At 37.2% G+C, this 72,089-nt stretch overlaps 3 protein-coding genes across 6 annotated transcripts; 1 reads left to right on the top strand and 2 right to left on the bottom strand.

Moving 5' to 3' along the window:
- The first annotated feature begins 14,792 nt into the window (after nt 1-14,792).
- Nucleotides 14,793-15,907, top strand: LOC110796778 (ethylene-responsive transcription factor ERF017-like). The gene has a single exon (XM_022001862.2). The coding sequence runs from the start codon at nt 14,905-14,907 to the stop codon at nt 15,574-15,576; it is 672 nt and encodes a 223-aa protein (XP_021857554.1). The 5' UTR covers nt 14,793-14,904; the 3' UTR covers nt 15,577-15,907.
- Nucleotides 15,908-19,659: 3,752 nt separating this feature from the next.
- LOC110796777 (uncharacterized) lies at nt 19,660-69,382 on the bottom strand. Of its 4 annotated transcripts, none has more exons than XM_056836519.1 (9): nt 68,863-69,382; nt 54,805-54,866; nt 24,696-24,995; nt 24,090-24,555; nt 23,457-23,991; nt 23,280-23,372; nt 23,079-23,195; nt 22,619-23,002; nt 19,660-19,917 (listed from the first exon to the last, which is right to left on the bottom strand). In XM_056836519.1, the coding sequence occupies exons 6-9, from the start codon at nt 23,325-23,327 to the stop codon at nt 19,885-19,887; spliced, it is 582 nt and encodes a 193-aa protein (XP_056692497.1). In that variant the 5' UTR covers nt 23,328-23,372; nt 23,457-23,991; nt 24,090-24,555; nt 24,696-24,995; nt 54,805-54,866; nt 68,863-69,382; the 3' UTR covers nt 19,660-19,884. The 4 variants fall into 4 exon arrangements, with proteins under 4 accessions (XP_056692497.1, XP_056692494.1, XP_056692496.1 ...); XM_056836516.1 differs by having other exon boundaries at nt 68,863-69,380; XM_056836518.1 differs by having other exon boundaries at nt 24,708-24,995; nt 68,863-69,380.
- LOC130467252 (uncharacterized) lies at nt 25,965-57,220 on the bottom strand. The gene is made up of 6 exons (XM_056835710.1): nt 57,163-57,220; nt 55,728-55,927; nt 54,805-54,866; nt 37,556-38,298; nt 27,045-27,286; nt 25,965-26,933 (listed from the first exon to the last, which is right to left on the bottom strand). The coding sequence occupies exons 1-6, from the start codon at nt 57,218-57,220 to the stop codon at nt 25,965-25,967; spliced, it is 2,274 nt and encodes a 757-aa protein (XP_056691688.1).
- Nucleotides 69,383-72,089: the final 2,707 nt, after the last annotated feature.

Raw genomic sequence — 72,089 nt, 5'->3', positions numbered from 1 at the left:
GCGGTAGGCCTGGGCGCTGCCTTGGCTGGGCTTGTGGCGCGCGTGCTTGCTGGGCGATGGCCCGGCTTCGTGCTGGGCCTTCGTCCGGCAGGCCTCGTCCGATGCTAATTCGTACGATACGCTTCCGATTAAATTTCCAGTTCTGGAATTTATTTCCGATACGAACAATATTTAATATTTCCGATTCCGGAATTAATTTCCGTTTCGAACAAATATTTAATATTTCCGTTTCCGGAATTATTTTCCGATTCCGGTAATATTTCCGATTCTGACAATATTTCCGTTTCCGGCAATATTTCCGATTCTGGTAATATTTCCATTTCCAATAATATTTTCCGATACGTACCATGTTTCCGTTTCCGGCAACATCTACGACTTGGATAATATTCATATTTCCGATACGATCCATATTTCCGTTTCCGGCAATATCATCGTTTCCGGAGTATTCATTTCTTGCCTGTGACGATCTTAGCTCCCACTGAAACCAAGATCCGTCGGTTCCGAATATTCATAGATGGAGTATTTAATGCCATTAAATACTTGATCCGTTTACGTACTATTTGTGTGACCCTACGGGTTCAGTCAAGAGTAAGCTGTGGATTAATATCATTAATTCCACTTGAACTGAAGCGGCCTCTAGCTAGGCATTCAGCTCACTTGATCTCACTGAATTATTAACTTGTTAATTAATACTGAACCGCATTTATTAGACTTAACATAGAATGCATACTTGGACCAAGGGCATTATTTCCTTCAATGAGTACAAATGCTAGAGGTGGTTTCAGCTACTTTATCACTTTCACTAATGACTTCAGTAGGTATGGTTATGTCTACCTAATGAAGCATAAGTCTGAATCCTTTGACAAATTCAAGGAATTTCAGAGTGAAGTAGAGAATCAATTAGGCAAGAAGATTAAGGCACTGCGGTCTGATAGAGGCGGTGAATATCTGAGCTATGAATTTGATGACCATCTGAAAGAATGTGGAATTCTATCAGAATTGACTCCTCCTGGAACACCACAATGGAACGGTGTGTCAGAACGGAGGAACAGAACCTTGCTAGACATGGTCAGGTCAATGATGGGTCAGGCCGAACTTCCATTAGAATTTTGGGGACATGCACTAAATACAGCTGCACTCACTATAAATAGAGCTCCGTCTAAAGCTGTCGAAAAGACTCCATACGAATTATGGTTTGGAAAGCCTCCAAATGTGTCTTTTCTTAAGATTTGGGGATGTGAAGTATACGTCAAACGATTAATTTCAGACAAACTTCATCCAAAATCTGACAAATGTATCCTTGTGGGCTATCCAAAGGAAACAAAGGGGTATTACTTCTACAATACATCTGAGAACAAAGTGTTTGTTGCTCGAGATGGTGTCTTTTGGAGAAGGATCACATTTCCAAAATGACAAGTGGGAGAAAAGTAGACCTCGAAGAAATTCGAGTCGAACAACAAACTCTAGAGAATGCTCAAGATGACATTCAGGATGAAACTCAGAGATCTTTAGAAGAATCTGGTGAGAATCATGGTCAATCTAGAAATGTTACCCCGCGTAGATCGCAAAGATATAGATCTCAACCGGAAAGGTACTTAGGTATTTTGACGAACGAGAGCTATGACGTTCTATTACTTGAAAGTGATGAACCTGCGACTTACAAGCAAGCTATGACGAGCCCTAGCTCCAAGCAGTGGCAAGAAGCCATGCAATCTGAATTAGACTCCATGTCTGAAAACCAAGTATGGGATTTGGTCGATTTGCCAGATGGCTACCAAGCCATTGGAAGCAAATGGGTTTTCAAACTGAAAAAGGACAAGGATGGGAAACTTGAAGTTTTCAAAGCTAGATTGGTTGCAAAAGGTTACAGGCAAGTCCACGGTGTGGATTACGATGAAACCTTTTCACCAGTTGCAATGCTAAAGTCTATTCGAATAATGTTAGCAATCGCTGCATATTACGATTACGAAATATGGCAGATGGATGTCAAAACTGATTTCTTAAACGGCGTTTTAACAGAAACTGTGTTTATGACACAGCCTGAAGGTTTTGAGGATCCAAAGAATGCTAAAAAGGTATGCAAGCTAAAGAAGTCAATCTACGGATTGAAGCAGGCATCCAGGAGCTGGAATATACGTTTTGATGAAGCAGTCAGTGACTTTGGTTTCATCAAGAACGCGGACGAATCTTGTGTATACAAGAAGGTCAGTGGGAGCAAAATTGCTTTCCTAGTATTATATGTCGACGACATATTGCTTATCGGAAATGACATTCCTATGTTGAACTCTGTCAAGATTTGGCTTGGGAAATGTTTTTCGATGAAGGATCTAGGAGAAGCACAGTACATATTGGGCATCAAGATTTACAGAGATAGATCTAAAAAGATGATTGGACTTAGTCAAAGCACTTATATCAATAAGGTGCTTGATAGGTTCAAGATGGCGGACTCCAAGCGAGGCTACCTACCCATGTCTCATGGAATGACTCTAAGCAAGACTCAGTGCCCAAAAACACTTGATGAGCGTAGACGAATGAATGGGATTCCATATGCATCATTGATTGGTTCAATAATGTATGCTATGATATGTACACGCCCGGATGTTGCGTACGCACTCAGTGCTACGAGCAGATACCAGTCAGACCCAGGAGAGGCGCATTGGACTGCTGCCAAGAATATTCTGAAGTACCTGAAAAGGCACAAAGATGACTTCCTGGTCTATGGTGGAGATGATGAATTAATTGTTAAAGGCTATACGGACGCAAGTTTCCAAACCGACAAAGATGATTTTAGATCACAGTCTGGGTTTGTCTTCTGCCTCAACGGAGGAGCAGTAAGCTGGAAAAGTGCTAAGCAAAGCACCATTGCGGATTCTACAACTGAAGCGGAGTACATTGCTGCACATGAAGCAGCAAAGGAAGCTATATGGCTAAGGAAGTTCATAGGAGAACTTGGTGTAGTCCCCTCCATTAAAGGACCAATAGCCCTGTATTGTGATAATAACGGAGCTATTGCACAGGCAAAAGAGCCTAGACACCACCAGAGAGTCAAGCATGTACTTCGTAGATTTCACCTTCTACGAGAGTTCGTTGAAAGAAAAGAAGTCGAGATAAGCAAAATTGGAACTGATGACAACATATCAGATCCATTAACTAAACCTCTGCCGCAGGCGAAGCACAACTCGCACACTGCAGCTATGGGAATCAAGCATATTGGAGAATGGCTTTGATGTCTCTGTTTAATGTTTTAAAGTTTTAGAGTTTAAATCTTTGTAAAACATTATTGGTTAATCATTCACAATAAATAAAAAGAATTCATTTTTCCATTTAATTTGTGGTTTATTAAATGATGAGTCCCTTCAATTTGACGATATATTCAAGATAGACTGTCAGGACCAGTCCTGTGACTAAGAAATGTCTATCAAGTGAACTTGAATGTCAAAGGTTGAAAATGGTCCCTAATCGGAGTTTTCTATAAAATTGGACGCATAGAAAACGTTAGACGATTAGAATGCAAGATGACTAGTAGTTCTGTTTCTTGAACTATGTGGACATGGCAATGTCATAATCATTTGCATAGATACTTACTTTGGGAAGACTAGTATCGGACGAGACCTATGAAACTTTACTGTAAGAGATGAAAGTCTGTCATAAGTAAATTTCATTAAATTATTAGACACTAAATCCTCAATACCTGAGTGATTTGAGATTACTTGTTTGAGAACTGGTTGCTTTGACGTTGACCAACCGTCGCACCGTAAAAGGAGGCTATAAAGGCAACGCTCAGGTAATCACCTATCAAACGAAGTCTAATCTCAAGATCGCAAGATTGGGATTGTCCTCCCATAAATCGGGATGAGATGCTTAAAAGTTGTACAAGGCCACTCGGAGAGCTAGAAACTGTGAAATGCATGGCCGTGCTCGGATGAATCATAGGCTATGATTATCTGTTTATTTGATCAGTTGAACTCTGAAACCGAGGAACACCTCTGGACATAATAAGGATGACAACTCTTACCTTATGTTCAAGAGCAAGCATCGAGCGACAAAGGAATTAGGAAATGCACACTTGTCCCTAAGGACAAGTGGGAGACTGAAGGAAATAATGCCCTTGGTCCAAGTATGCATTCTATGTTAAGTCTAATAAATGCGGTTCAGTATTAATTAACAAGTTAATAATTCAGTGAGATCAAGTGAGCTGAATGCCTAGCTAGAGGCCGCTTTAGTTCAAGTGGAATTAATGATATTAATCCACAGCTTACTCTTGACTGAACCCGTAGGGTCACACAAATAGTACGTAAACGGATCAAGTATTTAATAGCATTAAATACTCCATCTATGAATATTCGGAGCCGACGGATCTTGGTTTCAGTGGGAGCTAAGATCGTCACAGGCAAGGAATGAATACTCCGGAAACGATGATATTGCCGGAAACGGAAATATGGATCGTATCGGAAATATAAATATTATCCAAGTCGTAGATGTTGCCGGAAACGGAAACATGGTACGTGTCGGAAAATATTATCGGAAATGGAAATATTGCCAGAATCGGAAATATTGCCGGAAACGGAAATATTGTCAGAATCGGAAATATTACCGGAATCGGAAAATAATTCCGGAAACGGAAATATTAAATATTTGTTCGAAACGGAAATTAATTCCGGAATCGGAAATATTAAATATTGTTCGTATCGGAAATGAATTCCGGAATCGGAAAATTTAATCGGAAGCGCATCGTACGAATAAGCATCGGACGAGGCCTGCCGGACGAGGCCCAGCACGAAGCCAGGCCATCGCCCAGCAAGCCAAGCGCGCCGCACAAACAGCCACGCCAGGCCCAGCGCAAGGCCAGGCCCAGCAGGCTGCGCGCAACGCGCAGCGCGCACAGCGCGCACAGCGCGCACAGCACGCGCAGCGCGCAGCGCGCGCGCGCGCGCTGAGTGGGCTGCTGCTCGCGCGCACGCATGGGGCCCATCGTGGCTGCCGTGCGTGTGTGTGCAAGTGTTTGTGTTCGTGCACGTTTCCTAAAACATGCAGAGTTCGGTTAATGATTAAATTCCTAATTCTATTTGATAAATTAATTAAATTAGAGTTCTTGTAGGATTCTAGGTTTAATTAATTTGTATCTGAATAGGATTTCGATTCCCTTTCCATACCGCTATAAATATGAAGCTAGGGCTCACAATTTACAACACAAGTTTCAAAGTATTCAAAGTGAGTTTTTGAGAGAAAAATTCAGTCACACATTTGCCTATAAAGTGCCGAAAATAATAGTACCTTAAGGGCGATTCTAGTTGGTCAATCTTAAGGCGGATCCGGACGTGTTGTGGACTATCTACGGAGGGACGACACTTGGAGTCCTAAAGACTTGTTCTTGTTCGGTTCGGGCGCAGCTAGGGAAGGCACGCAACAAAGAGTATGCATCTAATCTATGCTAAATGATTATGTGTAAATAATATGTTTTCCTGGGTTTATGGTTTTTCCGCATGATTTATGAATTGTCATATGTATCATAACCTAACAGCGACTGCCTTTGCTTGCCTTTCGCCCATGCCCATTTGTTCATAGCTCGTGGCCCACGACACAAGGCAGGGCTGCTGCCTTGTGCTCGTGCACCACGCCCTTGCTCATTGCATTCGTGCCGCACGGGCGACGAGCTCCCTTGCTCGTCGTCGCATGCCCACACTATACAACACCCCTTAAGGGTAATACGAAGCGTCCATTGCTTTGTGCGTGCAAGTTATATGAACGAATCGCATAAAAATTTAAAATTTATATTTAAAATTAATGACAAATTAATAAATAATATTAATTTCATAATTTTAGGGCGAAAAATCGAAAATTTATTATCCAATTGATTTCCGATTATTATGGATTCAAGTCTAGGTCATAAAAATTTAAAATTTATTATAAATTTACAATTTTTATGGTGGTTTTTAATCATAGGTTTCTAATTAAATTATAATTAATTATGAAAATCAAATTAATTCTAAATTATTCTAATTTTCAACAAATTAATCATAATTACAAATTAGATTGCATAATTAACAAGGCTAGGCATTCAAACTTGTTAAACATATACAGTAGGTCAATCAAAAATTCAAGATTTATCAACAAGAATCGCAAATATTTAATTTAACATCTTAAATTTACGAAATTTTGCATTCGAAAAACTAAAACCTTCGAAAAGTCATAGTTAGGCTTCGAATTTGAGAATTCTGGGTTCGTCAGAAAAATATTAATTTTGTCAAAATTTTAGAATGCCTTTTACATGCGGAATTGACACAAAAAACACTCGATTTGGATGAGTAACGAAGAAACTGCCGAAAAACTGCGTACGTATAATTAAATAAACGCAATTTGCAATTAATTAACAATTACGAAAATTAATCACCCCTTTTAATTCTTGCAAATTTGTAATATTTAACCATGTTCATGCAATTTAGATTATGAAAATAATAAGGGGCTCGTGATACCACTGTTAGGTTATGATACATATGATATTACATAAATCATGCGGAAACAACCATTAACCCAGGAATACATATTATTTACACATAATCATATAGCATAATTTAGATGCATACTCTTTGTTGCGTGCCTTCCCTAGCTGCGCCCGAACCGAACAAGAACAAGTCTTTAGGACTCCAAGTGTCGTCCCTCTGTAGATAGTCCACAGCACGTCCGGATCCGCCTTAAGATTGACCAACTAGAATCGCCCTTAAGGTACTAGAATTTTCGGCACTTTTGAGCAAGGAATGTGGCTGAATTTTTCTCTCAAAACTCACTTTGAATACTTGAATTAATCTCTGAAAATATGTGACCCTAGGCACGTATTTATAGAGTTATGGAAAGGGAATTGTAATCCTAGTAGGACACGAATTAATTAAACTTAGAATCCTACAAGAACTCTAATTAATTAATTTATCCTTTTAGGAATAGGAATTTAATCATATACTAACTCTAATAGTTTTAGGAATCATGCATGAACACAAACTCACACACACACACACGGCAGCCACAAGGGCCGCCCATGCGCGTGCGTGCGAGCAGCAGCCCACGCAGCGAGGCCCACGCAGCCGTGGCCTTGGCGCGCGCTGGGCCTGCCTTGCGGTAGGCCTGGGCGCTGCCTTGGCTGGGCTTGTGGCGCGCGTTTGGCTTGCTGGGCGATGGCCCGGCTTCGTGCTGGGCCTTCGTCCGGCAGGCCTCGTCCGATGCTAATTCGTACGATACGCTTCCGATTAAATTCCCGGTTCCGGAATTCATTTCCGATACGAACAATATTTAATATTTCCGATTCCGGAATCAATTTCCGTTTCGAACAAATATTTAATATTTCCGTTTCCGGAATTATTTTCCGATTCCGATAATATTTCCGATTCTGACAATATTTCCGTTTCCGGCAATATTTCCGATTCTGGCAATATTTCCATTTCCGATAATATTTTCCGATACGTACCATGTTTCCGTTTCCGGCAACATCTACGACTTGGATAATATTTATATTTCCGATACGATCCATATTTCCGTTTCCGGCAATATCATCGTTTCCGGAGTATTCATTTCTTGCTTGTGACGATCTCAGCTCCCACTGAAACCAAGATCCGTCGATTCCGAATATCCATAGATAGAGTATCTAATGCCATTAGATACTTGATCCGTTTACGTACTATTTGTGTGACCCTACGGGTTCAGTCAAGAGTAAGCTGTGGATTAATATCATTAATTCCACTTGAACTGAAGCGGCCTCTAGCTAGGCATTCAGCTCACTTGATCTCACTGAATTATTAACTTGTTAATTAATACTGAACCGCATTTATTAGACTTAACATAGAATGCATACTTGGACCAAGGGCATTATTTCCTTCAGCTTAATACTCACTCGAAGCCCTCCAGTGGAGTGAACTACTGATATTGTTCCATATCTCATTGCATAAAGCTGATTTAGTCCACATGGTTCAAATCTTGATGGCATCAAAAGGATGTCACATATGTTTCACGGTACCATTCTTAGCAAACATTGTTATGGAATTTATTAAATTCTTAATAAATTTAATGGCATTATCCATATCAATCAACCATAAGAAACAAACAATACCATCAGGTCCAACCCAATACGAATTTGCTTTAGAACAATTCAAAAATCATTCAAAACCAATTAACCAAATCAATAAACTCTGTATCAATCAATTTTTGTGTTATACAGAGTACATAGCAGCAACAACAATCAATAAAAGATCTACTTCTGCCAAACCAACATGCATTTTCCATCTAGATAATTATTTGCAGACATTAGATAGATTGAGATCCATCTTAAATTCGAAAAAGTAGAGAAAACACAAATAGAGGCCCCGAGATTTCAAAATATTTTCGACTATTACATATTTCTCCATCATTCTCATCCCATCACAGATCCAATTTCAGCAAAAAAAAAAAAAAACACAAATAACTCATAAATTAAATCATAAATTCAGAAAAAAAAAAAAATCAAAAAAAGCACAAATTGATTCAAAATTTCAGAGAAAAAATGACTGAATTTTATTAATTAAAGAGAAGTCCGCGTTTACAAAAACGATTACTGTTTTGAACACCACCAATGTAAAACCAATAACATAATTTTCATTAATTTTTCTACAAATTGAACAACATCAACCAGATTAAAGCTGAAAACCATAACCTGAGAACTAAATATTAGAAATAAATTAAAGCTGAAAATCATAACCTGAGAATCGTCGATAAACCCTAGATTATGGAGCTCCGATTCAGTGAAGGAGTTGGGCTGGTGAGTGAAGTCGGAGTCAGATGATTGAGAGGAGAAGTAACGAAACGCATTTGATTAAAAAAAGAAAAAAAAGAAATTGATTGAATGAATTACCCGAGGTGAGATTGAGGATGAGATTGAGGAGAGATTGAGTGAAGGGAGGAGAGAGAAAATCAGTGTGAGTGAAGCGGCGGATGGGAGAGAACGCGAAGGGTTTGGGGGTAAAACTCTGAAGGGTATTTCTGTAAATTTCATGGGAGACACGAAAAGTGATGTTACGAAAAATCCCTCAGTTATTGGCTTATATAATAGAGATAATAAAGATTTTTTTCTATTTTATTAAAAGTATAAACCCAAGTAAAACCTCAATCCACTAATCATTACAACAACCAATAAGATTGTTCTATTTTATCAAAATGAACCAATGATGAAAAAGCACAAAGATTGCTAACTTAACATACTTGAAAAATTGTAAGGAAATTTAATGAGTTGAAAAAATTGGACCAATTAAAATTAAAAGATGGTACAAAAAATGATAGTATAATAAGTTTATAAAAGGAAAGATTCTCTCACGTAACAAACATTGTGAAACACCCTAAAAGGAATACGTAACAAACAAAAAGAAACGGAGGGAGTAGCTATTATGTTTTTTTCCTAAATAAGCATAACATTTTTCTTAGCGGTATTAATTATTAAAGAAACATTACTGTAACATACAAAAAATTGGGCCTCTATTGTCATTCATGGATAAATTTTTTTTTTATTATTATTATTATTATTATTATTACTCCGTGTTTTTTTTTAATCATTCAAATTATTTATTTTTTCGGATGAAATAATTAAGTTTTTCATTGTCAACAATCTATATTATTAAAGTAGAGTGGTGAGAAATGAGAGGTCTTCAAAACCCCAATTCTCAAACCACAACTACTCCACGTCATCACCCTTAATTTCCTTAAATTAAGCTGAACCAAATAGGAAACAACCAAAGTATGAAATTAAATTATCAACAAGAGGAAAAAAACACTAATAAAAAAGGAAAATATTAAAAACTTTAATCAATTTAATTAATAATATGAATAAAGAAGGAAACTAAAATTAATGCTTTTCTTATTAGCTTTTTAGTTATATAAATATCTCGTGCTAATGCACCGGTACAGACTAGTAAGAGATAAAGTGAGCAATTACTATACCAAAACTGATTTGGTTAAAATCGTGGAATGATAGAACATATGAGGTGCACCCTCTCACATTTCTCTCTTACATGTGAAGAGAAAATGTTAAAGGGGTTACTATTCTCCCCGTCTCTTTTGATTATTTACTTATTATGTATTGGGTGTCCCATTTTATCTTTACATTTGGAACAATCTCTTTTATATTGTAACATAAATGCTCTAATATTCTGTCAAAATTTGTGCGGGGTGATTATTTTAAAGCAATCGAATTCACTGAGGCACTAGGTCCTATGTCACTTCCCTCTTGAATCTCTTTCACTTTTCGAATGTCAACTTTTGAATAAAGTGAAAGCATTATTATTAAAAATATCTTGCAATGTTTGATTAAAAAAAATAAGAGATCTTAACATACATTAATTAGTTGTTAAATCGTGTGCAAGATATCGAACGTAAATAATAAAAAGTGATGGATAAGATAATTGTCATAAAATACTTTAAGGCGTTTTTTGGTCGACATCTAAAAATATAATGGGGGGAGTAGAAATTTATTATTTATTGAAATTTATAGATTGAGTAGTTGTTTGTTGGGGTGCAAACGAGCCGAGCCGAGCCGAGGCGAGTACTATCATGTTCATGCTCATTTAATTTAGGCGAGCTCGATCCCGAGCCCGAGTTTTCAACCGAGCTCCAAAATCTGCTCAAGCTCGGTTCGTTAAAGAGATTTTGTGTTCGTGAACGTCTCGTTTATTAATCGAGCCGAGTTTATAAACAAATTTTTTCTTAAACGAGCTTTTTCTTAAACGAGTTTTTCGCTTAATAGTTTAAGCACTTGAAAACATAATTTTGAATGTACACTATTTAGCAATTTAAATTCAAAATATTTTAATCCTATGGTATATTTTTTTGGATGTTTATATTAAAGTCAAAATACGATTTTTATCTATGATAAAACAATTATGTATAGAAATTTTGATTGTAAACACAAATAGACTAGCTTGTTCATGAACATAAATAAACTAGTTGTTCATGAAATTAAATGAACGAGCATAAGTATGTACATGTTCAACCTCGTTTATTAAACGAGTTTCGAAAGTTTTTCAAGCTCGACACATTTATTAAATAAACTAGCTCTTGAGCCCGTTCTAAGAACGGGCAATTAGTTGTTGTTTACGTGTTTTAAAGTTCTAACTTTTTGAGGGTTTATGATTTTAGGGGGAATATATGATTAGATAGAGGTGAAATTTAAAAGTTGAAATAATATATAAAAAATAAATGAAATGGTGAATTAATATTAAGTGTTAAAGAAGTAGATGAAGTGTAAAAAATTGAATGAATATTATTAAATGGTAAATTTTGATGTTGAGTGAAGAAGATCATGTGGAAGATGCATTAAAATTGTAAAATATAACAAACAACAAAATAAACAATTGAAAGAAAAAATAATGAGTGAATGAAGAGGATGCCACATGTCATCTAAACATCTATGGTGTTGCTTTTTAAATACTAGGTATAGATGAACATGAACAAGCTTTAACCGAGCCCGAACCCGAGTAATTTATTGCGAGTCTCGGCTCATTTGCACCCCTAGTTGTTTGGTTGGTATAAAAAAATAAAAATTGGAGGAATTTTGAATTCGGAAAGTTGAAGTTCCTACAAACATGGAAAGGAAATTACCAAACCCGCCTTGGTCAATCAAAATTCATGGAAATTTCTAATTTCAATGTTGTCAACCAAATAATTTTAAAGATATTCTTGAAAATTTAACAAGAGAAGTAATATTCCTTAATTTACAACTTTCTGCAAAACATTAAAAAAATTAAAAAAAGCAACTTTCTATAAAATTAAATTTCATGTCAACTAAACAAGCCTTTATATGAATCGGATATTGAGATAATATCATAATATAAAGGATATTTATATTATTATTGATTATGTAAATATACTTAACATATTAGTGGTAGATTTGATTTTATAATATCTTCTAATATGTACAATATCTTTGTTATTTTAGCAATTGATATTATTGTTGACTTTGTAATATTCTTAGGATTGTATAAATACTTCATTGCAAACATCAATACAATTAAGCTTTCTCATAACTCTATCATGGTACAACCTTGATCCGTCTACTTTTTTTTCCTCCCTTCTCCCTTTCCACTTATTTCTTTCTTCCCTGGCACCATAACCCTTGTCGACCCTCAAGACAAATGGTGAAGGGATAATATCGAGCCTATTTCTTTTTTTTTTATTTTCTCCTCTAATTATAATGGCGCGGTAGTGTATTTCTCACACCCAAACAAACCAACATTTCTAGAAAGCTTCAAATTAAGATTTAGCTCAATTCTTCGACACCTTGTAGTTTACCTACCAAGTGTTGTCAAACTTCAATAATCTCGTATCTACGAACCGGTAAAGAGAAGCACTAAAAGTCTCAAAACTACCATCACCACCGTGACAACCTTATTTTCTCCTTCAATGGTGGCGATGAAACCCTTTCTGTTTTTTCCCTTTTTTTTCTTTTCAATATGTTGCAGGCACACGCTAGAAAAAACACTCATCTCTAATGCTTTTATAATATGGGTTTTCCAAACCAAAAATATGATTTATTTTATTTTTTGTTTTAATGTTTTTTTTTTTTTGCTATCAATGGTTCACACAGTTCAACTGTGAAAACCAACCACTAAGACAATTTCCCCTTTCTATGTCTATTTCTTAAACACGATAAAAGCCCCCTGGATTTTTTTCCTTCACGCATCTTTTCTTCATTAAAAAAACCCCTTAATATTCCATGTTTTCTCTACGCATATCCTCAATTTTTTTTTATATGCTATTTTCTTCTTCAATTTGTTGCAATCAAAACTACCTTCAACCTTTGACATGTGCAACTAGCACAAAACAATGTCAAATTTCTCTCCTTTCTCACTACTTTGGGTTTTACAACCCAACTCAATATCATTCAAAACTTCATCAATCATCATCATCCACATCATTTTGTCTCCTCGACTCCTCGAGCCCTCGAGGCAAGTCAAGCAACTACCATTCAAGCAATCGATCATCACTTACCATTTCTTAAGATTGGACTTTTCCTTCCCGAACGTCCATCATGCCATTGAGATAATATCATAATATAAAGGATCTTTATATTATTACTGATTATGTAAATATACTTAACATATTAGTGGTAGATTTGATTTTAAAATATCTTCTAATTATGTACAATATCTTTGTTATTTTAGCAATTAATATTATTATTGACTTTATAATATTATTAGGCTTGTATAAATACTTCATTGCAAACATCAATACAATTAAGGTTTCTCATAACTCTATCATCGGATACCACCTAATAATTTTCAGTAAAATGCTGGGTCCTTCATAGTTACACTTTACCGCTTTTCGAGCGATACTTTGTTCAACAACACAATGTAGATAACCCAACAAAAATGATCAACAACCCGTACTATTCATTTAAAATTTTAAACCCCCAAAAAATGATCATCTTCTTGGACACAATCTGGGTTGTCTGGCTTTGTTCGGAGATGGGTTGTAACTGATGCGCCTACTCGAAAGCGAGCCAAGTACGAAGCAGGTTGTTAGGTACTTGGTTATGGTTTTCTTCCTTTTTTTTTCTTCTTTAGGGGAACTGGATAAGGATGATGTTGCGTTGTTGAAGTGGGTTCAGAAGTACTCTAGGACTCAAAACATTGGGACTCATGCTGCTGCTCATATATATCTTCACCAGGATAGGTTTTGCTATTGCTAGAGGAGTGGGGGGCAGATTGTTTCTCGACTTCTCACTAACTTTTTGTATATACGTTGATTGACTTTGTTAGCATTTGATTTATAATAATAATAATAATAATAATAAATATCTAATCTGAACTTATTTTTTCTGATATGATCTGATTTGATCTGATTAAATTGAAATAAGTAACAATATCCCGAAATAAGATGATTAAACACTAAACAAGGCCTTAGTCAATCAAAATTCTTGGAAAATGAAAATTTCTAATCCCAATGCGGTCAACCAAATAAGTTTATGAAAATTCCTAAAAATTTAACAATGGAAGTAATATCTATTAATTTACAACTTTCTATAGGTATGAATTTTTCATGTTAGCCAAACAAATTTTGGTGTGATCATATGGACCGCATATGCGATGCACCTAAGTAATACTTCTTCAGAGTACTGTATATAGTTACTACTCCCTTTGTATCTTTTTGTTCTTTACGTTTATTTTTTGGGTGTCCTAATTTGTTATTTACATTTCCTTTTATATTATCACATAAATGCTTTAATATTCTATCAAAATGTGTGTCTAATGATTATTTTAACCAATTAAATTCTTTTGGTTATTTAATCTCTTGCACTTTTCCATTGGGACATTAAACTTTTCTCATTTTCTCAATATTAGAACTTTGATAAAAGTAAAAACATTATAAATTAACGTAATTTGCCTTGTTTAAATAAAAAGTGGAGGAATCTCAATACATATTAATTAGTCGTTAAAATACCTATAAAATACCAAACGTAAAGAACAAAGAGAAACGGAAGAAGTTCAACAACACGTGGATAACCAAAACAAAAATGATAACCCGTACAATTCATTTAAACCCCCAAAAAATACTCCAACTAAAATTTTAAAAAAAATCTCCTGTAAGAATCACTATCACGTGCTTCTCATTTATGCAACAGAAAAATCAAATCAACCGCGTATTTCATTTTTACTCAAACCCATCATAGTCTCTCTCTTCATCCCATGTGTCCAAAATTCCTCTACCCCTTTGACCAACACGCTTCTGTGGAGTGTTGACCTTATTTTTTCTTCCCAAAAATCACACATATATAAGCAACATAATTGCACACTTCATTAACATCACTCACAACTCGTTCACTACACTCCAATCCTACAATCTAACATTATCCACCATTTTTCTTATCTTTAATCGACCTTTATATTCATAACGAAGATGGTGAAGAAAACGCCGGAATATGAGAATAAAGTAGATAATTCGATCAAGTATAAAGGTGTTCGCAAGAGGAAGTGGGGGAAATGGGTTTCCGAAATCCGCCTACCAAACAGCCGTGAGAGGATTTGGTTAGGGTCATATGATTCAGCTGAGAAGGCGGCGCGTGCTTTCGATGCGGCTCAGTTTTGTCTACGTGGTAAATCGGCAAACTTTAATTTTCCCGATAATCCGCCGGAGATTGCTGGGGGAAGGGGTATGACACCATCGGAAATTCAAGCGGCGGCGGCAAGGTTTGCTAATTTGTCTTCTTCTAGTGAGGCGGCTGTTGTGGGTGGTAGTTGCGGCGGTGATCAAACGATAAGGGATGAGCCTACGGTGGAGGAATCGATGTCTTATTCGCCGTCGTTTTCGGATGGAGCGACGGTTCAGATGGATTGTTTTGATGTAGTATCAGGGGTAGAAACGTCTTTTCATGAGCAGTTGAGTTTAAGTACTACACTTGGGTCGGGTAATTTTGCATCTGACTTTGGATATTTTACCGGGTATGATGATTTTACCGCGGGTAATTATTTTACAACACCACAACAAACTGATAATAATTTTGGTTATGTTGGTGAGGATGATACTTATGATGCTTCACTTTACCAAGACTCTTACCTTTGGAATTTCTAAGGAGTAAAAAACTGAACATAGTAATTATTATGGGAGTACTTAGTAAATTAAAACAGTGCAAAATGCAGAATTCGGAATCAGTTTTTTTGTAATTTCCACTTCTGCCGAGGTTATAAAAACCGGTCGTGAATCAAGAAACGGAATTATAGAAGAAAATGAACAAATGTTAGTAACTTATTAGGACACAGAATGTAATAAGTATGAGAAGTTTAGCATTTTGTTGACCATTTTTTTCCCTCAGAATTCTTCTATAATTGGAATTTTTTTGTGGAGCAATGACTTCATTATCATATCAATTACCAAGATCGATTCAGCAATTTTTTTAATTAAATTGTGATTTACATTTTACTACTATGAAGTCTATGATCAGATGAAGTTTTATATATGATTTTCCATTAATAAATAGGGAGCATTATTGACGTTGGATTATTGATTTGATTCTGTGACACTATCATCATTCATCAACTTGCTGATTTGCATATATTATTAAACTAGACATACAATTTAGACATGTGCTTAAATGGGGAAATTAAGTATGGACCACCTTTGATGATGACAAAAGAGTAAATAAAGAATTGAAAATGATGTTCATGCCTCACACAATCACACGAGTAGGATTTAGGATAATGGGGGCTGAATGGTTTTATGGGGTTTGGGACGTGGGGCCCACTACTATGGTTGCTATTCTTTGGCAGCCACGTCCCACTTTTGTTTGGATATTAACCTTTTTTAGCTTATTATTCTACGATTCCTAACTACGGACTACTCCTATTTCATTACGTCATCCAGCGTTAAAAACTATAGAAAGTACTAGCATAATACTCCCTCCGTATTTATTTAGGACATGCTTGGATTGAGGGTAATACATTAAGGGGGTAATAAAAGTCAAACTAAAAAATATAAGGTAATTGAAGGTGATGATGAGAAGATGAAGTGGTGGCAAAGAAAATAAGCTAGTGTTGGAAAGAAGAAAATAAAAGAAAAGGGGGAACAAATACCCTTATTATGGAGGGAATATTTACCCACCTCCCACTAGGGTGATTATTACCCTCATTTGGGGGGTAATAACTCCCTCCCTTCCTCCCTTCTCCTCACAACACCACCACTACCACAACTTCTCATCACAATACCACCACACCATCCTCCTTACAACCACCTCAATTCACCTTCATTGGCCTTTTATTAAGGTGGTTTGACTTTTATTACCCCCATAACCCATTACACTCAATCCAAGCATGCCCTTAAGAGATACACTTGATCGGGCACGGGTATTAAGAAAAAGAATTGAATGAAATAAAGTAATAAAACAAGTGGGATTGGGTAGATATTTTAATAAGTAAAATAAGTGGTGACCATGTCATTTTAGGGGATGGGGGTGGGGATGGGGTGTAGATAAATTATTTAATTAGATGGTGGGGTTGATAAGTTATTAAAAATGGTAAGTGTATCTCTTAAATAAATACGGCCGGAAAAGGCAAGTGTATCTCTTAAATAAACACATAGGGAATACCCGTGATTCATAATTTAAATAACAATTTATATGAAATGTGGTAGACAATTATAATCAAAATAGAGCTTATAGCTATCCTCCAAATTATAATTAATGATGGATAAATTTGTTATTTCCCATTCGGTGTCATATTTATTAAAACAGTTAAAACAAATAAGGGTACATAAATAAATATTTTTTCTTTCTCATTCACCTCTTGTGTCAAGAATAAACTTAATGATGTCATCCACCATTCACTTCGACAGTAATACCCAGTTAATACTCGCATAGTCGCCCCATTAACTTCATTACCCGACCACTTAACATCTAACTACACCATTTAATTATTTAGTTAGAGATAACTTTGAGGCGAGGCGAGGCCTGCACACTCATACCCGACTACAATTCTCATCTCCATCCCCTCCATTCACGATAGGAACGATACTCACCACTCTCAATCCCCGTCTCGTGATGTACAAAGTAAAATTTATCCCTGCTTCATGACTCCCCCTCCGGTGTATCCAGTATCCCAACCTAAAATAACCCACCCCTAAACTCTGTTTTTTTGGGTAAGATAGTTTTGAATTTTAAAACTTATTCTAGAGTTTTTGACAATCCGTTTGTCTGATTAGAGTAATTGAGTAAATAAATTAAACATTATATATGTAAGTCAGTAGTAACATTTTTTATGTATTCATAATCAATTAGATGAAGGATTAGCAACACAGGCATGTCCGATCTAAAATTATCCTCATCCCTGTCACTACTTTCAACAAATAATCCACTCGGGGGCGCAAGCACGGGGTCTCCCAAAAAATTAGCCCCATTGACAATATGACATATATCACTATATTCGATAAATAATCCACTTTTCCTTTCAACTAGCTTTTAAATATATGGAAAACATATTACAATAATGAAAATGTGGCAAAATTTGTTTTTGAATTTAAGATTAAGTATTGGCTAGGGCTCGTCATAAAAAAAATATGGTAATGGGTCTCATTTTGTTAATTAAAATTGGGCATAAACGATCAAAGGTAAAGTTCATTATACATTATTCACATCCATTATACGTAGTATGACACAATTTCTAAACAAAACATGATACACGATTATTTACGTTATAAGAGAGGAAAATTAAAGAGCGACATTTTTCATCACCACGTCAATTTGCCTCTCTTTTATTATAATATGGAGTACTCCTTCCATTCTCGAATATTAATCCTATTTGGAATCTTGTCACTATTCACAACTAAATAAAATCTTCTAATTTATTTCCACTACGTATTTGAAAATATATTCGTGCGAGATTTTATTTTGTTCGTCTCAATGTTTGGTTTAACAATATCAAATTTTTTTACTTTTTTAACGTACGTATTTGAAGATATTTATGTTTAAATATTGAGTTGAAAAGGGTGAAAAAGTCAAACTAATATCTAAAAACAGAGAGGAGTATATAGATATATATTTAAATTAAGAAATTTATTGACATAAGTAAATAAGTACTTCGTAGTATGATCGATTAATATCATATAAATTAGAAGATTTTAGGTAAAATATATACGAATTATAAATGATCAAAGGTAATCATTCGCTATACATATCCGCATCCAGTATATGACATACTTTATAAACAAAATTGATACTGCATCCAGTAGTTTACAATTAGCCATTTATTTATGTTATAAGTTAGACAGACAAATCATATAGCGACATTTGTACGTTATTCTAGAGTTTTTGACAATTCGTATGTCTGATTAGAGTAATTGAGTAAATAAATAAAACATTATACGGAGTAATATGTAAGTTAGTAGTAGCTTTTTTTTTTTAATATATATTCATAATCAATTAGATGAAGGATAAGTAACACGGGCATGTCCAATCTGAAATTTATCCTCATCCTCGTCATTACTTTCAACAAATAATCCAATTGGGGGCGGATGCACGGGGTCTCCCAAAAAAACCACCCCCCATTGACAATATGACATCACTATATTTAATAAATAATTCACTTTTTCTTTCAACTAACTTTTAAATATATGGAAATTTTTTTACGATAATGAGATCGAATGTAGCAAAATTTGTTTTTGATACTTAAGATTAAGTATAGGCTAGGGCTCGTCATAAAAAAATATGGCTATGGGTCTCATTTTGTTAATTAAAATCGGGCATATAAAATGTTTGAGACAACCTTGTAAAATATAAAAATCAAGAGTTCAAGTTTTTTATTCATATCCGTATCCATTATATGACACTAATTCTTAGAAAGATGATATAACATTTCGGAGCTGATGCAACGCTCAAATCCGTTGCAATAGCGTTGCATTAGATCTAATGCAACGACTGGCTACCGTTGCATCCGCTGGCGTTGCATCAGGTCTAATGCAACGACCTTTGGCCCTATTGCAACGGCTTCTTGCAATTTACTAGTGCCGTTGCAGTAGCCTTTCATATAATACAACGGTCTCTCCTGCAACGGTAACCAATAGGTATTGCAACGCCTTAACTCTATTGCAACGGTACATTAGAAACGGTTGCTAGTGAAGCTTCAATCACCTAATGCAACGCCATATACACATTTATATTATCATATATATAATAAATGAAAATAGAATTTCATTGATACAAAATCAATAATACAATAATATTGTTTCCTGTAGGATATAATACGAATTATATCATAAATCTACAAGTGTTCGTAACAAGATATAATATTCTCAAAACAAAAAGTTTAACATTGTTTGAAACCATCAAAAGCTAGCATACATAAGCTAAAGGAATGCTTCCATGGAGTCACTATATATATCGTTTGATAATGGCTATATTTCTTCTCCACTTTTCTCACCTTGTACCTGCAAGTACAAAAAAAATTTAGATTAATCACAAGTTAACAATACTGGCTAAATATCACATATAAAATAACAAAAAAAGCATTAGGTAAGTGAAAATGTGAGGATAAAACACAACCATTTTAGCAACTTAACACCATGAAACTATGAGGATAAAGCACAACCATTTTAGCAACTTAACACCATGAAACTGTGAGGATAAAAACACAAGGATAAATTTGGCGACAATTATTCCAACGCGCTGCCAACTCCATATTTGGACAAGAAAACAAATATTCAGTCCATTTATGAAATAGAACTAGCAAAGCTCTTCCTTTATTTAGTGCCAACACACTTAATGATATGGCTAAGTAATGTCATTTCAGTTCTGAAATTCTAAAATCATACTTTCTCAAAGAGCATGCAACACATCGACCTACTTTTCCAATATTTCAGATGTATACCAGAAGGGGCAAGGGAAAAACAACACAACAAGACAGGAGGGACGAAACTAAAAAGCAAAACCATGAAGAAGGGACGAGCCACGACCCTTAGTGGATGCAAGTCCTGCAGAGCTTTAATGTTCTTTGTCCTATCTGAACTATATTTGTCTTAATTGCTTTAGATTAATTAGTTTTGTTTGGTATTGTCATTTTGTATTAAAAAGGGGAAGGGAGGAAAGCAAAAACTTATCCTGAGATTTATTTGGCTTAGCCTTGGGAGAGAGAAACCTATCGATGAGTCTCCCTTGAATTCTCTGTATTGTGTTGCTGTAAGTTTACTCAAATACAAGGCAATAACCTTAGTTCGTTCCAGAGCACATCACTTTCTCTAAGATTCAGTCGGAGAATCAGAAGCTAAGAAAGTGAATAAGGAACCAGATACACAATCAGAAGTTGAGAAAGTGAATCAACAATCAGATGAATATGTTTCAATGTAAATTATTCTCAACGTTCTTTGTTACTATGTGCAATAAACACAAACCACTAAAGTATGCAACTATTGGTTATTTTAACACTCAGAAAACTATCTATCAATTATTGCCTTTTGTCAGTTTGATTCTACTCACACTTGATAACTTGAGAATTGCATCTTTTCTTCAATGAGGCAACCACCTACACAGTTATACATGTAGTCTAAGTTGGAATTACAGATGTTTTACAAACAAGATGGCCTAAAAGTGGCTTATTAATTTTAAAATTTCACTCTGGCTATAAGAAGTTGAGTTATGCTGCTGCTAACCTATGCAACATTAAAGCCTTGCATGTGCATGCACTTGTATTCTGTTTCACTTAGGGTTATTGATTTTTAATGCTTAAACTACAGTGACTCAAAGGATTTATGGTTCTTGCAGTTTCCATTTTGTTAATCGGTTCTTTTAGGAAGATGAAAAAGCTTACAAAAGACAGTTCATCTATCGTAGATGCACTGAAGGAGTCTTCGCAGCTTGTAAGTTTTCTACTTTATCCTTCCGGATCCACCCTTTTCTCTGTCTGTCTCTCTCTGTCTTCGTGTGTCTGTTTGTATGTGCCCTGACACGAGGTTACAAATTGGGGCTATCTATCAATTTTCAAAGATTTACTGTAGTTTTCATATAATAATTTGGTTACTAGTTATTCATCTATGTTTTCAGATTGGAAAGCTGCAGGATGAAAATAAAGCTTTAGATCGTCTCACTAAATCTAAAGAAGCTGCCTTATTGGAAGCCGAGAAGACAATTCAGTCTTCCTTGACTAAGGCTTCCATGGTTGGCTAAGAGTTTTCTTCTACAGTAGAGGAGTTTGATAGGAATGAAGACTTAGCATTCATCAAGCTATTATACTAATTGGAATTCCTAGAGCTTGAATTTAGAATATTGACATTATAGAGTAACTCCCAATCCTTCTGGGATTAAGGCTTTATCATTGTTTTTTCCGTTGTGATATTATAGAGTAACTATAGTAGCTATATACATATACTGAGATAGAGTTTGGCACTAATTTGGAATAACTACACCTCTGAGGTATAAGAACAAGAGAAAAATGGCAAGAAAGATACACTATGATCAAGCATTCCCTTTCTCATTCCTAGATCATTCTTACAAGAAAAGTACTAGACTGGGAAAATGAAAGAGATTAAGTGAAGTGAACAACTAAAAATTCACAAGATAGCAGGGCTTCAATGAATGTTAGAGAGGAGTAATAGGCAGTGTCTGATACAAAGACCAGTTAAACCCTAGACCTAAACGGAAGCTACCAATCAAGGCATTAAACTTTTCATAAAAGGAGGGACAGTATTTTACTACTTTAAACATACTCTGTGAAATTTAGTGAAACAAAACTTTGTTCACACGGGGGAAGAAATATCCATGAAGCATCATAACTATAACCACCAAACAGAACAGCTGAACGGAATGATAAAATGAAACTCGTAAGGCGTGAAATTTACATCCTTTAGTATCTCTTTCAATACCCTAATACCAATATACACCAATCTACAGGCTACAGGCTACAGCTACAGGAAGCTCTCTCATGTGAATCATATCTAAATGTCTGAATTTTTTTCAACCAAATGGACCCATTTCAGATGGTGACGCAGTAGGCTTGAGAAATCATAACAAGTAATGCAACCAAGACTCCCAAACAATTTCCAGAAACACCCAACCAAGACTCCCAAACAATTTCCAGACACTACTAATCATTTCATATTCCAAAAATCGCTAAAGAAACAAGAGAAAATTCAATACCTGACTAACTGTAGCTCCAGTTTTAGTAGATTGTCCATTTTGCTCACTGACATGATGTGGTGCACTAGACGCATCCCTAGGGCTCGATGTACTCAAAGATTCTGGAATTACGATATTTTTTCCGGGATTAGCTTCTTGAAGTTGAGATAGAATTGCAGTAGCCAAACTCGACATAAGTTGCTTCACCAAATCTGCTTTCATCTCTTCTGGAAATATGAGACCTGACCCCCTTTTTTTTTTTTTTTTCAAATCATTCTTTGTTACACCACTTCCAACAAGTCTTACATGACTTTTGCGCTTAGGCTCTGGAATCACTTGAGAGTAAGGATCCTTCGAGTTATCACCTTCTCCATGTTGTGCAGACTCTAAAGCATTCATCTTTTCCTATTTCAGGAAAATAAAGTCACTGTCTTTCTATTGTAATAATAAAATCAAATATTAATTTAATTTATTAACTTACAATATACTCTCGTGTTTTCTCATTGTCTGTAAGATAAGTTCTTCCATGCGTTCTTTTCCTTGATTCTTTGTAGACCTTTGTTTGGGAGGGTTCTTGCTTATTCGGATCCTCTTGTTGCTATTAAAACCACAACCACGTCAAAGTAATGATGAATGTAGCCAACGAACAAGAAAAATAATCTGAAACGAGGGAAATAATTACCAACTCATAACGTAAAGATGCATATGATTTACGTCCCAAATTGTGCATATCATCTAACTACAAACGATTTTCTTTGTTGATCTTACTTTCCTCCTGTGTGATACAAACAGTTAAGTCACAATTACATAAGTTAAATCACATGAACACATGGTAATAAAAGAAATTTTTATTAAGCACCTCCATCTTTTCACACTCCCAATACTTCAAGAGATCTCTAAATTGAGGCACTGGAATAGTGTCAGGTTTCCATTTCCATCTCAACTCATCAGTGTCATATGCATAAAAGTGGTTCTTCTTAAATCTGCATTTATAACAACGCCAACTTCTATTGATAGCATCCATGACCCATTTTTTCCCAGCAGTAGGAACCATATACTTTTCCGTTACAAACAATTAACAAACTAGCAATATATGGAGGTAAAGTACGTATGAGTATTATGCTAATGCAAAAGAATAATATTACAACATATCAAGACATAATCCCATATTCTGTCAAGTGTGGGCAAACTTGGGAAGCTACAATAATTAAGTGGTGCAAGCTCGGGATCCTTCGCCACAGTTCTCAAGAAAAACTTAAACTCGCCGATAATTTCAGGTGTAGGTCCAACTGGCTGGCCAAGCGAGTTTAAGATAATAGTTTGCCGCTCCTCTCTTGTCCGTGCATGAACCTTTGTAAGCTTTGTTGGACCTCGATGCTTCTTGCTTTTAGAACCTTTTTCAGTTCAAGTTTTTATTAATACATATGCATTGTAATGAAATCAAAGTTAAAAAATGGAATTGACTTCTTATATACAAATGATCAACTTTTACCTTTATTTTCGTATTCACCCAATGCTTCCATTTCTAACTCAAAGTCACGCTTAGATGCATATCCAACATCATTGTCATTTTCATACAGTTCTAAGTCATCATCAACATCTCTCATTGGAGCGGTAATAAGAGTATTTGAAACCATATTACTCCCTACAACCACTTCATTTTGTTCTGGATTCTTTTTCCTATATTCAAGATATTGCAACATGGAACCTGGAGTACAATATACCTTTTTTTTTTGCTTCTTTTGAGACATGAGAACTCGTGGACTTTTCTCACAATTAGGAAGGTCGCAAGGTTGAAACTTCTTCTGATTATACTTTTCTTGAATATTCCTAATCGAACTAGTTATGTTAGAATCATCCACTTGCTCCACTTGGTGTTGCTGTTTTGGATTATTCATCTTCACAAAATCAGCCATACTCCTTTTGTGAGTTGATGAGCGAGTCATGGGCTTTGAAACCTAGAATATAAGTGATCGTCATTTAAACTCTAAGATCAAGAACCAATAGGAATAGACAGACAATATATAGTGGAAGCTAATTCTCTAAAACATGGAAGTCCAAACTATCTCACATAAGAAAAGAAAAAAACAATGTAAACCTGTCTGGTGACCTTTTTCTTTCCACAAACGACTTTTTGAGCTTCCATATTGCTAGTATTTTCATCCTCTTCATTGTTACCATCATACTCAGATGAGGACTCATCATCATTTTCTTCTATCATTTCATTAAACTTTCCACTTGGGAAGTTAAAACCTTGACTTTTCTCCAGTATTTTGTTAGCCAAGAATCCTACACCTTTAGCTTGCATTCTTTCTGCATTTAATCTTATTTTCTCAAGCCTTTTCCGCTCATATTCTGGAATCTGTGCAACATGAGCTTTGGGCTTATTCCCTTTCATCTTTACACACACAAAAAAGAAAAAAAACACGTCAGAACATTTAAAAAAAAATAGGCAGAACATTATAGAAATTATAGAAAATGTACAGAACATGATATAAAAAATACAGAGTAAATGAGAATGCAAATTAAGTTAGAGCACGAAATCATATCAGAAGTGGATTAGGGAAAGAGTATTTTAATTACCATCAAGAAGTTCTCTAGGAGGGACTTGGACAACATAATGCCAACCCTCTCTATTTAAAATTTCAACAAAAAATAATTGATGTGCCTGAGATGCCAAGATAAATGGTTCATCTTTGGAAATGGTTCTATTCATATTAACCATAATGAGCTCTTCATCATTTTCTGAGTGGAACCACACACATTTAAACAAGACGACACTGAACTGACCATGATAAGATATCTCTATTATGTCCTGTATAGAACCATAATAGATGACATCTCCCACTATAGGATTTTGGTATTTGGTACTCGCAAAGCTGTGTTAAAGCAGTTAGAGTAACTCCGAAATTCTAAGTCACGGAGTTTGCATCGCGTTTCATGGTATGGAATCAGTAACCATTAACAGATACCCTGTATACTTTTTAGCAACGTAAGAAGGCCCTTTTGAAAGGCTTTTGATATGATCTGGGATAATTTCTTGACCTTCTTGAAGCTTCAAATCAACTTGATCTCTAAACCATTCCATGAAATCCTTGCTATGATCCTGAGCACTATTCTATTTTCTTTTCCGTTGAGTGCTAACAAAAATCTGGTGCTCACTGTAATTAAAAACAAAATGTCACACAAGCATAATAAGGTGCTATAATATACATAGGGGAAAAAATACTACATTAAGTTAGTTATCTTACTTGATGTATCTCTCGACTTCTTCATAATCACAATTGAATAGGACATATCGATGCGCTTGAGCCCATATGATACGATCAATTTTGAAACCATGATGCTTCTTTTTCTTGGAGGTTCGTCATTTTCCCTTGATAGGACGTCCTACCTTAGGGAAAAATGACTTTGATTTGCTATGATTATCAACTCTATGTGAAGGATTGTTTGACTTTTTCAAATATCTAGCAATGAATGCAGCACATTCTTTAGCTTGGTATCCCTCTGCCATCGAGCCTTCCGGACGACCCTTATTCTGAACATCCTGTTTTAACTCCCACAGATACCTCTCAATTCCATACATACACCTATTTCCAACAGGACCACCTAGCTTAATTGGTTCCACCAAATGTACAGGTAAATGAACCATTATGTCAAAAAAGGCAGGTGGGAAAATACCTTCTAACAGACAAAGAGTTTCGACTATCTTAGAATGGAGTTTGTCAAGATGTCGAGGATCTACATCTTTACTCCAAATTCCCTTAAAAAATGCACTAAGTCTTATCAAAGGAGTTGCAACATCTTTTGGTAATGTTGTCTTAACAGCAATAGGGAGCAGATAATTCATCATAAAATGAGCATCATGGCTCTTGTAGCTTGTGATTTTTCTTTCTCCAACTTGCACACATCGAGAAATATTAGAAGCATACCCTTGAGGTAACTTAACATTTTTAATAACCTGGCAGAACTTGCATTTTTGTTCCGCTGACATCCAGAACCTAGACCTTGGGAATTCTTCGCTGCCATCGTCATATACTATAGGTTGAAGCTCGGGCATCACTTTAAGTTCTAACAAATCTCGACGAGCACTTTTATGATCCCTGATCTTTCCGGGGATGTCTAACAATGTCCCAATGACATTATCAAACACATTTTTTTCTATGTGCATTACGTCAAGATTATGACGAGTAGAGCAATGCTTCCAATATGGCAACTTGAATAATATGGATTTCTTTCTCCATGGGTTTGGATCTTCCTCATCACGCCTTTTTCTCGTTCCCTTATTTCCAAAATCATTTGGAAAATCAAGCAACAAATTCACAATATCAGTTCCCTTCAAAGGAACAGGTTCACTTGTTTCCTCGATCTCTCCATCAAAATCTCTTTTGTTTTGACGCCAAGGGTGAGTCAATTAAAAAAATCTACGAAAATGCTTGTAGAAAACCTTTTTAGAATGATCTAACCATTGGCCATCAGTTTCATAATGACATAAAGGCCATGCTAAATAACCCTTTGTACTCCACTCTGACAACATTGCATAAGCGGGAAAATCACTCACAGTAGTCATCACTGCTACACGCATGTCAAACCTTTGATTGCTTGAAACATCATAAGTTTCTAGCCCATGCTCCCACAAATCCTTTAAATCTTTAATCAAGGGCTGCAAATATATATAAATTTCGTTGCCTGTGGAAGTAGGGCCGGGAATAACCAAGGATAGCATCAAAAACTCGGGCTTCATAAGCATCCATGGTGGCAAATTATAATAATTTATCAAGATAACTGGCCATGTACTATGTACAATGCTCATTGAATTGAACGGGCTAAACCGTCAGTTGCTATCCCCACCCTGACATTCCGTGGATCCTTAGCAAATTGTTTATACTTAGAGTCAAAGTCTTTCCAAGCTTGGCCATCCGATGGATGTTGTAAATGAAGGAAATAATGCCCTTGGTCCAAGTATGCATTTAATGATAAGTCTAATAAATGCGGTTCAATATTAATTAACAAGTTAATAATTCAGTGAGATCAAGTGAGCTGAATGCCTAGCTAGAGGCCCTTTCAGTTCAAGAGGAATTAATGATATTAATCCACAGCTTACTCTTGACTGAACCCGTAGGGTCACACAAATAGTACGTAAACGGATCAAGTATTTAATGGCATTAAATACTCCATCTATGGATATTCGGAATCGACGGATCTTGGTTTCAGTGGAAGCTGAGATCATCAAAGGCAAGTAAATGAATACTCCGAAAACGATGATATTAAACAAACACGCCAAGGCCTCGACCAAGCCCAGCGCAAGGCCAAGCCCACCCAAGGCTTGGCGCGCGAGCACGGATCAACGAATGGGCTGCGAGCATGGGCCTTGGCGCCGTGTAGCTCGCGTGGGCCGCGAGGCATGCGCGCGGGCTATGCGGTGCTCGTGCGGTGCTCATGTGCGTGCTATACGAATCCTAAAGCTATCGGAATTCGTACATTGATTAAATCCTAATCCTAATCCTAAAAGATTAAATTAATTATTTAGAGTTCTAAAAGGATTCTAATTAATTAATTAGTATTCTAACAGGATTCAAAATCCTTTCCATGGTTCTATAAATATATGCCTAGGGTCATAAATTTATACACGAGTTTTTTTAACAAGTATTCATACAATTAAATCAGTGATTTTTGAGCAGAAAAATCAGTCATATTACTTGCCCATATTAGCCGAAAATTATAGTACCTTAAGGGCGATTCTAGTTGGTCAATCTTAAGGCGAATCCGGACGTGCCATGGACTATCTACGGAGGGACGACACTTGGAGTCCTAAAGACTTGTTCTTGTTCGGTTCGGGCGCAGCTAGGGAAGTGTATGCACCTAAATTATGCTAACTGATTATGTGTAAATAATATATTTCCTGGCATTAAGGTTTTCCGCATGATTTATGTTTTGTCATATGTATCATAACCTAACAGTGGTATCACGAGCCTCTTATTATTTACAAAATCTAAATTGCATGACATGGTTAAATTTTACAAATTTGCAAAGAATTAAAAGGGGTGATTAATTTTCGTAATTGTTAATTAATTGCAAATTGCGTTTATTTAATTATATGTACGCAGTTTTTCGGCAGTTTATTCGTTACTCAACCAAATCGAGTGATTTTTGTGTCAATTCCGCATGTAAAAGGCATTCTAAAATTTTGACAAAAACACTCTTTTTCGGCCGAACCCAGAATTCCCAAATTCGAAGCCTAACTATGACTTTTCGGAGGTTTTAGTTTTTCGAACGCAAAAGTTTGTAAATTTAAGATGTTAAATTGAATATTTGCGATTACTGTTGATAAATCTTGAATTTTTGATTGACCTATTGTATATGTTTAACAAATTTGAATGCCTAGACTTGTTAATTATACAACCTAATTTGTAATTATAATTAATTTGTTGAAATTCGAATAATTTAGAATTGATTTGATTTTCATAATTAATTAATGATTTAATTAGGTACCCATGATTAAAAACCACCCTAAAAATTGTTAATTTATGATAAATTTTAAATTTTTATGACCTAGATTTGAATCCATGTTAATCGGAAATTAATTGATTAATAAATTTTCGATTTTTCGCCCTAAAATTATGAAAATAATATGATTTATTATTTTGTCATTAATTTTAAATTAAAAAGTTTTAATTTTTATATAATTCGCTCATAAAAGTTGCACGCACAAAGCAAAGGAAGCTACGTGTTACCCTTAAGGGGTGTTGTATAGTGCGGGCATGCGACGACGAGCAAGGGAGCTCGTCGCCCATGCGGTACGAATGCAGCGAGCAACGAGCGTAGCATGCACAAGGAAATGGTTGCCTAGGGGCTGTGTGCTACGCATGTGGGGCGATGGGGCGATGGGCAAGCAAGTGCAGCAAGCAAGGCAAGCACGTGTGGGCAGCGATGGATGCTGCGCCACAACGTGCGTTGTTTTGCCCAACAGCACGCCAAGGCAGAAGCCAAGGCAGCGACAAGCGCAGCACAACGTGCACGCGGGCAGCGTTGGCTGGCCTGTCCAGCAAGTGTTGCCCAGCAGCGCGCCAAGGCGATGGGCGAGTGGGCTGCGCGCAAGCGTGGCTCGCTGGGCCTGACGTATTGGTGCGTTGTTGCTTGGGCTTTGCGGTACGATCAATCGAGTGACAAGGGGTTTGTTGCTTGTTGGACTTGACGAGGCATGGGCGCAAGCCCATGGCCTTGTCTTGACCCGATTGGTTCGTTTTAATTTTAATTTGAAATTTTCAGTTCGGAAATAATTTTAATTAATTTTAAAATTAATAATTTAAATTGTTTTCTCGGATTTTAATTTTGAATATTATAATTATTATAAATTTTTATTTATACTAATTATTTTACTAAAATTAAACCTTGAATTAATTTAAATTCTTAAATTCAACTGAATATAAATTAAATAAATGGATTCGATTATAATTTTATATGAGCTTTAAATTTTAATTAAACTTGTATGTTTCCGGTTAGACTAGAAATACATTTTTATGTTTAAAATTAGTAAAGCATATAAAGTTATTGGTTTAAGTGGGAGCCTTTAGTCATAAACTCTTGATTAGGTCTACAAATCCTTTAAGGTTAAACAACTTGATTAGAATTAATAAGGACTGAATAATTGGTAGATTATTGGTGCCCTTGATTAATTGCTGCAAATATTTATGTGATGCATAACGTGTTTTACTAACCAGCTATGTGAGCCATTCATGATAATGAATGGGTGAATGGTATATATTGTATATGTACTGTTTTGCAGTTTATTGAAAAGTGACTAGTATGGCCCAAATAGGATAGAAAATATGGCCTGCGTACCATTAATTTGAATGTAATATTGGTCTAATGCACCAAAGTATGTTTTTTCAATTCAAATATGGTCTTCGTACCATCAAATAGTTGTAGTTAGTTTAATTATAGCTGATCCTATTTGAAGAAAATGGCGCCTCCCACGGTGAAATTCAAGACGGAGTTTCCAACCCTTTTTCAAGACGGATTTTGAAGTTGAAGCTTCAAGATGAAGTCGGACCATACTAGATCACATTTATCTTATGCATGCTTTAAGTTATTTATTGCTTTTAAATATGTCTTAAATATGCATGAGATTGTGGCTTGATTATGTTGCATGATTAAGGATTTTAGTTCACTTAAAATCTAACCAACATAGTAAGAGCCTTAAGTTCCAAACTTAAAAAATTGAGTTAAAAGGTGCCATGCCAAAATAACACTTACTTGGATAACCTTTACATCAATCTTAGTAATAGTTTTCCGCCATAGCGAGGTATTACTTATTGATTCTAAAGGGGTAAGGTACACAAACAATTGTGAGTACATGTTAGTTTTGGTGAAACTCAACGATATAAGTAAGGAGTCCTTTTATGTCGTGGCAAAATCGATAGGTTTACCTAATAAGTTCTTAGACGCACCTATCAACCAAGAGTAGTTTCTAGACTATTAGCAAAAGGCTTTTGCTTACCTAAAAGATTTTAGAATTGAGTCAAAATACATTATGTGCTTAATTCTTCAATAGTTTTTAGGGTCTTGGAATCATTTTATTCACACCTGCCGGGACACGTAACTTGAATAAAATGCTTAATGAACATTAAATTATGCATGTATGTTAGAATTTAAGTTTATTAAGAGAAACTGTGAATGATTATTTATTTGTTTATTCTTTTTCTATTGTAGTTTTACTATGGCAAACAACAATCAAAACATCATCATGGGTTCTGAGCTTATGGTAAAGCTGAACCTAACAAATTTTCTTGAATGGGAAGCTAAGCTAGTTGAAATAGTCAGACTCAATGGACTTGAGTATGTACTGTTACATCCCATGCCAAGCTACTATGCCAGAGACATGACCCCTGAAAGATTTGCCGCCTGGGATGCGGATCTCAAAAAGGTTATGAGTCTCATGCTGAACAATATCCCTGATGAATGGGCTAGAAGGTTTGTAGCTTAAGAACCTTTTACGCTCATTAAGAATCTGAGGGATATCTGTCGTGGAAGCACAGAGGACAAGGACTTAAACGTCCATGAGTTGATTGAATCAATGTCTGGTCTAAAGGTTAGTTCTCCTAACAGGTGTTATAGGATGGAGGTCCAAGAAACACATGTTCTGCTCCTTCGCACTAAACAGAGGGTAGGCGTCCCACTAAGGTTCCATGTGGAGCTTATGATTTCATATTTTGATCGCCTAAGTCTACTAGGAACCCCAATAAGCGAAAGGATGGCAGTCTCTATCTTGCTCAATTCACTGCACAATGGGTTTAGTCGCTTCAAGCAACTATACCTAAGTGAACCAAGAGAAGAAACAGTTGCAGAATTTGTTCACCTTGTCAGAAAGGCTGAGATAATACTCGACTGTGAAGCCAAGGATTTACTCAAGGCTAAAGGGAGACCCTTCAAGAAAGGTGGAAAGTCCAAGGGCAATGCTAAATCAAAGCAGGACAAGTCCACATCAAGCTGTCTTTATTGTGATGGAATAGGCCATTACAAAAGAGAATGTCCAAAGCTAAAGGAAGATCAGAAGAAGGGAACATTCGTTCCATCTTCAGGTATTTTCGTTATAGACTGTATACTTGCTAATTCAACTTCTTGAGTATTAGATACAGGTTGTGGCTCACACTTATGTTCCAATTCACAGGGACTAAGAAGAAGTAGAAGGTTAAGCAAGGGTGAAGTCGACCTACGAGTGGGAAATGGAGCAAGGATTGCTGCATTAGCTGTAGGAACTTATTATTTGTCGTTGCCCTCTGGGCTAGTTTTGGAACTGGAAGACTGTTTCCATATTCCAAGTCTTACTAAAAACATCATTTCTGTTTCTTGCTTAGATGCTAAGGGATTTTCCTTTTTAGTAAAAACAATAGTTGTTCGTTTTATTTTAAAGAGATGTTTTATGGATCTGCTAGATTAGTCAATGGACTTTATTTATTAGATCACGACAAACAAGTTTATAACATAAATACCAAAAGGCCAAAAAGGATGACTCAGATCTCACCTATCTGTGACATTGTCGATTAGGCCATATTAACTTGAAACGCATGGAAAGACTTCAAAAAGAAGGAATTCTAGAACCATTTGACTTAGAGGATTATGGTAAGTGCGAATCATGTTTACTTGGTAAAATGACAAAGCAACCTTTCTCTAAAGTTGGAGAAAGAGCAACTGAACTATTGGGTTTAATCCATACAGATGCATGTGGACCAATGAGTACAAATTCTAGAGGTGGTTTCAGCTACTTTATCACTTTCACTGATGACTTAAGTAGATATGGTTATGTCTACATAATGAAGCATAAGTCTGAATCCTTTGACAAATTCAAGGAATTTCAGAGTGAAGTAGAGAATCAATTAGGCAAAGAAGATTAAGGCACTGCGGTCTGATAGAGGCGGTGAATATCTGAGCTATGAATTTGATGACCATCTGAAAGAATGTGGAATTCTATCAGAATTGACTCCTCCTGGAACACCACAATGGAACGGTGTGTCGGAACAGAACCTTGCTAGACATGGTTAGATCAATGATGGGTCAGGCCGAACTTCCAATAGAATTTTGGGGACATGCACTAAATACATCTGCACTCACTATAAATAGAGCTCCGTCTAAAGCTGTTGAAAAGACTCCATATGAGTTATGGTTTGGAAAGCCTCCAAAAGTATCTTTTCTTAAGATTTGGGGATGTGAAGTATACGTCAAACGATTAATTTATGACAAACTTCATCCAAAATCTGACAAATGTATCCTTGTGGGCTACCCAAAGGAAACAAAGGGGTATTACTTCTACAATACATCTGAGAACAAGGTGTTTGTTGCTCGAGATGGTATCTTTTTGGAAAAGGATCACATTTCCAAAATGACAAGTGGGAGAAAAGTAGACCTCGAAGAAATTCGAGTCGAACAACAAACTCTAGAGAATGATCAAGATGACATTCAGGATGAAACTCAGAGATCTTTAGAAGTATCTGGTGAGAATCATGGACAATCTAGAAATGTAACCCCGCGTAGATCGCAAAGATATAGATCTCAACCGGAAAGGTACTTAGGTATTTTGAAGAACGAGAGCTATGACGTTCTATTATTTGAAAGTGATGAACCTGCGACTTACAAACAAGCTATGACGAGCCCTAGATCCAAGCAATGGCAAGAAGCCATGCAATCTGAATTAGACTCCATGTCTGAAAACCAAGTTTGGGATTTGGTCGATTTGCCAGATGGCTACCAAGCCATAGGAAGCAAATGGGTTTTGAAACTGAAAAAAGACAAGGATGGGAAAATTGAAGTTTTCAAAGATAGATTGGTTGCAAAAGGTTACAGTCAAGTCCACGGTGTGGATTACGATGAAACCTTTTCACCAGTTGCAATGCTAAAGTCTATTCGGATAATGTTACCAATCGCTGCATATTACGATTACGAAATATGGCAGATGGATGTCAAAACCGCTTTCTTAAACGGCGTTTTAACAGAAACTGTGTTTATGACACAGCCTGAGGGTTTTGAGGATCCAAAGAATGCTAAAAAGGTATGCAAGCTTAAGAAATCAATCTACGGATTGAAGCAGGCATCAAGGAGCTGGAATATACGTTTTGATGAAGCAGTCAGTGACTTTGGTTTCATCAAGAACGCAGACGAATCTTGTGTATACAAGAAGATCAGTGGGAGCAAAATTGCTTTTCTAGTATTATATGTCGGCGACATATTACTTATCGGAAATGACATTCCTATGTTGAACTCTGTCAAGATTTGGCTTGGGAAATGTTTTTCGATGAAGGATCTAGGAGAAGCACAGTACATACTGGGCATCAAGATTTACAGAGATAGATCTAAAAAGATGATTGGACATAGTCAAAGCACTTATATCAATAAGGTGCTTGAAAGGTTCAAGATGGCAGACTCCAAGCGAGGCTACCTACCCATGTCTCATGGAATGACTCTAAGCAAGACTCAGTGCCCAAAAACACTTGATGAGCGTAGACGAATGAATGGGATTCCATACGCATCATTGATTGGTTCAATAATGTATGCTATGATATGTACACGCCCGGATGTTGCGTATGCACTCAATGCTACGAGCAGATACCACTCAGACCCAGGAGAGGCACATTGGACTGCTGCCAAGAACATTCTGAAGTACCTGAAAAGGCACAAAGATGACTTCCTGTTCCATGGTGGAGATGATGAATTAATTGTTAAAGGCTATACGGACGCAAGTTTCCAAACCGACAAGGATGATTTCAGATCATAGTCCGGGTTTGTCTTCTGCCTCAACGGAGGTGCAGTAAGCTGGAAAAATGCTAAGCAAAGAACCATTGCGGATTCTACAACTGAAGCGGAGTACATTGTTGCACATGAAGCAGCAAAGGAAGCTATATGGCTAAGGAAGTTCATATGTGAGCATGGTGTAGTCCCCTCCATTAAAGGACCAATAGCCCTATATTGTGATAATAATGGAGCTATTGCACAAGCAAAGGAGCCTAGACACCACCAAAGAGTCAAGCATGTACTTCGTAGATTTCACCTTCTACGAGAATTCGTTGAAGTCGAGATAAGCAAGATTGGAAATGATGACAACATCTCAGATCCATTGACTAAACCTCTGCCGCAGGAGAAACACAACTCGCACACTGCAGCTATGGGAATCAAGCATATTGGAGAATGGGTTTGATGTCCTTGTTTAATGTTTTAAAGTTTTAGAGTTTAATACTTTGTAAAACATTATTGGTTAATCATTCACAATAAATGAATAGAATTCATTTTTCCATTTAATTTGTGGTTTATTAAATGATGAGTCCCTTCAATTTGACAATATATTCAAGATAGACTGTCAGGACCAGTCATGTGACTAAGAAATGTCTATCAAGTGAACTTGAATGTCAAAAGTTGAAAATGGTCCCTGGTCGGAGTTTTCTATAAAGATGGACGCATAGAAAACGTTAGACGACTAGAATTCAAGATGACTAGTAGTTCTGTTTCTTGAACTATGTGGACATGGCAATGTCGTAATCATTTGCATAGATACTTGGGAAGACTAGTATCGGACAGACCTATGAAACTTTACTGTAAGAGATGAAAATCTGTCATAAGTAAATTTCATTAAAATTATTAGACACTAATCCTCAATACCTGAGTGATTTGAGATTACTTGTTTGAGAACTGCTTACTTTGACGTTGTCAACCGTCGCACCGTAAAAGGAGGCTATAAAGGCACCGCTCAGGTAATCACCTATCAAACGAAGTCTAATCTCAAGATTGCAGGATTAGGATTGTCCTCCCATAAATCGGGATAAGATGCTGAAAGTTGTACAAGGCCACTCGGAGAGCTAGAAACTGTAAAATGCATGGCCGTGCTCAGATGAATCATAAGCTATGATTATCTGTTTATTTGATCAGTTGAACTCTGAAACCGAGAAACACCTCTAGACATAATAAGGATGACAACTCTTACCTTATATTCAAGAGCAAGCATTGAGCGACAAAGGAATTAGGAAATGCACACTTGTCCCTAAGGACAAGTGGGAAACTGAAGGAAATAATGCCCTTGGTCCAAGTATGCATTTAATGATAAGTCTAATAAATGCGGTTCAGTATTAATTAACAAGTTAATAATTCAGTGAGATCAAGTGAGCTGAATGCCTAGCTAGAGGCCGTTTCAGTTCAAGTGGAATTAATGATATTAATCCACAACTTACTCTTGACTGAACACGTAGGGTCACACAAATAGTACGTAAACGAATCAAGTATTTAATGGCATTAAATACTCCATCTATGGATATTCGGAATAGACGGATCTTGGTTTCAGTGGGAGCTGAGATCGTCAAAGGAAAGTAAATGAATACTCCGGAAACGATGATATTACCGGACACGGAAATATGGATCGTATCGAAAATATAAATATTATCCAAGTCGTAGATGTTGCCGGAAACGGAAACATGGTACGTATCGGAAAATATTATCGGAAATGGAAATATTACCGGAATCGGAAATATTGCCGGAAAAGGAATATTGTCAGAATCGGAAATATTATCGGAATCGGAAAATAATTCCGGAAACGGAAATATTAAATATTTGTTCGAAACGGAAATTAATTCCGGAAATCGAAAATGTTAAATATTGTTCGTATCGGAAATGAATTCCGGAATCGGGAATTTAATCGGAAGCGTATCGTACGAATTAGCATTGGACGAGGCTTGCTAGACGAAGGCCCAACACGAAGCCAGGCCGTCGCCTAGCAAGCCACACGCATCAAACAAACACGCCAAGTCCTCGACCAAGCCCAACGCAAGGCCAGGCCCAGCCAAGGCTTGGCGCGCGAGCACGGATCAGCGAATGGGCTGCGAGCATGGGCCGCGGTGCCGTGTAGGTCGCGCGGGCCGCGAGGCATGCACGCGGGCTGTGCGGTGCTCGTGCGGTGCTCGTGTGCGTGCTATACGAATCCTAAAGCTATCGGAATTCGTGCATTGATTAAATCTTAATCCTAAAAGATTAAATTAATTATTTAGAGTTCTAAAAGGATTCTAATTAATTAATTAGTATTCTAACAGGATTCAAAATCCTTTCCATGGTTCTATAAATATATGCCTAGGGTCATAAATTTATACACGAGTTTTTTTAACAAGTATTCATACAATTAAAGCAGTGATTTTTGAGCAGAAAAATCAGTCATATTACTTGCCCATATTAGCCGAAAATTATAGTACCGTAAGGGCGATTCTAGTTGGTCAATCTTAAGGCGGATCCAGACGTGCTGTGGACTATCTACGGAGGTACGACACTTGGAGTCCTAAAGACTTGTTCTTGTTCGGTTCGGGCGCAGCTAGGGAGGGCACGCTACAAAGTGTATGCACCTAAATTATGCTAACTGATTATGTGTAAATAATATGTTTCCTGGCATTAAGGTTTTCCGCATGATTTATGTTTTGTCATATGTATCATAACCTAATAGTAAAAGCTCAACCGTTTCATGCCCATTAGCATGCCATGTCATGTATGTTGCTGTTTCTTCACACATAAATAGCCTTTGCAACCTCTTTTTTATCGGAATGTATCTAAGAATCTTTCTAGGAATCTTATGAGTCTTTCCATTTTCTTGTTGTACGTTTGGATCTTTGCCATTCGATTTCCATCTAGGCGTTTCACAAACATGACAACATGTTGCATTTGCATGCTCCTCCCAATACAACATGCAATCATTGGGGCATGCATCTATCTTCGTGTAATCCATGCCTAAAACTTTAAGAACCGTCTTCGCTTCATTAAAAGAGGCAGGGACTTTTGATGCATCAGGCAACACCTCCTTAAAAATCTCCAATAACAAATCAAAACACCAATTAGGTAACCGAACATCACACTTATAAATAAAAAGTCGGATCATGAAGGAGAGTTTAGAATGTTTCTTGCAACCAGGATACAATTCCTCCTGACCTTCTTCTACCAACTTAAAAAACTGTTTGGCCTCATCATTTGGCCCCTCTCTAAAAGCATCTTGTACCCCATGCAACAACTCTGCTACATCATCTTTCCAATCATTTATGATCGATTGTTCTTCATGATCAAATATCGTTCCTTCAGTTTCGATGTTGATCCCTAACTCTGACAACTTGTCCATCCTTGGCACAAAACCATTACAAACTAGGTGATCTCTAACATCATTCTTATAGCGCCAATAATGATAATGACAACTATCACACGGATAAGAAATTTGGTTCCCTTGAGACTTGGTAGTGTTAGGTTATGATTCATATGACAAAACATAAATCATGCGGAAAAACCATAAAGCCAGGAAAGCATATTATTTATACATAATCATTTAGCATAGTTTAGATGCATACACTTTGTTGCGTGCCCTCCCTAACTGCGCCCGAACCGAACAAGAACAAGTCTTTAGGACTCCAAGTGTCGTCCCTCCGTAGATAGTCCACAGCACGTCCGGATCCGCCTTAAGCTTGACCAACTAGAATCGCCCTTAAGGTTGCTTAGGAATTTCGGCTATTTAGGTGCAAGTGTATGACTGATTTTTCTTCAAAATCTTACCTTTAGAATACTTCAATTGTGTCTATAAATTATGACCCTAGGCACCTATTTATAGAGGTATGGAAAAGGAACTGGAATCCTACTAGGATACGAATTAATTAAACTAGAATCCTATTAGAACTCTTATTTAATTAATTTATCCTTTTAGGATTAGGAATTTAATCATATATCGAAACCTAATAGCTTTAGGATTCGTATAGCACACAAACACACACACGCACGCACAACAGCCCAAGAGGGGCGCCATGCGCGCGCGCAGCCCGCGAGCTCGCAGCCCATTGCCACGAGGCCCACACGCTGCCGCAGCCTTGGCGCGCGCTGGGCCTTCCTTGCGGTGGGCCTGGCGCAGCCTTGGCTGGTGCGTTGTGGCGCGCTGGCTTGCTGGGCAATGACCCGGCTTCGTGCTCTTACTATGTTGGTTAGATTTTAAGTGAACTAAAATCCTTAATCATGCAACATAATCAAGCCACAATCTCATGCATAATTAAGACATATTTAAAGCAATAAATAACTTAAAGCATGCATAAAATAAATGTGATCTAGTATGGCCCGACTTCATTTTGAAGCTTCAACTTCAAAGTCCGTCATGAAAATGGATTGAAAACTCCGTCTTGAATTTCACCGTGGGAGGCGCCATTTTCTTCAAATAGGATAAGCTATAATTAAACTAATTACAACTATTTGATGGTACGCAGACCATATTTAAATTGAAAAACAAATTTGGTGCATTAGAACAATTACATTCAAATTAATGGTGCGCAGACCATATTTTCTATCCTATTTGGGCCATACTAGTCACTCCATAACCTGCAAAACAGTACATATACAACATATACCATTCACCCATTCATTATCATGAATGGCCCACATAGCTGGTTAGTAAAACACGTTATGCATCACATAAATATTTGCAGCAATTAATTAAGGGCACCAATAATCTACCAATTATTCAGTCCTTATTAATTCTAATCAAGTTGTTTAACCTTAAAGGATTTGTAAACCTAATCAAGAGTTTATGAATAAAAATGCTCCCACTTAAACCAATAAATTCATATGCTTTACTAATTTTAAACATAAAAATGTATTTGTAGTCTAACTGGAAACATACAAATTTAACTAAAATTTAAAGCTCATATAAATTTTTTTATAATCGAATCCATTAATTTAATTTATTTCAGTTGAATTAAACGAATTTAAATTAATTCAAGATTTAATTTTAGTAAAATAATTAGTATAAATAAAATTTATAATAATTATAATATTCAAAATTAAAATCCAAGAAAACAATTTAAATTACGAATTTTAAAATTAATTAAAATCGTTTCCGAACTGAAAATTAAAAATTAAATTCAAAGCGCATCAATCGGGTTAAGACGAGGCCATGGGCTTGCGCCCATGCCCCGTCGTGTCCACGAGGCATCATCGCCCCTCACGAGTGATCGCACAGCAAGGCACGAGCAGCTGCCACGCGCAGACGTAGCAAGCCGAGCCACGCTTGCACGCAACATCGCTCGCTGCTTCGTAGCGCAGCAGTTGCTTGGCGAGGCTGGGCGAGGCAGCGCTCGTGATGCGAGGCACCCCTCGCTGCCCGCGCGCGTGCCTGCCTTGCTCGCTCGCCTTGCTTCTTCGCCCATCCGCCCATGCATCATCGCAGCACTCGACGCAAGGCAGGGCTGCTGCCTTGTGCTCGCGTGCTACTCGCCTTGCTCGCTGCATTCGTATCGCATGGGCGACGAGCTCCCTTGCTCGTCGTCGCATGCCCGCACTATACAACACCCCTTAAGGGTAACACGTAGCGTCCATTGCTTTGTGCGTGCAAGTTTTATGAGCGAATTTCATAAAATTTAAAACTTTTATTTCCAAAATTAATGACAAATTAATAAATCATTTTAATTTCATAATTTTAGGGCGAAAAATCGAAAATTTATTAATTAATTGATTTCCGATTAACATGGATTCAAATCTAGGTCATAAAAATTTAAAATTTAACATAAATTAACAATTTTTATGGTGGTTTTTAATCATTGGTGCCTAATTAAATTATTAATTAATTATGAAAATCAAATTAATTCTAAATTATTCGAATTTCAACAAATTAACCATAATTACAAATTAGGTTGTATAATTAACAAGGCTAGGCATTCAAACTTGTTAAACATATACTGTAGGTCAATCAAAAATTCAAGATTTATCAACAAGAATCGCAAATATTTAATTTAACATCTTAAATTTACAAACTTTTGCGTTCGAAAAACTAAAACTTCCGAAAAGTCATAGTTAGGCTTCGAATTTGGGAATTCTGGGTTCGGCCGAAAAAGAGTAATTTTGTCAAAATTTTAGAATGCCTTTTACATGTGGAATTGACACAAAAATCACTCGATTTGGATGAGTAACGAAGAAACTGCTGAAAAACTGCGTACATATAATTAAATAAACTCAATTTGCAATTAATTAACAATTACGAAAATTAATCACCCCTTTTAATTCCTTGCAAATTTGTAAAATTTAACCATGTTCATGCAATTTAGATTATGAAAATAATAAGAGGCTCGTGATACCACTGTTAGGTTATGATTCATATGACAAAACATAAATCATGCGGAAAAACCATAAAGCCAGGAAAACATATTATTTACACATAATCATTTAGCATAGTTTATATGCATACACTTTGTTGCGTGCCCTCCCTAGCTGCGCCCGAACCGAACAAGAACAAGTCTTTAGGACTCCAAGTGTCGTCCCTCCGTAGATAGTCCACAGCACGTCCGGATCCGCCTTAAGCTTGACCAACTAGAATCGCCCTTAAGGTTGCTTAGGAATTTCGGCTATTTAGGTGCAAGTGTGTAGACACCTACTTTTGTCCCCATTCCCGCAAGGGAAAGGTTCGATGATGAAAACGTAAATCTCCACTTGACAACGCATCTCCTATGAAATAAACGAATCTCGATTCCCCATTTCATTTTACCCGAAACCTGCTATTTATGGAAACCTGCTAAAAATAGTAAACTGCCGTAAAAGGTAGCTTCTAAAAGTGGCAAATCATAAAAGATAGAAACCTGTCAAAATTAGGTGTTGCATTCCAACATAAATCCTAAATGAGATAGAAAACTGCGAGAATCCTATTCCTAATATGATTCGGAAATAAGAGTTACGTATTAATTGAAATCCTAACGAGCCTAGAGTTCGTAACGGGCCCGGATGCATTCCGTCACAAAATTGATACGCGCTAAAAGACTCGAGTTAATCTCAAACTCTACGGATTTCAGGAATCCGAATCTGACTAAAGAAAACAGCCCAGACCCTATTTTCAACGCATGGCTCTGGGCGCCGAAATCTTCGGCGCCCAGGCCTGGGCGCTGAAAGTACATGGGTACGTGTTTATTCCTTATTCTTTGTGGATTAGAACTCTGCAATTCTATCTTTCCACGAACTCTTCCCTATAAATAGGCCCCTAAATTCGACGTGAAAGGACACACATCAACACACAATTATATTCTGAGTATTGACTCCAACCCTTAGCCTAAGCCTCACGCTGCAAAACTGTTCACGCGTTCTGTCGCAATCGATCCATAAATCGAACAGAACGTATCCTGTCCCATAATTGAGATTCGTTAAATAAAAAGGAGAAATAGCAAAGTCAAAGTGGTTAGTTTTCTGAGAACCGTGACGCACCTCTCAATGGTGCGTCGTAATGTGTCCCTTTTCGATGATTTAATTGCTTTCCTCGCCCTTTTTATGAACTGTTAAACTAACCTAATCTGATTGTTCTATCACGCCTAACAAATATAATATTTTTGGGAAATCGGATTATCATGCTAGGTCCCTTAATATTATTTAAATCAGATAATCACGATCGAATTAGTATTATATGTTACATATTGCTAAAATCAACTCAGATTAGTTTAATAGTTAACGCATGTCCCTTCAATTATTTATGCTGAGCTAGTAAGGATATCCTGCCTTTGGAGTTATCGACGAGCGAAGTACTCCTCTCGGTAGTTACAGTCCCCTGAACCCTCAATCTCTACCTTGCGGGTGTATATTGAGAGATCCCCACACCAGGGATCACAAGGGAACGTACGGCCGTCGTGGTCAAACATAATTGCACTCCCTTTATGTCACGATAACCGGGTTTTGTCAGTTTTTCTCATTGTCGTTAAAAACTGAATGGCGACTCCTATATTACTATTCAATTGGGTGTATACTCACAGGAAATCCAATTACACTTGATTGAATAAAAAGAATCGTCACACCCACGAGGGACGAGGGCCTCGCGCTTTTTCGACCCCCTCACAGTGGCGATTCCACTGGGGATAGTGAAGGAAATACTCGTGCTTGTAGGTAATCAAAATAGCCGAAGGGTGAAACGATCCTACCCCGCGTTTATTTCCCCATCAAGTTGGGACGACCTGAAAATCAGCATATTAATGTAAACGGGCATAACATCATAACGAATCTCGGCTCCCTCGGGAGTTGGGACTAAGGATACCTTTTTTCGCCAATAGGGGGGTGCATACGCCGCGCATGTTTCCCACTCGGTACTTGTGCAGGTAGTACACCTATCCCGAACCCAATCGCTCGCCCATTAGGTCCCTCTCGCCTGCATGCCCCCTTGGCTTGCACTTGCGGGTTGGCCTCTTGAGCGAAATTCGTCTGTTGAAGACACTACCTCGACCGGGGCATGTGTTGGATCTACGATAGAAGCGGTACCAAGCCAGGCGCAAATAAACTACCCATAGAAGCCTATCATAAACTACGTAGCATATTTAATTTTCAAATCCATGTTTGTAATGTAGTTATGTGTAGCGAAATATGTGATTGTGTGTGACAAACTATCCTAGAAAACCAACGACCTTAAAAACTACCCTAACATTCATAGACTAATTTGCCAAAGAGTTATACCAAAACACGTGTTCCGCAAACCCGAATGATCGCCACAAAAATAAGCGACGCTCGGGATGGCCTGTAACGAATCCCACAAACGCTGCTACGCGTAAAGGACGTTATTAGGCAAGCACGCAAGTCGAAGTCGCATAAACAGAAGACAGAAAACGAGAACCAGCCAGGGACGCATTTTCAACGCCCCTGGCTGGGCGCCAGAATTTCTCACGCCCTTAGCTGGGCGCTGAAGTTGCTGCTTGGCCTTCTGGTCAGGCGCAGCAGCCTCGCTGCCCGAGCGAAAGGAAAATACGTAGCGCAAAAAAAAATTTCATCAAAAGAATTGCTACGAGGGCGTAAGAAAAGCACTCGATTTCAAAAAGCGACTCGTGAAAAATTAATAACTCTTTGTGTTGTTGTTGGGCCTCCTACGACGGCAATGCTCGGCACCAAAACCGAACGTGCTAATAACTATGAATGGCACACGGGCAAGTGTTTCGAAAATCCAAAGAATGACCAAATCAAAAAAAAAACCAAAAAGTGTACCGACAAAAGAAAAAACGAAAAACCAATTTAGAGAGTCGAAGTCTAGACTAAGTAATGCTTGAAACTTTGGGAACCTAAACTTTAGCTTATCTTATGCCTAGGACTGGTCCTGCCACTTGGTGCCGATCAGGGAATCAACGGTTAGTGCGTCTCGAAGATACATCGCCAACACCAGGTTTAGTAACTCCAAGCTCCGTTCGTCGTCCCTCGTTTCAAGGATCTCCGCTTCCCCAACCTCGATTCGCACCTTCAAACATGTCCATCGAAGATTTGCGAGACCAGATGGTCCAAATGACCCAACTTATGGGCCAACTGAAAATGGAAAATGAAGCTTTAGCGGCTGCGCAAGCCAAAAATGACCTCGATAATGAGAAGAGGATTGAAAAAATGGTCCTACAGCAAACCATGGGGAGCAAATACTTCTCCCTCGATCCTGAACCTTTTCCTGGCAAATTACCAGAAAAGTTCAGTTCATCTGACTTACCAAAGTTCAAGGCCACGGACAACTCCCGTGATCATCTACTGAGCTTTGTGAATACCATGAACTTGAAAGGCGTGGACAAGTCCATGTACTTACCTGCCTTTCCTTTGTCCTTGGAACCTGTGCCGCTCAAATGGTACTATCACCAGGACCCTAAGCTCTTCCCCACTTGGGAAGACTTTGTCAATGTCTTCATCAATCAATACTCGTCGAACATGGATTTCCAAGTCACCATGCGCGAGCTGGAAGTTCTCTTCCAAAAGAAAAATGAGGGTTTCACAACCTACTTTGCTAGATGGAGGGACCAGGCGGCCCAGCTAATCAATAGGCCTCCCGAAACAGAATTGGTCCCAAAATTCATTGACAACCTGGACACGGCTTACAGACAACACCTTAGGTACCTGGGACTCGACACTTTCAAAAGAGTTTATGATGTGGGAATAAAGATCGAGGACGACCTCGCCAAAACCATACAGAGCAAACCCACATATAAGACCAACACCTATAATCGGGGTAACACATCCCAAGCCCAAGAAGTCCATGCTGTAGAAGAGGCTCCCGCCCGAAGAAACCCTGTAAGATGGGTCCGAGACCGAAAGTTTGCCCCACTCGGGTCAACTTTGGTACAAGCCTTTGAAAGACTAACCAATCAAGGAAAGTTGAGACCTATAGGCCCCACCCGTGACCCTCCTGTCAAAAGCAAATATTGGGTCGAAGGTACTTACTGCAAATTCCATCAAGGAAACGGGCATGACAACGAAAACTGCTGGAGTCTAAAACATACGATCCAGGACATGATAGAGGATGAAGTGATACCTCTCCCTAACGTTGGCAAACCCAACAACAACAAGAGCCCACTCGGCTCTTGTCACATCTCTCTCGACCAACCAGAGAATTTCGACCCCACGGTGTATATTACACCTCAAGGTGCACCACTCGCTGTGGTCCCTATGGATCGAATCGAGAGGGAAGTGTGCGGTGTATGGAATGATGATGCTGAAGATATTTACTTATCTCAAGTCTCGGGCCAGGACCTCTTCACTGAAACTTGGCCCGGGTATGCTCTCATTGACACCACCCCTCAGGAGCCCGAGGTCGACAACCTCACCCGATCCGGAAGAATATACCAACCGGATATTCACCCACCTCCTATGGACGGCGTCCCGGTTAGGCAAACTCCTGAGAATGGACGGCACGCCACCGTCGCGGAAGTCATTGAAAATCCTCTCCTGAAACAACTAAAAAGAACCAAGGCTGAGAATACCATCTGGGATCTTATGTGTACTTCAAAGGAACATCGCGAAAAGCTTATTCGCTCACTTGACCTCATCTCAGTACCTACAGACATCACACCTGACTCATTGGTTAGCCATGTCACGAGAGATGCTGGAGAAAAGGCCATAGTTTTCACTGATAAAGACTTACCCAAAGAGGGGGGTGCTCACAATAAAGCCCTTTACCTAGTGGTTGGATGCAAAGGACAAAACATCCCCCTAGCGCTCGTAGATAATGGTTCGGCGGTTAATGTCTGCCCATTGCGAACCGCCCATTGCTTGGGGCTAGGAAGCGATGACTTCCAAACCTCCACGCAAGGGGTACGAGCTTATGATAACTCCCGAAGGCCTGTATTGGGAAAAATCAACCTTACCATACAAACCGGGCCTGTGGCACGCACCACGGAGTTTCAAATAATCGACATCAAGCCCACTTTCAACCTCCTCTTGGGGCGACCTTGGCTCCATGAATTAGGAGGAGTGGCTTCTACCTTGCACCAAATGGTTAAACTTAACCATAACGGGGTAATACTAGAAATCCGCGCCCCTCCTCTCGACGTCAGTTGTACTATGGTTGGAACGGCTGAAACTGCAGACGACCTTTATGGGTTTCAAATGGAAGAAACAATCCAGTTCATCGAAGATTATGATCCAGCATTCCTAGACCCGCATGCATCCCGAGTCATCCCTAGAATGCTGTTAGCTCAAGGCTATTTTCCAGGAACCCCATTGGGCATAAGGAAGAAGGAATGCACATTTCATCCTTTTCCCAACAAATCTACTCCCTTTGGCTTAGGTTATGAACCAACGGAGGAAGATATTGCTGACCACCTATCCAGGCTACGCCTTAACAAAACCAAACAAACCACCCTCCTTCCCCCATATCAAAGGACCCTTAACGGGATGTTCATTCGGGAAGGAGAAGAGCACCCATGCTGTGATTTCCCTGAACCCTTCGTTCAGAATGGCTTGCTAAAACCCGGATTTGAAATTTTCCATGACTGCCACACCGTGGATGAGGCACCCCACCTCACCCAGACTAAAACAGCTGAAATATTGGACAACCAGGCTCTATGGACATTGTTTAACGAATCGAGGCCTATGGAGGACGAGACTGTGATGACTACCCTAGCTTTACAAGATGAAGGTTTTGATCCAACCCGGTTAATCTCTCCTGCATCAACACTAGAAGAGGTCGAGAACGGATGGGTGAAGACATATCAGTGGGTCAACGCAAAAGGAATGGAATTCAAGATGAGTACCGGTGAAGGACCGAAGTTTTATGAGACTAAACCCCAGGCTTGAGCCACATAGATCACCATTAGTAAAAAGCGCCTAGTAGTTCTTTAGATTGATAGAAAAAATAGTAGAGACTTTAGATGGTCCTAAGGCCCTTTAGAATATGGGTCAGTTTTATTTCAGTGTGTTTTCCTTACTTTCCGAATCAATAAAGGCGTAATATTTCTCCTAAAATTTTTATTCTAACACTAAATAAACACCAAATGTACTTGCAAAATACATAAATAAAGAAGCGGCCCACTCCAGGCCCAACAAACAAAGCCCACTCGGTTTTAAAATAGTGCCATGGGAACCAATTCCCGAAACCCACAAAATAAACCACACTATCCCATTCATATCCCCAAAACCTAAAAAGCCAACCAGTGTCATCATAAGAGCCAATCCATGCAACCCAAAATCAAAGGAAATCAAAAATTTAAAAACAATGCAAATGTTACCAAAAAAAAGATTCATAAAACATAGATTCCATCATACCCTTCACTAACAACCCACCTCCAAAGCCTACAAAGATCTTCACAACTTTCGCACCCTAACTCCATTTTCAAAACTGTTTCAAGTCACCAATAGAAAAAATTAATCCAGACAAAAGTGCATTTCACGCTAATAGTCAAAAAAACCTCCAAAATAGCCTCAAAATTAACTTTGAATATGAAGCAAAATATCAAGGCACAAAAAAAAAGAAATAGAAATAAACGCAAGAACATGTGAAGCAAAGCGTCAAAAATTGACCGCCCAAGTCATTTTCAGCGCCCAGGGCTGGGCGCCGAAATTTCTGACGCCCCAGCCTGGGCGTTGAAACTCTCCGCCTGCCAAAAGTTTTCTTCTTGAAAGTGCTCGTCATTTTATCCGCACACAACAGAAAAATAACGAACACTTGGGGGGTACAGTACGTATCCAAATAGGTTTACCAAGAATATAGCTATACAAATTAGTCGAATTTTACGCAACCTATGGCAAAAAAAAAACGGCAGATGAAAATGATACTTCACTCATTTGAACAATTAAGTAATATGTTTCCACTTCAGGACATATCTACCGAAATCCGGCATACTAGAACTTATTCTAAAGCTAGAACTACGCGCGACCTGATTCTGACAAGATACGTAGGCAATCCTTACCAAGGATTCGGTCCAAATAATAAAAAAAAATATTCTTTGTGCAAAAAGTGTTAGACATATAAAATACATAAAAAAGAGGAGAAACAAAAATAAATGACAACTAAAAATACGCCTTTATTAAAATATAATAAGAAGGAAAACAAAGTGCTAGGAATAAAAACAAACACAACTGAAATAAATAAAGGGCACCTACACCCTAGCAAGAACTACACTACTCTAGTTCTTCCGGATCATCAAATAAAGTCTTGTAGAGAGCAATGTTCGCAGGATCCACCCCCACAGTCTTCTGCGCTGCCCCAATATCAATCTCCATAAGAACCGGCTCCTGGACACTAACTTCCAAAGATGTCAAGGCTTCAGAAACATTCTCAATTATAGCCCGCTCAGCCTCGAAGGCACAGGCAATGGTGGGAGAAGGGGTTATTATCATCAACTAGACTAGCCACTGTTTCTACAGGCGGCTGAGCCTTTCTAACCCATACATTGTTCCGGCGACGATCTCCGCGAGAGCTTGCATTTCTTTTAACAACAGCAGGCCCCTTCATGTTAGGCATCTTTTTAGGCCTGAAACTAGAACGGGGAGGAACTTCCTTTCGCTTTCGATCAGGACGAGATTTCACAGTCTTAACACTATAGGTACGAGGTTTGGCAGAATTAGGACCCTCATACTAAACACGAATACGAGGTATCAAAAGCTCAGCCGGCTCCCCATTACGAGCCTCGGTCCTCACATCTTTGTCATCGGAGCTCATCCACAACTTGTAATTTTCAGAAAGACCCACAAAGCCATTTGTAGCTACGGCCCAACGCGGGAGACCATCATAATACTTGGCCCACGCTAAGACCCGTGTTTGTGAAAAGGCCGCTACCTTAGGTGGTACCGTATCAGAAAAGGGGATAGTCTGCCTTAAACCATATTGACGCATGACGCGGTAAGGGAAAATATAAATGGGACGAGATAGCCCCAACAAAGAAACATAAACCGATACATCAGACCCCCCTGTCATAGTAGTCAAACCCCACCATGGTACCACCCACTTAATAGAACAAATGCCATAAGTAAAAAAGGAGGTCCATTCGGCCTCGTCCTGGCCTTAGTGCAAGTATTTTCGGTTACCCAAAGCTATAGGGCGATAATGTTTAGGATCGGCAGGAGCTTCCAAAAGTCTAAGCCGTTCCGCAAGCCAAATATGCAAAAACAGGTACGATCGAATCAAAAGAATGAAAAGAAAGAAAAAACGGTTCCTGGGGCGCAGTTTCAACGCCCAGGACCAGGCGCCGAATATTCCAGCGCCGAACCCTGGGCGCTGAAACTCAGCCCCAGGCAAAATGAAATATATGCAAAAAAAAAACATACATGTGCGCAAGGAAAAGATCGATTACCTGCAGCAATAGGGGGCTTCCCTTAAAATATTCAGATTTGGCGCCCTTCTTCAGTTCATCCGCACTCACCAAAGTCTCAGCAACAACCAACGACATAATAGAATAGCAACTTTCGATCTGGCTAATCAAGGGGATCAACCTTATGTCACCGAACTCACCATTATTATTCGACAGCAAATAATGATTCAACAAGCTAAATACAAGGGCTCGAATGTTCAATTTTTGTTCGGTCATATTCTTCCTAGGCCTAAAGTGATGTTTTACAAGTTTCGCCAAGTTAACCTTATCATCTACAACAATTTCAGCAAACATGTTATCATCTAGCCCTAGGAAAGCCCTTATGGTTGTTTTACCCTCTTCAAAAGTACCAGGGGTAACAGAAGTAGCATTAGTAGGATAGCCAAGGATCGCAGCAAATTCATCAGGCAAGGGACATATTTCATTGCCCCGAAAGGCAAAAATATGATGATCGGAATCCCAAAAGCTTAGGGCAGCATGCAGAAAGTTATAATAGATATTAATTTGTTGTAAACCTAAAAGTGCCTCTAAGTGGTATTCTTTTAACAAAGCTTTTTCTGTGGGAGTAAGCGCCCGCAGCCAACGCCTAACAGTCCGTTGGAGTGAGAAAGTAGGGATCGACATGGCAAAAGCAGTGAATAATTAGAGCACAGCAAAAGGAGAGAAAGAATTTGAGAGTGGTGGAAAATAAGGACGTATCTAGCCCCTATATATAACTGAACGCACCCAATGACATCCTGATCCCATTCGGAAACGTGTTAGGAAATTCGAAAATCAAATATTACCAGGAAAGGACTTTCAGCGCCCACGCCTGGGCGCCGAAATGTTTAACGCCTGAACTTGGGCGCTGAAAATGCAGCCCAAGACCCAGATTTCACAAAACACGGAACAGGAAAGGACTTAAGACCGTGTTGCTAAACACGAGGCCCTATTGCAAGTAGGATCAAGCCCAAAGCACCTTTAGCTCCCAAATAAGCAAAAAAAATAAATAACATTAAAACTTGGTCGAAACTTAGACTCGTCTCAGAAAATGCTTATGTACACTTTCAAAAAAAAAAAAAAAAAGCAAGTTAAATATCATGGTCATTCTTCGAAACACCAAAAATATGTGTCGTCAAGTCATTGGTTTTCCAAATAAAAAATGTTTGTCTGTCAAAGAGTTAATCCGGGCCAAACTAAAACCGGATGTCGCCTGAAAACTAAAGTCGCACTCCACGGCTTCGCTAAAGCAGCACACTACTATAGAAGGTCGCTCGCACATACGAGCATGACCCCAAACATGGTTACAAGATGCGAAAAACAACCGACGAGCCCCAGTGCTTGGGGGGCTCGTGAAAAAATAGACTCCAACGAGGAGCGCGCGATCAAAATCACATTCCCAGACTGCGCCATACACCATATCATGTTTGGATATCTCAAAAAAATATATTGTTAAACAAAAATATACACAGTGTGGACCCACTTATAGGACACATCTAATCAGGAAATATTACGACCCACCAACAGGTTGTAATCACAAAAGCCCTTCTACATAGGCAAAATAAGAAATTCAAAATGGGCTCGCCCACCCTCAGCGGGCGGGGTCTGCGTCACTAGCCGCGCAGGTCCTCAGTTTTCGACAAAAATAAAGTCTTCAAATTTAAAATAGGCTCGCCATCTTCAGCCGGCGGGGTCTACGGCGCAAACCACGTAGGTCCTTTTTTTAAAAAAAAAACAAAATAAAATTTCAAAACAGATTCGTCCACTTCTATCGGACGGGGCGTCCACCCTCAGCGGACAGGTTCGCCATCTTCAGCCGGCGGGGTCTACGTCACAAGCCGCGTAGGTCCTTATTTTCAAAACATCAAAACAGATTCGTCCACTTCTATCGGACGGGGCGTCCACCCTCAACGGACAGGCTCGCCCACCTTTAGCGGGCGGGGTCTGCGTCACTAACCGCGCAGGTCCTTAGTCGCTGCAGCGAAAACTTTTGCTGGATTTTCCTTCGTTTTACGTCCTATAAAAACAAGGGTGCTGGATTTTTCCTTCGTTTTACATCCTATAAAAACAAGGGGGTTTTCTCGTTTAGCTAGCCCTAAAAATGAGAATCTTTAAAATAAAAAAAAACGTTTTTACCTCGTGATTGGGCTTGGCCAGGCCCAATAACACTTTACAGCTTTAATTTCGAAAAACTCTGTAGCTACTCCCAATGACAAAGTGAGGGAGTTTCTACGCACCTTTAGATCCTTCCAATGACAAAGTGAGGAAGTTTCTATACTATCAGTTGGCGAATCCCAATAACACGTGAGGGATATGTCGACACTTCAAGTGATGACCCTTAAGTCAAATGTTATCACTCGGGGGCTCGTGAGACCCTCGCAAGACAGGTCACATACACCATGGCTTGTGTGACGCACTCCGTCTAATACTTTGACCATCGTCTTACTCCAAGACTCAGTCAAAGTGGGGGCTAACTGTAGACACCTACTTTTGTCCCCATTCCCGCAAGGGAAAGGTTCGATGATGAAAACGTAAATCTCCACTTGACAACGCATCTCCTATGAAATAAACGAATCTCAAATTCCCATTTCATTTCACCCGAAACCTTTTATTTATGGAAACCTGCTAAAAATAGTAAACTGCCGTAAAAGGTAGCTTCTAAAAGTGGCAAATCATAAAAGATTGAAACCTGTCAGAATTAGGTGTTGCATTCCAACATAAATCCTAAATGAGATAGAAAACTGCGAGAATCCTATTCCTAATATGATTCGGAAATAAGAGTTACGTATTAATTGAAATCCTAACGAGCCTAGAGTTCGTAACGGGCCCGGATGCATTCCGTCACAAAATTGATACGCGCTAAAAGACTCGAGTTAATCTCAAAATCTACGGATTTCAGGAATTCGAATCTGACTAAAGAAAACAGCCCAGACCCTATTTTCAACGCCTGGCTCTGGGCGCCGACATCTTCGGCGCCCAAGCCTGGGCGCTGAAAGTACCTGGGTACGTGTTTTTTCCTAATTCTTTGTGGATTAGAACTCTGCAATTCTATCTTTCCACGAACTCTTCCCTATAAATAGGCCCCTAAATTCGACGTGAAAGGACACACAACAACACACAATTATATTCTGAGTATTGACTCCAACCCTTAGCCTAAGCCTCACGCTGCGAAACTGTTCACGCGTTCTGTCGCAATCGATCCATAAATCGAACAGAACGTATCCTGTCCCATAATTGAGATTCGTTAAATAAAAAGGAGAAATAGCAAAGTCAAAGTGGTTAGTTTTCTGAGAACCGTGACGCACCTCTCAAGGGTGCGTCGTAATGTGTCCCTTTTCGATGATTTAATTGCTTTCCTCGCCCTTTTTATGAACTGTTAAACTAACCTAATCTGATTGTTCTATCACGCCTAACAAATATAATATTTTTGGGAAATCGGATTATCATGCTAGGTCCCTTAATGTTATTTAAATCAGATAATCACGATCGAATTAGTATTATATGTTGCATATTGCTAAAATCAACTCGGATTAGTTTAATAGTTAACGCATGTCCCTTCAATTATTTATGATGAGCTAGTAAGGATATCCTGCCTCTGGAGTTATCGACGAGCGAAGTACTCCTCTCGGTAGTTACAGTCCCCCGAACCCTCAATCTCTACCTTGCGGGTGTATATTGAGAGATCCCCACACCAGGGATCACAAGGGAACCTACGGCCGTCGTGGTGAAACATAATTGCACTCCCTTTATGTCACGATAACCGGGTTTTGTCAGTTTTTCTCATTGTCGTTAAAAACTGAATGACGACTCCTATATTACTAGTCAATTGGGTGTATACTCACAGGAAATCCAATTACACTTGATTGAATAAAAAGAATCGTCACACCCACGAGCTCGCAGCCCATTGCCACGAGGCCCAAACGCTGCCGCAGCCTTGGCGCGCGCTGGGCCTGCCTTGCGGTGGGCCTGGCGCAGCCTTGGCTGGTGCGTTGTGGCGCGCTGGCTTGCTGGGCGATGGCCCGGCTTCATGATGGACCTTCGTCTGGCAGGCCTCGTCCGATGCTAATTCGTACGATACGCTTCCGATTAAATTCCCGATTCCGGAATTCATTTCCGATACGAACAATATTTAATATTTCCGATTCCGGAATTAATTTCCGTTTCGAACAAATATTTAATATTTCCGTTTCCGGAATTATTTTTCCGATTCCGATAATATTTCCGATTCTGACAATATTTCCGTTTCCGGCAATATTTCCGATTCCGGTAATATTTCCATTTCCGATAATATTTTCCGATACGTACCATGTTTCCGTTTCCGGCAACATCTGCGACTTGGATAATATTTATATTTCCGATACGATCCATATTTCCGTTTCCGGCAATATCATCGTTTCCGGAGTATTCATTTCTTGCTTGTGACGATCTCAGTTCCCACTGAAACCAAGATCCGTCGATTCCGAATATCCATAGATGGAGTATTTAATGCCATTAAATACTTGATCCGTTTACGTACTATTTGTGTGACCCTACGGGTTCAGTCAAGAGTAAGCTGTGGATTAATATCATTAATTCCACTTGAACTGAAGCGGCCTCTAGCTAGGCATTCAGCTCACTTGATCTCACTGAATTATTAACTTGTTAATTAATACTGAACCGCATTTATTAGACTTAATATTATACGCATACTTGGACCAAGGGCATTATTTCCTTCAGGTAGCAAAAGCCTTTTCAATGTATTGATATACTCCTTTCTCATATTCATCACTCCATTTGGGAAACAACCACCATTCCTTCATTGTATCACCCATTTCCGAAAGGAAGAATGAAGATAGTTAATCAAACAAAAGCTACAAATTTTTTATTTTTTTTTCATTCAGTCACATGGTAATTATAAACGATCATTAGTGCAATTTATATCACTCTATGTAATACTATACTAAATGAGAAAAAGAGGTAGATGTATACAAGTCCACACAAACACCAAAAGAAACACCTAATAAGACCACCCTACCAAAAACCAGAAAACACAAACATGACCTAACGCAACAATCATCCAACATCTCTTTTTTCTTTTAGCAGAAGGGCAACAGGACAAAAAAGCAACCAATAACTTCAGGAGGAAACCACACAAGATGACTAGATGTATATACATGCACTATAAGATAGAACACTTACATCTCCTCAAACTCAGAACCAGTTGTGTAGAAAAATGAAACTCCAGCTACCCCAACAATAGCCTACAATTTTCAGATGCAGTAACAAGTTGTCATCTTTAGACGTCAAAAACAATAATAGAGAACAGTTATATATATTGACAACCCCCTCATAATTTTTTTAGGTTATTTAATCCATCAAATCACTTTCAATATCATTAACATAATCAACAAACTAATATTACTTTTCTAAACCTGTTAGGAGTTAACACAAGAGAATTTATCCTTACAAAAACACTATTTTCATATATCTAAGAAACTATGACTGATAATCTTGGAGATATTAGGAAACAAATACTAGTCTCTAGAAAATATGGCACATCACTCTAAAATCTAAATTTTAAGTGTTACATGCCGTTGACATGTATAAACCAAAGGAGACCCTGCATTGCTCTATCTTTCAACTATTTCACAGCAACTACGTTAAACATGTGTGTCATCTATAACTTAAATCTAAATCACACCCTCTTATATTCTTTATGTACTCTTGTAAGAGCAGTACAACTGTTCCCTTCAAGTTGAAATTTTGTGCGAAATTACTAGTGGCAATAGTAATGTAATTTGAAATAATGTCGTGACAACTAAATCTTAGACCGACGGTATCACATTATTATGAAATTATGAAAAATTAGACAAACATTCGGGTCCTTAGTCTATGTTCCTTCATACGTAGTACAAAAATCAACTCATGATGTCAAATTAATGGTGGAGTACAAGTTAGAAATGATACTGCCCAAGTTCTTATTCCAACAAATATATGTTAATAAAATTTATGGCTTTGAAGAGTTTTAACAACATACAAAATGAGTCACCATTTATCATACAACCCGCAACCCTAGCAAACAAAAAAACAACAAAGCAACAACAAAGGGTTTCCAAAGGCACACAGGAGTAACAGCAGGGCAACACAGCAGCAGAGACAACAACAACTGAAGCAGACTGAAACAGTAACATAGCACAGTTCCAGAAGCACAGATGCAACAGCTGTACAAGGAAATCCAAAGCACCAACAGCAGCAGAGTATAGCATCAAAAGCACAAAGTAGCAGCTGCACAAAGTATTAGACTGCACAACTGCAACTGAGGCTGCACAACAGCAAGACTGCACAAAGGACTGCAGACAACAGATCAACAATCTGACTAGTTTTGATTTTTTATCTCTTATATGGGACATAGTTGTTGATCCTATTTATCAAGGGGTTGGGTTAGGGAAAGCCGTCAAGGAAAGGATACTGGATGAGTTGTTACAGAAAGGGATTACCAACATTGTGTTGTATTCCGAGCCTCGAGTTCTTGGATTTTATAGGCCGTTGGGGTTCGTCTCCGATCCTGACGGGATTAGAGGTATGGTCTTCTCTAGGAAACAAAACAACAAGAACAAGAAGAAATTTTGATCTTGTTTTGTTATTATCACCATGAATATTGTTGTAACTAATTTTTTAAAATTTATTTTATTGCATCCAACATTTATTCTAAAAATAGGTGTATCAATCAGCAGAAAGAACAATTGAACTAACCAGTAACTAGTAAAGTAGTCACGCACAACTAGTTTACTGATAACCCAAGAGAAACAGAAGTGAGAGATCAGAAAAGGGTCATAAAATGATAGTGTACATCTGTTATTAGTAGATATATTGATTATCCTGCAATCAAACTTCCCTCATCTTTCATATAATTTCACATTACTACTGCAGCGCCATACAGATAGAAATAGAATCATAAAGTGAACAAATTTGTATAATGTAGCTAATGTTTTTAAAGAAGAGTTTCCATCAAAAACAAAAAAAATATAATAACAAAAAAAGGAAAGAATACTAAGTTTAAACCCAGCATGCCTTCACTTATGAGATATGGTCAAAGTTCTACACCGCTAAATTTCCTCGCAACAATAAAAATTAGAAATCATAAAACATGACATGCCGATGTTTCATTGAAAACATTAGCTACACAACATAAGCTTTAAGTCACATACTCACACTTTGCAACTAACATCACTACAAAAAAAAGGTACATATTGAGACGGAACAATTGTGACGGTCTAACAAAGAGTCGCAGGGAGGGGCGGGGCGCGAATATTAATTTGTAAATTGCGACGCTGTATAGAGCCGCAAAATATTTCGACGTTTTAAAGCGTCTCTATTTACAAATAAAGACACGTGGAACACACGTGTTTACGAGGACGCAAACCAAATTAATTTTGGGGGAAAAAATCCCGCCTAACTCTCTCTGTTTTTTTGGCAGAATCCCGCCTAACTCTAACTCCACCACCCACGTTTTTCTCAACCTCCCACCGACGTCCTTGCTGCGGTGCGAAACCTAACCACCCTCGTCAAATTTCTCGACGAATTCGTCTTCTCTCCTCCTCACTTTCAGCCCCATTAACGACTTCCTTGAATTTCGTCTTCAACCTTTACGTTAGCACAATCAAAGCTCTCAGTATAAGCTATCTCACTCATCATCCTATAAATTCATGAAAAATCCCAATTATTGAATTCACAATTCGCCCAACAAATTCAATATAAATTCGTTGCTCTCTCTGGTTTTTAATTGGAGAAATTCGAGCATCCTCTGGCTTCTTATTTGCTGCTTCGTCCTCGGTGTTGCCGGATAAATTCGCCAGGTATTTTTTTATTTTATTTTCACACTTTTGTTGCCGAATTTTGTCGAAATTATAGGCTTTATTGTTAATTTTAGAGGTTGTTGATTGTCTAAGTTATACTAGCTGATGTGAAGAAGTTTTATTTTCCCATTGCTTGTCCTTTGCGTGAACTCCCAGGAAAAGGAGGCTTTGCATAGTAAATTTAGAGTGTTTTCTTGATTGCAGGATGATTTAACTTAATCCTGGGTTGGGGGATTGGGAGGTGGAACCAGCAAAATCTGATTAGTTTTCTAAAGAAAATTCGGTTATTATTTATTAAGCACGACATGGTATCACAATATTGTCAAGCCTCGCAGTGGTTGATAGTCAAGGCATCTAGAGCAGGCGGTTAGGGGTTTCGAATCCTAGTTCATGAATTCGAATTTTATTTTATTATGAATTCTAATTTCATTATATTTTAGTTCTTTTGGTTTCAGTGTATAGTAGCAGCAGCTAGTCTGTGCTTTTGAAATTGGTTTTTGTTTTGATTTTTTATCTGTAAATTATAGGGTTAGGGGGTTTTGTTAAAGTTAGATTAGTTCAATTCTTTATAATTGAGTTTGTTTATTTGCTTTCCTTCCTCTTGGCCTAAATTTTATGTTATTTAGTTATCTTTAATATTATTGCATAACACATGTGCACCAGATATTCAATTTTATCATATTAGGACGGAAGTATACAAGTGAATAGACTGTGTACCGCCAGTGTTGTTGTGTCGTTGATAGCTTCTCCTTTGATGTAAAATAATCCTACGAATACTTTACCTGGAGGCAGTTGCTTAACTTAGTGGCAACATCCTTGTGAACAAATATTTCTCTTATTGATGACAAAGGCTGTTTATTTATGCATAGGTTCGGACCCTCTAGAGTTAGAAGAAAACTCTAACTAGTAGAGTTAAGAAACTCACTACCCTTTTATTCGAATTAACAGCTATTGGTGCTCCACTAAAAAAAAGCTCGATCTTTCTCTCCTGCCCTTCCTTTATAAGTTGCGTTCATATATTGAACATCAAATCAATGTGAGCATGAATATGACAATATAGAGGCAGAGTTGTGCTTGTTTCCATTTCATTGATATATTTATTCAATCTGAACATTACAAGCTTAGTGACGTCTTATAGGCGTCTGCACACACAAAATTTTAACCCTGATTCTACGATGACGTCACTACTTTAGGCAGCTAATGTTAGAGGACAAACTAAGAAAAGATGTCATTACATGACAGTGCACAAAATGAAATGCAATAAATAGAAATTGACAGAAAGAAGAATAATATAAATGGGCTTCTTGTAGTGATTGTCGATGGTCTAACCACTCTCTTTGCAGCTTGGAAGTGAACATTTGTTGGTGAGTGCATGAACTGTGTATGCAATATCTAGCTGGGGTGGGGGCTTGCTTTTGATTCCATCTCATAGTAATAAACCTGTCTTATTCTAAGTTTTTTGGACTCGTGTTTTACAATACTTAGCAGCTTTCTTTCACACCTAAGATTGAGTTTTAATGTTTTGAAAACACATGTCTTCAAGTTCTTGAATAAGCATTGTGTATTTGTAGCTTTCCTCTTAATGGTCAATGAATCAAAAGACGATGTTGCATTCAGAAACTAAGGTCTTCATTGAATAATGAGCTGGATGATATTTATTTTTGTTTTATAGAAACGAATTTTGCTAATTCCTGGAATATTATGGCACGTTAGTCTTAAATAATGAGTTGGATGATATTTGGTATTTTTTGTAAATTTGTTGAAACTGCTGGATTGTTTGATGTCTCTTATTCTCGTGATGTTGAATTGCTAATGCTCGTTGCTCTGAATATTGTTCTTCTTATCTGCGGCTTTGATCGGATTTTCTGTTTGGTTCTGTTCTGCTAATCTGCTGCCAATATACTGTTAGGAGCAAGTCCTTGACTTGCTGTTGCTATTCACCGATTAAATTAAAAATCTGAAAAAAAAAATTGGATCTTTCTGTTGTATTTTCTGCAGAATCAATAATCACCCAGTTGTGATCAGATCAGTGATGATCAAATCAATTTTGATCAATTCTGACATATCAGTTATGATCAATCCTGATCAGTCTTGATCAGATTAGTTCTGATCAGTACTGATCAGAACTGATCTGATCAGGACTGATCAGGATTGATCAGAACTGATATGATCAGGACTGTTGAATTGATCAGAATGGATGGTTCATTCAATCTTGATATAGCTTTTTTAGAATCTGAACACACATTGACTTTTTGCCATCCTTTAGCAATTGCAATCTGGATGCCTTGCGAGATTGCCTCACATTATAAGATACAATTGAGATATGATACAACCAAGAAATAATAATACAATCATATTTTTTATTCTTTTTCATTGAGATTGTTGAGCTTATGAATGCAATTTTGTACCTATTTTATGATAAAAGTGAAGTTTTGTTTGGTTGCATATGTTGGGTTTTGCTTATTTGAAAATGCATGGGAAAGTTTAATTTTTTAAACCTTTTTAGGTCTTTGATTGATTGTTGGAGCCGTACTGGTTGAAATAGTTACATGGAATTGGTTTTCCTCTGTTGTGACTGATTAAATTCCTAAATTGTATGTTTGGTAGGCGTTGTTCGTAGGTTCGTGCATCGGTTCGTGCATCGGTTCGTGCGTTGCTACACCGGTTCAAGGTTTTCCTGCGAGTCTTTAGCTTTGTTCGTAGGTTCGTGCATCGGTTCGTGCGTTGCATCTGCTCTTTGATACTAGAGGTATGTATACTATAAAGTCCGTTTTAGGTTTTTTATTGGACAATTGTTATTTCCCTAATTTTATATGGACAAGGGTGGGCTACAACTCTGCAAGTTAGGTTTGTTAAGTGTTAGAATATAATTTCCGTGGATTTACATTTCCTCGATGTCTAATATATATACAATGAGCATATACTGACGTTTATTGTGCTATCTTAACTTACGTCAATCATGCAAAAGTTGGATCTTTCTATTGTATTCCTGTTGATTTAATTTCAAATGTTTTAATATAATAGCTTCAAATTTGTAAGTAGGTATTTTTGTTAGCTTTGGCATTTTGTGTTGGTATAGTTCGTCTAATTACATTATCCCCACTGCATAATTTTTCTTGAATTACATTTAATTCAAGAAATTTAACCATAAATTCTGATTATGAGATGTCACGTTACTTAAGGTACTCTTACTCCTTTTAAAAAATGGATTTATAATGTTGTCTTCGTGTGAAGTTGAAAGTATCACCTTGTGCGCTAAAATCACATGCTTTATTTTCCTTTCAAATTCATGTGAAGTTGAAAGTATCATCTTGTACGCAAAAAGAAAATATAATATAGAAGTGATAGAGGGTAATAACTTTTAGAAGATGAAGATAGATAACAAATATTAGTCACTAATGAAGAATGATTAAATAAAAAACCATAAGTTATGGTATGAATTAAGAAGAGTTGTGTACGGAGGTGTTATGTGACTTAAATTAATCTCGTGTGATATATCAAGGTTCTAAGAATGATCATAATATTTTAATAAGTACATATAAAAATTTCCTATTCTACGACCGACGTATATTACTAATTACTCTACTAATTTCGTATAGATATGGATAAAAGTTGGATCGATCTACCCACTGGTCATCGTGAGTATGTCGATGGTTGTATGGAATTTATTGAGTTTGCCAAGCAAGATCTAGTCGAAGGAAAAATTAGATGTCCATGTAAGAACTGTAAGGTAGAGAAATGGTTCCCCGTAAATGAAGTGGAGAGGCATATTTTGTTTAAGGGATTTTATAAGCCATATAAGGATTGGATTTTTCATGGTAAAGGGGATACGTCTCAGTGTATGTTTGAGAGTGATGGAGGGATTACTAGTGAAGGATCCCTTGATAACCAAAGTGGGTTTGTAGGTCGAGATAATATGGAAGGGCTATTAAGATCAGCCTTTAGTGTTAATATGCCTCCCAATTGCCCAAATTTAGAAGCACGAGAGGATGATGAATGGATTGAGGAGCCCGTGGCCTATGACACAGATGTAGAATATGATTATTCTACAATAGAAGAAGATGTGACGTATAAGAAGTTGCTTGAAGCTTCTGAAGAGAAATTATACGAGGGGTGTATCAATTTTTCAAAGTTATCTTTTCTGTTACACTTGTTTCATTTGAAGTGTATGAATCACTGGTCCATAGAATCTTTCAATATGCTGTTGAAGCTAATTCTAGATGCATTTCCTCAAATACTTGATTTTCCCTCTTCTTATTATTACAGTAAGAAAATGATAAAAGACTTGGGCCTTGGGTATGAAAAGATTGATGCTTGTCTGAATAATTGCATGTTGTATTGGGGTGAATTTTTAAAGAAAGACAAGTTTCATGTTTGTGGTACACCGAGGTGGACGAAAACTAAGGATATGGGCAACATTGTAAGTGATCAAGGTACGGATACTTGTAAGAAAGGTGTGCCAGCTAAGGTTGTAACAACCCACTCTTTTGAGTTGCTACTTAGAATTACTTATTAAAGATTAACCAAACAAAACTCTTAATCCACGACGAATTAAAATAATCTTGTCGACAATTAACTTAAGATTACTCACAAATAAAACTATTACAGCCTTATTCATACAACTCAGTTAGCACATCTCTTGGTCCATTCACGATCCTTGATTTCACCTCGTGCATTCACTAAACCTGCAAAATGACTAAATAGGGATCTGCCCCCACCAGGACAGGTTCAAAGAACAAAGTCAGAGAAACTGAGTACATATTGTCCAACCTAAAATTCATTTTGGTGGCTTCAAAATATGATTCGTAAGTGAATTATTTTAAGCGTAAAACTGATTCGATACGAACTAAATCATATTTCCAAATCAAGCTCTATAAAACAATCTGCAATAATGTTAAGTTTTAAAAATAACTAAATCTCATTTGGAAACCATAATCGTAGATATTCAATATTGATAAAACAAATCAAGCAAAAAAGTTGAACTCGAACTTCGGGATTCCATAGATTTTATTGGTCATAATTTAGAAGATTCCAACCCAATTCCGCAAAATCAATCTTAACATACGCTTGAAAATAAAAATAAAAATAAAAATAATACCTAACAAAGATTCCGAACTCGTTTCTTAGAGTCTTCCGAACCTATGCTCAACACTAGCACATCTCAATTAACTATAGTCCTCCATCTCCATATAAAATGATGATAAATTTTCATGTTGAAACTCTCATGCAAAACATATATATTCCTTTCGAAAGCACTGGAATAAATCCAGATCGATCTCTAAAATATCTTTTGAAAATAGCATCATAAGGCTAGAATGTAAACCAACAGATCAAAAGTGTATTTCTTTTAGGTAATTGATAATTCAAAACTTGTACATGTCCAACTAATTTCAGAAGTCTTTGCTTATTCTAGCAAATCATTTATATTTCAAAATCACACACATAAACGTGCTTCACAATATTTGCTACTTCTAGAAAAATCAAACACATTTTATCTTTTAACATATATACTAATCGGGGGAAGAGAACGCGAATAGAGACAAATGAATAAATACATATCTCTAGACTTTTAGGGGTCGTCACCCCACACATATACACATGCTTGCAAGACTTTTAGGACATGTCCCCACATAGATGTACAGATGTACATTTACACATATGCACATATGTGCATTTACACAGATCACACAGATACACAAGCGTTGTTCATGACCGTTGCTAACGGCTTCTTCCCCACTAAAACACATTTGAAATCTTATCTGATAAAATGTAAGAAAACATATGTGATCACACTTGTTCAAAATCTTGTATCACTAACACAATCTTATTCGAAATATTAAACACAACCGAAAATCTTGTCACAAATCACACTTATACAAGTTGGTAAACATATCCAAAATATTCATTTAGAGTCAAAGCTTTCCACGACTTAATATTACAAAAGGAAAAAAGAAACAAAATAAACTTAGTTTATACGTAATTCAATATTTCTTGAAAGAACTCAAATAAATCTATGGCATGGCCGAAATGCATAACTTCTTCATGACCTATATGTTCACGAGTTCAAAGCTATATAGCTCAACATTAATTCCTCGATATTTTTGACCCTAAAATACAAAGTGGTGTATTCAATTTAGTTTGTAGCACAAATATCATTCTTCAGATTACTCCAATCTATAGCCCCAATAGTATATTAAGCTTAAACCCAAATCATAATATTCAACCTTCATAACTTCAAGTATGATAATCCAAAATCGAACTTAGAAGAGTAGGTTATCCCCAAGTTGGCTTAATAGCTCAATTAAGAATAATTAACTTGATTTTCTCTTAATCTCACTTGGTTACGTACTCGACACTATGACATAGACCTTATACATAATTCTTATTAAGGATTAAGAATAAAACTAGGTATAAATCCACAACCAACCGTATAAAAATACATAATTCGTATAAAAATACAAATCAATTATATTATTTCATACTCCACTACTACAAAAATGGGCAAAGAGACCTATAACAAGAGACCCATAGATCAACATAACAGGTCTCTTGAATATAAGAGATCTATTATTAAATATAACAGGTCTCTAATATGCACTGGGCCCCGCTGGTTTACCATATGAAAAAAATTAGAGACCCTTTACCTCACGTAACGGGTCTCTACACTGCAGTGGGCCTGCTACTTTTTCCCACGTGAGAAAAAAGAAAGACCTCTCAAATAGCTGACGGGTCTCTTCTCCAACTAAATATTTTTACAGTAAAAATAAATTATGAATGCCCTCTTCTCTCTCTTCTCACAAATCAGATCTGCTTATGGTTGAGTTCCTTCCCATCTGGTTCTTTCTATCCTCGCACAAAATCATCAATAAACAATGGTTTCTTCACCATCCATCCCCTTCTCTCTCTTCCTCACATTTAAAAATCTCTTGGAAATCTATTTTGTATGTTTTAATTATCTTGCAGATTTGGAAGGGATGTCGCAACAGCGTTAGGAGCCACCGCACCAGAGCGATTCAGGAATCGAGAATCGAGCTTAAACTCTTCAAGATTTCCCCTGCTAGTATTATTAGAAAGTGAAAATGGTATAGTTTCATCGATTAATTCCTCGTTTTAATTGTTCTAGTTCTTTTTTTTGTTTGAAATTAGGGTTTTGATTGTGTTGCATTGATTTGATTTCAGCCTCGAGACAGTTTGTATGTGCCTAGTTGAAGTTGAGAAATCTCTAAAGCCTTTCGATTCGTGCTCCATGCCTGTTCTTTCTGGTAAATTGTTGATTTCGCCTTGTTGATTTCTCATATATTGTTAATTTCTCTAATTAGTATCCGGATAAAAGTGATTTTTGGAGTGCGTAATTTTGGAGTATACGCTTGAGGAATTGCTTATGTTTAGGGTTGAAGAGCATGAGTCCATTTTTTCCCATTATGCTTCAGAGATGTTTGTGTGATACTGCTAGTCTTTGACCACTAGTTTTTTACCACTGCTTGATTATGAGATATTGAGATAGTTAAATTATCAAGTGCTATGATGTGAGTGGATTTTCATTGAACTTCTTTCTTCAAAGTTTCAACTGTATAAAAAAATTTAGCTTATAAAGTCTACATAGAAACAGTAAAGAGAAAAAAAAGGCCTAGTTACAGTGATTGTTTGTGAGATGTCACTGCTCAACATTTAGCAAAATACAGACTAGTTAACATATTTTCTTTTTGGTGTTTCCCTGAATATAGTGGGGGAAGAAAAGAATGACTGTATAGGTGACTAAGAGTTTTTATCAGATGTTTACAATTTTAGTTTGTTACCATGTTCTACACTGATTAAATATATTCAAATTAATCTACGGAAAGTCCATTTAGAGTATTAGAATCTACTCATCAATCATGAACCAGAGTAGGGGCAGTTGGAAATGTCAACCAGTTGTAGTGTCGTTGTTGTCTCATCGCATTTGATTCAAAGATGATTTATAATAAATGTCTGGATCTACTTTTGTTATAAGTCTTATTATTTATCTGAATTCATTGGTATTGAATTTTGCTACTAAGAATATGATTAGCTTGGTTTGCAATTAAGTTTCTAATTTTAGAGTTTAATTTTAAGCTTTAACTTTTGCATATAATCTGACTTTATTATGCAAATACTACATCTAACTAGTATTATACAGACTTGAAGTTTTCCTTACTAGCTACTCCCTCCGCCTCTCTTTGATTGCCCTTGGAGCAATTAAAAAGGGTCGAAGGAAGTAACTTTACTATAGGAAAATCTTCTTTTCTTTAGGCCTCGTGATGTACATTGTATCATTCTCATGTAAATGTCTCGTGTTGTTACTTTTAAGATATTTTCAATTGCCTTTGCATCATAATACATTGGTTTTCTCCTTGCACATAGGTTCTTGTAAATGTCTGAGATGGACCAGAAATATAAAGACTAGGTAGTTGATAAAGAAACTTGTGTTTCTTCTGAAGTAAAACCTTCTTAGTCTTTGTTGGTTTTGTTTATCAAGCAGTGGAAGAGGACTACTTTGCTAAACCAGCTGAGACTAGGAGGCCTTTCCGTGCTCTTCTTGATGATGGCCTTTTAAGGACACCTATCACACGAGTTTTTGGTGCTCTCTAGGTATATTTTGGTTTTATTGTGTTGAGTGGGAATGCATTGCCTTAATGGTTGGTTTTCTAGAACACTCTTGTTGTAATGCATGTTCAATTAGTGTTTGACCAGTGACCATTAAATCTCATATCTATAATTCCGAATTAGTCTTCATCATTGGGTCTACTGTATTCATGTCTTGAAAATCACACTAGTTATGGCTTGTGAAGCAAGGAGGTGTTATAGAGCAGAATTGTAATATTTTGTCTCAACCCAAAGCTCTGGTTCTACATCTGTTAAGTGTATTTCCTGGATACAAAATTTGTAATTATTGGGTTATTATTTGATATAGTCTTATATAAATTAAGAGTGGTCATGAAAGGCTGTAAACGTAACTGTTAACATCAAATAGGAGCTTAAAAAAGAGATCAATACTCAGATGATATTTAGTCATGTATACTTGATTAGTTTTCTTTTTACAATTTTTTTTTGGTTGATTGCAGTATTGAAAGAGATGAAGAAAGGAATACAATTACAAGTGTAGTTCAAGCTATAAAAATCAAGGCGAGCTCTTATTTTCCTTCTAAATAACTTAGGATCAAGGGTAGCCATTCCAAATCATCATTAGATGTGGGAGTTTGTTTAAGAGTTATGCCTGTTATTTCATTCTGTATATTATCTTTTTAATATTTCTTTGATCTAATTTTCTTATAAAGAGGGATATGAAATTAATTTGAAAATTTTTAAGCGTGTGTTTGAAAGCAGGGATTGGGTGTTGGTCTAAGTCGAGTTGTTGATGCCTACTCCTCCGAAAAACAAATATGAACGAGATCAAGCCCATGCTCCTGGATTAGATATTATATGTTGCAGAGCTTATAAATGTGACTACGGAAAATGAAGATGGGGGTATGAAATAGCTCAATGACATTATATGTTTAGTGGGAATTAATTATAAATGTATATGGTTTTAAATTATTGGTGTAAACGATGGTACCTTGTAAAATTATTATGAAAATTTGTTTTTGATATCTATTATTATTGGTGTAAACCAGGCCTCTCGCTTTTTGGCGTGTTAAATTACTAATGCTTATTCTTTTATTTAAATTAGTAATGCTTTTAAAAAAAAAAGAAAAAGGTGATAAAGAGACCCGTTATATGCAGAAGCAGGGTCTCTCCCTTTCTGTAATAAAAAAAATGTTAAAAATATCAAAGAGACCCCTTTTCTTCACTAGGGGGTCTGAATTTATATAACAAAGAGACCTCATTTCTTTAGGGATGGGTCTCTTTAATTTAGTTAAGAGACCCCATTTCTCTAACCATGGGTCTTTTCCTTTATTAAATTATTTTTCGAATTTTAGGATAACAGACCCCCTTTCTCTAGCAAAGGGTTTATTCTTTCTTAAGAGACCTCCTTTAATGAGGGGGTCTCTTTATCAAAGAGACCTTTGAGATAGAGACCTGTCCATAGGAGGTCTCTTATGCATATTTGGACGGGTCTCTTTGCTTATTTTTGTAGTAGTGCTCAATCAGATAATAATCTTAGTCTTTCGAGTTCAAACACACTATCTATAGAAAATAATATAAATATCTCAAATTACATAACTTGTTAATCAAATGTTTGAATATTACACGTCATAGCTTATTTCAATGAGCTTCACAACTAGATACAAAATAACTTGATAAATATAGACCATACTGTACAATTTAGAAAATTATTTAATTAATTAAAATAAACACAGTATCGTGGGTTGCTCAAAACCAAATATTTAAAAGACCAAATAGCTAATTTTTACGGTTACCCAAATCGATAAAATCACAAAACTCAAATTTAAAATGTTTATCTCGTGATTATATCCCGAGTTAAAAATCAACATTAACTAGTAATGTTCGTGAAAGTATCGTTTAGCACAATTCATAATTCTTTACTTAAATCACCCCGTGAGAAAGAAAATAATTAGCTCATAAAGATAGTTTATAAAGATATTTATGAAATTATAGATCTCAAACAATAGTTTAAGTAGAACAAATATGTTCAAAATGAATATTAGGCTGAGTAAAGATACAAAATATTCTTATATTCAGCATATTGGGTTTACACTTATCCCCCACAAAGATCGTAAGTTTATTTAAAACTAGTAGTACGGTTTTGATCGAAAAATATGATCCAACCAGAAGCTCTTACCAAAAAAAAAAAAAACTTGTTAATCCCAAACATATTTCAATAGTGCTCGTGACTTTCGACTCATGTACCTTATTTAAATTGATGTATCTATAACTTAGTTACTCAGAATAATTCCCAATCATAACGTACTAAGCACCATGAAGTTAGTATAAGCTCTCTCAAGGTATGGAAGGCTGACATTGTTACGACCTATATCATTCTTAATAAGCATAACTATCTCTAACAAATCTCACATTGGTCACATACCTAAAACACATGATCAGAGTTTCTCAAGTCTCGCGATCAAAATTTCACAAGTCTCACAATCGAATTGTCACAAGTCCATATTCAAATCAATCAAAAGTCTCCCGGTCAAACTTCCACAAGTCCCAAAATGAACTTTCACACGTCTCATGTTTAAATCAATCAAATTATTTAAATTCAAAACACAAAACATTGAGTTTATTGAAATGCTAATAATGTTAAAATCACACATTATTAACATAATCTCAATTTCTAAAACACAATAACATAACACTTGAAATTAAATCAAAAGTCTTATTCTTAAATATAAATCACATAATTCACAATTTATAATTTTTTTTTTTTAAAAAAATCTAACACAAGCCATAATTTCTATAGAGGTGGAAGAACAATATGTACCTTAATCACTCCCTTCACACTATCTATTCCACGAATCCATAATCCTTAGCTTGATAATCATCCTTGTTCCTTTGAACTCCATAACTATTTCTCCATAACGATTTCTCCATATTCACCTTACAAATTGCAACCTCCAATTCACTTTGTGATTCTATACAAAATAAGAGAGGAGAGCAATAATAGGAGGGTCGACAACAACAACATCGACATCAACAATAGCAGCAGCTCCGCAGAACTCTAGGGGGTCTAATTTCTTGCACACAACTCCGAATTGAGTTATTCTTGAGCCTAAATTGGGTATCTCGAGGAGATCTACAACTTTTATGAAGTAATCAGTGGCCAAAAATGGCTTTACGATGAAAATAAATGGACGAAACAGAAGCTGTAGCTAAGAGGAGTGAGATTGAGTTTTGGGTTTAGGTTTCTCTTTTTTTGGCTTACAATTATGTGAAATTAATTAGATGATTTTATCAAATCATGCATGAGAGGGAATATTATATGAATATAAGGTGACAACTCAAAGATATTTATGTTTTGGCAATTTCTCCTTGTGACACGAAGAGAAAGGAGTAGCAAAGTGATCCATGATTATCAAGGGCAAAATAGTCATTTCATTAATCAACTCCTCTTATTTTTTTTTTTTTTAATCACTAATAACATATACTAGTGAATACCAATTTATAATCAATACTTAACTTTGGTCTAAAACTATTTCAAAACATAATTAATCTAGTTGGCATTTTGTTAAGCACTGCTTAAATTCGGGCTATTACAAAGGTAATGCGATATTTCCCTCTTATACCGAGACTAAAAAGAATCTACATGTCATCAGAAACAACAGAAGATATGAGATGGCATGATACAGAGCGATTGAGTGAAGATGATAAGAAGATTTTAAGGCATCCTTCAGATGGCTTAGCATGGAAGGCATTTGATGAGCGTCACAGAGATTTTGCATTAGACCCTCGTAGTGTTCGATTAGGTCTTGCGAGTGATGGTTTTAATCCTTACCGTTTAATGAATACCACTTATAGTACGTGGCCAGTGATGTTGATTCCTTATAATCTTCCACCATGGTTATGTATGAAACCGTCTTCTTTCATTCTGTCCATGCTTATTCCGGAAAAATCAAGTCCCGAAAATGATATTGACGTGTATCTGCAGCCATTAGTGCATGAATTGAAATTGCTGTGGACAGGGGTTGAAGCTTTTGATGCTTTTGCCGGAGAGAAATATAATTTGTGTGCGGTTTTGTTTTGGACTATTAATGACTTTCCCGGCTATGCAATGCTCTCTGGTTTGAGCACAAAAGGTTACAATGCATGTCCTATATGCTTAGATTCCACGCCTTCTGATAGATTTGGGAGCAAGATTTGCTATTGCAGCTATAGAAAATGGTTACCTGCAGATCACCCATATCGATGTCAAGGTGACAAGTTTTGTGAGAAGTTTGGAACTAATGAGTGGGGTAAAGCCCCATCTCGTCCTAGCGGCACTGATATATTGAGGCAGCAAGAAAAGGTGAAGCATGTTTACGGAAAGTCGAAGGCACCACCGAAAAAGAGGAAAAGAGGACATGATGATGACAATGATGTCCAAGATGAAAGTGACTTTGGTACCAAGAGAAGCATATTCTTTGATTTGGTGTATTGGGAGCATAATCTTCTAAGGCATAATTTAGATGTGATGCACATTGAGAAAAACGTGTCTGAGAATATTTTGGGAACTCTTCTTAGTATGGATAAGAGTAGAGATAGTAGGAATGATCAAGAAGCCCTTGAAGCATGGAGAATAAAGTCTCACCTTTGGCTGAGTACTAATCCAAACGGAGGTGAATGCATGCCTCCGACTTCCTATTCTATGTCTACGGAGGAGAAGGAGAGGTTCCTAAATGTTTTGCAGAAAATTAAAGTTCCTGATGGATATGGATCCAACCTTTCTAGTTGTGTGAATATGAAGCAAAGGAAGTTGATTAACCTCAGAAGTCATGACAACCATGTTCTAATGCAGGATATCCTTCCCGTTGCCTTAAGGGCCTCTAAAGCTACAAAAGTAATTGACTTGTTGGCTAGATTGTCTTCCTTTTTCAAGAAGTTGTGCTCTACTACTATTGATCCAGATGATTTAGATGGTCTTCAAAATGAAATTATTTTAACTCTTTGTGAGTTGGAAAAGGAGTTTCTGCCTTCATTTTTCACAATCATGGTCCATTTGTTGATTCACTTAGTGGAGGAGGTTAAACTTGGTGGACCAGTGCAATACAGATGGATGTATCCCATTGAAAGGCTAATATGTTACACGTCTAAATTATATTCTTTTTACTAAATATTTCACATTTATCATATATTAAGTATAAATGTTTTATTTGAAAGGTACTTGTCCCATTTGAAATCACATGTAACCAATAAAGCCCAACCTGAAGGATCTATTGCAGAAGGCTTCCTTTTAGAGGAGACAATTAGGTTTTGTTCGAGATATCTTCAAGGTGTTAAGACCATCTTCAACATACCTAAAAGGATGGATGATGACATTCCAAATCCCAATGATTACTTGTTTAATTCCGGTGGTCGAGTTATTTGATTTAATGATGACATACTTATTTTAAAAAAATATGTATTTGATTTAATGATGTATCATCGTAGGTACATTACATAGATGCAACCACCGAAGATGGGAAACTAAGAAAAGCTTTGGCGGGTGGTTTGCATTCTTATGGTAGAAAATTAAAAGGATACATAATCAATGGATACAAATTCCTTTCCACGGATCGCGATTCTCGTCTTTTGACACAAAATTCTGGAATTATGGTCGAAGCGGATGGAGATGCCTACTATGGAAAAGTGAAATATATCTATGAATTAGATTATTACGGAGATTACAAAGTTGTATTGTTTCGTTGTGATTGGATAGACATTCATAGGGGTGTAAAAGCATATCCAAATGGCGGAGTATGTGTCAATTTCTCTAAATTGATGCATTCTGGACGATTGTTGCAAGATGATCCATTTGTATTCTCATCTCAAGCAAAACAAGTTTTTACATAGAAGATGAAATACAAAAGGGATGGTTGCATGTTGTTAAGAACAAGCCTAGAGATGTGTTTGATTTAGGGGATTCTTTACCAGTAGAGGAAGAGGGTGGAACCGATTGATCATGGTTATTTTTTATTGTTTTGCTTCGGATTTGTATTTGTTCATGACGTTGTGAGTCATATTGTTTAATCTGGT

This window comes from Spinacia oleracea, chromosome 2 (assembly GCF_020520425.1).
Source record: "Spinacia oleracea cultivar Varoflay chromosome 2, BTI_SOV_V1, whole genome shotgun sequence".
Taxonomy (NCBI): Eukaryota; Viridiplantae; Streptophyta; class Magnoliopsida; order Caryophyllales; family Amaranthaceae; genus Spinacia; species Spinacia oleracea.
This window is presented reverse-complemented; position numbering and strand designations above follow the sequence as displayed.

Coding starts and splice junctions, on each gene's coding strand:
- LOC110796777 (XM_056836516.1), bottom strand. CDS start 24,995: ATGAAAGGGAATAAGCCCAAAGCTCATGTTGCACAGATTCCAGAATAT. Junction 24,556..24,695: donor AGAAAAAGGTCACCAGACAG/GTTTACATTGTT, acceptor CTTATATTCTAG/GTTTCAAAGCCCATGACTCG. Junction 23,992..24,089: donor GGGTGAATACGAAAATAAAG/GTAAAAGTTGAT, acceptor GAACTGAAAAAG/GTTCTAAAAGCAAGAAGCAT.
- LOC110796778 (XM_022001862.2), top strand. CDS start 14,905: ATGGTGAAGAAAACGCCGGAATATGAGAATAAAGTAGATAATTCGATC.
- LOC130467252 (XM_056835710.1), bottom strand. CDS start 57,220: ATGGGGCTGAAAGTGAGGAGGAGAGAAGACGAATTCGTCGAGAAATTT. Junction 38,299..54,804: donor GGTTCTGAGTTTGAGGAGAT/GTAAGTGTTCTA, acceptor TCCGTGTGATAG/TTGTCATTATCATTATTGGC. Junction 27,287..37,555: donor GGTTGAGCTTTTACTATTAG/GTTATGATACAT, acceptor CTACTTCCACAG/GCAACGAAATTTATATATAT.